We start from the raw sequence: 72089 nt of genomic DNA on the forward strand, positions 1-72089 counted from the left end.
CATGTTAGACTTATGATGATCCAATTGGACTTTTCCAAGTTAATTTGAATTGGATTTGAAGTTTGACCTTTATTTGTTCATTTTATTTCAAGTAGTATTTTAATTCCAAAAAATACCAAAAATATTTTTGTTATTTCTTGACTTCTAAGCTTCATCTCACTTCTGTTTACCATTGATTGATGTTGATTCCATTCATGTTTGATCAATGTGTGTTGGTTATGTTATTTGGATTTCAATTATGTACATTCCATTTCCATCTTCTTCTTCTTCTTTTTCTTTTTGACCAATGAGTTAATGATTGGTGGTTAGCCTTGACATATGAGAGGCTTAACCTTCTTTATTCCAAATCAAATTCATCTTGATCAAAGATCAAGTGAATTGCTTTGCATTAAAGATACGTTGCTTCTTGGTCAAGCAAAAAACCTAAATCCATACAAGGTCATTCTTCTTTTCTTTTGGCATGGCAAGTTGTAGGAGCTTGGCTTACTAGTCATGATCTCTAACTTGTGTTTATTTGCCTATAGTTTTATTGACCGGCCTCAGATATGTGTGACTACTACATTAGTCCACTTACAATTGCTTAACATAGCACTAAATTGCCTTATGGCACACTAACACTAACTACTAATCACTAACTTTTGATTCAAGCATTTAATTCTTGCAATTTACTTTAATGCAATTTAATTTCTTGCTCATTAATTCATTTTTTTTGCCCTTTGCTCACTTGAGCTCATGTTTATGTTTATGCCATTTGCCTTTTGCTCACTTGAGCACATTATTGTGTATATACTATTTCCTTGTGCTTGCTTTGTTTTGTTTGTGTGAACCCAATGCAAATGGAGAAAGGAATTAGATTTAGGACCTTACCTATGCTAAATGGAGTTTCAAGAGCAACTATGCGTTGAAGAGCAACTAGGCCTCATGCCTTTAGAATGCTTAATCGTGAAGATAAATTGAAAGGACTCTAATTCTAAACCCACTCTTGTTCATTCTTTTTATTGCATTGTGGAACTTTTTGATTTGTGTGTTCTTGTGTGATAGGGATCCTAAAATTGAGCCAATTAGAAGGACAATTGTCATGAGAATTCATGATAAGAGAGACAAAAGCCAATTGGAAGATTCCTAGGAGCTTGATTGCTTGAGTTAATTACTTATTGCTTGCTAAATCCAAAGGAAAGGAGCAACTTGGATCATCTTTATGATCTCAAGAATGAAACTCCAAGTGGTTTTATTTCTCTTGCCCCATCTTTGCATGTTTAGGACCTAGCCCTTCTTTTCTTCTCTCTACTCTAACCCAAGCCAAACTCTTTGTGAAAACATTAACATTGCTTTTCAAAAATTAGAAACCTAGGCACTATGCCTTTGATTTTTCAAACTCTTTTCATAACACTTATTTTGAATTGAATCTTAAGTCAACTTTGACCTTATTTTGTGAATACTTTTCATTTGTAAATCCACCTGTTAGGGACCAATTAGCACTACTTTTCATATATTTTATTGGTTCCTTTTACCATTTTCTTATTGAATTACACACTTTTATCCTCACAATTTTGTAAAAATTCAATTAAGTTTAATTGATTATGTTTTGAGTAGATATTTCACGTATTTGTTAATTTTGTAGAGTTTTTGGACAAGAGAATATTGGAGTGCATAAGCATAATTTGGAAGAAGTTTGAATGGCATTTTGGAAGCATTTGAAGAAAAAAACTTGGGAGAAATGTTTAAATGAAGCTTCCAAGGCAAAGAAGCTGAAATTACTTCAGTTCGTGTCGCGACCAGGGTTGGCGCCGCGAACCTTGCGAAAACAACAAGCATTTGGTTTGGGCCAATTGTTCTGTTTTCAACCCAACTTTAGTGTACCAGTTTTGTATCATTTTTAGAGTGCTTTTCAGTTTTAGACCAAAATGAACATTTAAGGAAAGGATGAACTCTTTAAAAAACAGAATGGAAAAAAAGGAAGATTCATTCACAAGTTGTAGAAGAAAAACAGAGTTTACTTTGGTATTTCATTTTGCTGTAAAAAATGATGATGAGGAGCTAAACCCCAGGTTGTCAAGATTGGAGGTAGTAGCTATTCCTTATTGTTTATGTATTCCATTTGACTCTTGTATGTGATAAAAAGTTATTGATGTAATGAATGATATTTTTGCCCTATTTTGAATATTCAGATTTGAGATGTTGTTGAGAAAGATTATTCAAGTCTTGACTTAAAATATGCTTTCAAGTAGTGAATGAGTTGTAGAAATAGATTTATACACCAGTCTTCTTTTGTATCAAACATTAAAGATTGGTATATTGATAGTTAGGTAGAGAAATCATTTAACCATTAGTATAGTGATTATCACAATATCATTTAGAAATAAATGATATTGAGAGGATACTTGAATATTATTAATAATTTTAAGTCCATATAGTTACCATTAAGGAAACATAAGAAATTTGGATAGTGAACTCCAATCTTGCCAAGCCTTTTATATTTGATTAAAACTATTTTTATTGTCTTAATGTCATTATACTCAAAAGATAACTATTCAAACAAAATAACTTGGTTACATTTTAAACTTATAACAATTTGAATTATAGAACGGCGGTAATAACAACCAACCTCTGTGGATACGATATAAAAATATTTGCCGGAAATATACTTTTCAACAAATTGGCGCCGTTGCCGGGGATTGTTGTTCGATATTACAAGCATTGCAATAATTCATTGTTCTAAGTTTTTTTTTACTATCACTCTTGTGTTTCACTTGGTTGTTAGTTTTGTAGATTCTAGTGCATGCGAGGAAAGGCTACCGAGGAGCAATTTCAATTCGATCCCGAAATTGAAAGAACACTTCGAAAGGTCAATAGCAAAACACGAAGAAGAAGGAAACTAGCCGAAGAGAGGAACCGGAGAGAAGAAGTATCTACTTCTTCACTTGTTCAAATCGAAGAAGTGGGTGTAGAAACTTGTGAAGAAAACATGACGGATGAAACTCCTACCGAAACGTCCGCAAATAGTCCAAGGAGGAATGCCCAATTTGCTCGTGGTGGAAGGAATACGGAGATGAAGACCGGAATCCTCCAACTCCTTTATGCAAATCCATTCATCGGAATGGACCATGAAGATCCGTATACCCATCTCATCAAATTCTATGAGATTGCGGGTTCTACGGGAATAGAGGAAGCGGGTGAAGAAACATTATTCAAGAGAATGTTCCCACATTCCTTAGTGGGGAAAGCAAAAGAGTGGTATCTTGATCAAGCACCAAGAGTGATGACGGATTGAAATTTGTTAGAAGAAAAGTTTCTAGAAAGATATTTTCCTCAATCCCGATTCATGGAAGCCAAAATAGTTATTGCGGTATTCACTTAAGGGAGCAACGACTCTGTAAATGAGGCTTAGGAAAGATTCAAGTCAATGTTGAGAAAATGTAAAGGCCATGATTTTGATGAACTCACTCAAATCCATATTTTCTAAATGGGCTCCAATCAACTCACAAGACACTTTTGGATGCTACCGCGGGTGGCTCTCTTATGTCAAAGAATGCGGAAGAGGCGAAAGTCATTATTAATCGGATGGCACTCAATGATCGTCAAAGTCAACATGACCGTAGTCCTTCACAAAAGAAACCGGGAGTTCTTGAATTAAATACCAATGATGTTATTCTTGCCCAAAACAAGCTACTTTCTCAACAAGTGGAGTTGCTCACTCAACAAATGTCAAAACTTCCACAACAAATGAAGGAAATTCAAGGATCTCAAGCTAGACATCAAGTAGCATGTTGTGAACTATGTCAAGGAGATCATCCAACCGGTTATTGTCCTCCATTGGAAGAAGTGAGTTATGTGAATAACCAAAATCAAGGTTATCAAAGGCAACCTCCACTCCACAACAACTCATATCAAAGGAACAATCAAGGCTATCAACCATCAAGGTTCAACAACCAAAATTTTCAGCAACAAAGTCCTTATCAACATCAAAATTCTCAAGGACAACAATCGCAAGGCAGAAGTTCAAAGCTAGAAGACACTCTAACACAATTCATGCAAGCCTCCATGGCAAACCAAAAGAGAAATGAGGCAGCTATCAAAAATTTGGAGAATCAAGTAGGCCAACTTGCGAAGCAATTGTCGGAACAACACGCTGGCTCTTCCTTCTCCGCTAACAGTCAAACTAATCCAAAGGAGCATTGTAAAGCAATTGTTACTAGAAGCGGTATAGAGTTGACAAGTGGAAAAAGTGAGGAGATTACAGTAGAGAATGATATGGATGTTGTACCTTAAAATGAGGATGTGGAGTGTGAAAAGGAGAAAGAGGCAGAAACTGTTCAGTTCGCGCCGCGATCACCTTTCGCGCTGCGAAAAGAGCAGAAACAAAAGGGATCAGCAGAACAGCAGGGTGAAGTGGATGAGAAGAAAGAAGCAGAGCTGAGAAAAAAGAAGAAAGGAGACAAAGGAGTGAGTGCCATTCCAGCTCAACATCTACCCTATCCGCACGCACCATCAAAGAAGGATAATGCTAGACACTATGCAAGGTTTATGGATATATTTAAGCAACTTCAAATAAATATTCCATTTGCCGACGCATTAGAGCAAATGCCAAGATATGCAAAGTTCATGAAGGATATTCTCACAAAGAAAAGATATGTGGAAGACGAGATAATCTTGCTTGATGCACGTTGTAGCGCCATAATCCAAAAAACTCTCCCAAGGAAGGAATTCGATTCGGGCCGAGTTGTTTTACCGGTAACCATTGGAGGCACTTACATTGGCAATGATTTGATCGACTTGGGATCTAGCATCAATTTAATCCCCTTATCCATTTTTAAAAGATTGGGGAATGTTGAGATTAAATCTACAAGGATGACTTTACAACTAGCCGATAAGTCTACCACTTCACCATATGGAGTTGCTCAAGATATGCTAGTGAAGGTGGACAAATTCTTGTTTCCGGTAGATTTTGTGATAGTGGACATGGATGAGGATCGTGATGTTCCTCTCATTCTTGGAAGACCATTCATGAAAACAGCCCGAATGATGATTTACATTGATGATGGACTCATGAAAGTAAGAGTGCAAGATGAAGAGGTAACTTTCAATCTTTTTGAGTCCATGAAGCATCCAAATGACAAGCATGATTCTTTCTGAATCGATGCCACCGAGGAGGAAATAGTAGAGGTTGCAAACCAAGTTCAATTTTCTAATCCGTTAGAGAGATCTCTTATCGGAGCTTACAATGTTTTGACCGAAATAAAGAAAAAGAGATTGAAGCAATTTTGCATGAATTGGAGTCTTGTGGAGAGATTGCTTATCGTGAGTGTAGCGGGGTATTCGTTACCATTAGAGATATTGACTAAATCCAAGGTAAATCATACAAGTCGAGTCGCCACTGCACTTCTATTTATCCAAAGGAATGGTTAGAAAGCGAACAAAAACCTAAAAGTTTTATCGAATCAAAAACTAGTAAAAAAGTCAGAGATCTGGGTAAGGGGGTTGGTTATGCAATGGGAAGGTTTTAAGCACCCAAAACATCCTAGGTACTCCTAGGGAGCCCTTTTCATATTTGTTGTAAGGTTGGTATTTTTGTGAAAATTTTATTTGTGCAAACATGATTGAAGAGATGAGAAGAGAATATACAAGTTCATTTACATTTTTGTGTTTGAATGGATAAACCCATTGCCTACGTACCATCTTAAAAAAGATTAGGATCAAAACCTCGTAGTTCGGGGTAAAATCTCAAAAATGAATTGGTGAATGATTGGTCCAAAAGCCTTAAGGTCTTTTGTTATCCAAGGGAGAAAACTCAACCTAAAACCACAAATCCACCATGTGAGGATAGCTTCAACATGCTAGTGAGGGGTTAACCCTATAATAAGCATGGAAGACTCATTGTCCATCACTAAGGATATAGGTGAGTATTACATCTACCTCAAGGATAACTCAAACATAATAACTAAAGGTTATGAAAAGTTTTGATAAGAAAGTGGCCATTGAAACCACAAAAAGAGCATTTGAATGAGTTATATTTACCAATGAAAGGTATGTACAAAATATGGTCAAAGTTGACTTAAAAGTTCAATTCAAAGTAAGTGTTATAAAAATAAGGTTTGGAAATCAAAAGCATAAGGCTTAGGTTTCTAATGTTGAAAAGAAGTGTTAAATGCTTGCACAAAAGTTTTGGCTTGGGTTAGAGTGGAGAGAAGAAGAAGAATGGCTAATGTCCTAAACATACAAGAGATAAGGAATAAGAAGCAAAACCACACATGGAGTTCCTCTCTTGAGATCATATTGATGATCCAAGTAGCTCCCATCCTTTGGAATAAGCAATCACATAAGCATAAACTCAAACAATCAACAATCAAAAGAACTCTTGGAAAGCTCCTTAATGTATCTTGGATCTCTCTCTCTCTTAGAAGCTCATGGCAATGGTTCCTCAATTTGGATCAAGTTGGAATCCCTAGCACAAGAACACACATTAAAAGATTCTAGCAAAACAAACAAGGAATGGACAAGAGGAGTTTAGAAGTTGGCCCTTTCAAGACCATCTTTCAATATTAAGAATTCTAAAGGCCCAGTGCCTAGTTGCTCTTTGACTTTTATAGCACTCTAAAGGCCAAATGCCTAGTTGCTCTTTGACTCCAAATTTGCATAGGGAAAGTCTTAAAGTCTAAGTCTATTTGTCCATTTCTTTGCATTGTGGTCAACAACAATCAAACAAAACACAAGCACAAAAGTATATACACAATTAAGTGCTCAAGTGAGAAAAAGGCAAATTGCATTAACATAAACATGTGCTCAAATGAGCAAAGGGAAAAGCAAATGAATAATATGTGCAGGAATAGTAAATTGCATAAAAGTAAAGAGAAAAAAGTAAATGTTAATGGTTAATAGTTAATGTTAGTAGTTAGTGTGCCATAAGGCAAATTTAGCGCTATGTTAATCAATCGTAATTGGACTTATGTAGAAGTCACAACTATCTGAGGCCGGTCAATAATAATGTAGGCAACAACACAAGTTAGAAGTCTTGATTAGTGAACCAAGTTCAATCACTTGCCATGCCAAAAGAAAAAGAGAATTGATCTTGTATTGGTTTAAGTCATTTGCATGATTTAGGAAGCAACCTATCCTTAATGCAAAGCCATTCATTTGATCAATTGATCAAGATGAATTAGATTTGAATCAAGGAAGATTAAGCCTCCCTGATCAATGCTAACTTATCAACCTTTAACTCATTGATCAAAAAAGAAAAGAAGAAGAAGAAGAAGAAGAAGATGGATAATGAAAAGAAATAAGTGCATTAAATGAAATGGAATGTACCAATCAACAAGTGTTGATCAATGACATTGAGGATCATGGTCAAACAATTAAAAACAGAAGTGAGATGAAGATTGGAAATCAAGAAATGAATAAAAATGTTTTTAGCATTTTTAATATTCAAAATAAACTTGAATTAATCTCAAATCAATTAAAAAATTGATGAGAATATTTTTCATAGAACCATCATCATTCAAATAGGTTGGGAAAATATTTTTGTATTTTTTGAATATCAAAAACTATTTAAAATGAATTAAAAAAGACCAGAAAATAGAAAATTCACAAAAAATATCAAATGATAAAATAAAAAATATTAAAAATCATTTTTAGAAACTAGAATTAAAAAGAGAAATAATGCAATTGGTCCCATATTTTTTGGAATTAAAATGAAAGAGTTATGATTTTTTAAAGTTGAATGGAATAAAAGAAATAAAATGGAAATTAAAAAAATCAGAAAAAAGGAGAGGCGTCTGATCAAGCCTCATTAATTGCCGTGGCTGATCAGACGCTCCACATGCGCACGCTCATGGTAGGCCTTAGACATGTGGAATTAAAAAAAGTCATAAGATCCAAGAGCCATGATTCAATCTGGAAATCATCATCAACGGCTGGGATTCAAACTGGCAAACGAACGGTGGTGTACACCACCGTCTTCTCCGGCGAGCATGGAGATTCCGGCCAGAGTTGTAGGTTTTTAAAACTTGATGAAAATGAGCGATCCTCATATCATTGGAAAGCTGGGGTGATGTACATCACCCCTGTACCATCCATTTTCATTCTAGATCTCCATGGTAAGAGAAATCAGAAGTTGAAAAATGTGGTGTTCAATTGAAACTTCATGGATTTGTAAAATTAAAAGCATCAACTAGTTGCCTCCATTGAGAGGACTTCAGCCAAGCAAAATGACACAAGAAACAAGCTATAAATGAAGAGTTTCGAAGCAAATAAGTTTGAACATCAACCTTCTAAATACAGATCTGTGGAGCACGATCTTTCAACACACTTGCTTGCAGTTTGTTCTGGAGATGGAAATGAGGCAAGGCTAAGGAATTAGATTCCAATAATCAACCAAGGAAGTTGAGAATTGGATCTGAAAATTTCAAGTGAAAAAGTAAAATTCCTTTAGAGTATGGTTTGGAATGATTTCTGCAGCATTTCAGATTGATTCAGGGATGAAAAATGAATGAAGCATGGCACGTATTTATATCACAAGGTGATGCAAGGAGGTGGAAAACTCGTGTGTGTATGAGCTTGGGTCCTCCATGCATGGGCCTGTACAGGCGCATGTGAGGCCCAAGATCAAGTGCAAATGCAAGCTGAGCTCATTCTGAATTGAAATATACGTGCATTCTGAATGGTATTTGCTTGTGCATGAAGCTTCATCATGAATTCCATAATTGTGCCTAAAACTTCATCTCTTCGAAAATGCCAATTAGGAAATCCAAACATAAGCATGTGGGTAATGGTTGGAAAGGTCTTTACATATGGAATAAATGTTATGTTGGACAAAACTCATTTGAAGTGTGGAAGTTTATGAAAACAGGCCATGAAGTTCATAGTGCAAAACATGCCTTTGAGAATTTTGCCAAATTGAACCAACTTCAAGCCCTTCTATTTTGTTGTTGCAAGATTCAAATGAAACAACCTCCAACATCAAAGTTGTATATCTTTTCAAGAAAATCAAGATGGACTTAAATTTTACATCATTTGGATTTTTGATGCAGAAGTTATGGGCACTTGAAGTTGGACTTTTTTGCCTTTCAATGCATTTGGTCAAAAGTGACCTATAATGTTTTGCATTATCACATGTATTTATTTTGAGATTTTGAAATTTTGTTCAACATAACATTTGAAGTAGACACAATAATATTTCCAATGCATTTTATCACACCTCAAAGTCATAAAAAATGAATGAGTTATGTTCTTGGGAAGTTGGCCCAAAATTAGGGTTTCAGTCAAAATGACCTATAATGTCTTGGAATGGGAGATGACCTTCCAAGATTCAAATCAATTTTTGATGAACATTAACGTTGTTCATATTGTCCTTAAAAACATTTTTTCTTTTGGGATCATCTCCATTTGACCAGCATATAAAAAGTTAGGTCTCAATGCATTTCAAAATAGTCAGATGAATTGACTGATCAACTTTTCAAGTCCACAACTCATATCTTGATGAATTGATGATTGAGGACACTAAAATAAGCTCAAATATACATGAAATGATGAATTAGAAAGCTTCCCTTGATTGTATTTGATCATGGGCTGAGGTTGCTTCATTAGCAAGGCATTATGAGTGATCAGATGAATTAGGGTTTCCTTGAGGAACAAACCCCAAACCCTTTGACTTACTTTGATCAAAATGATGAATTGAGATGATAGGGAGGCATATTTGATAGATGATAGCTTTGGGAACCATTTCCATGCTTGCCTTCATCTTCTCTTGGCCATATCTTTGCACCAATGATCTCCTAGGGGATTTTAGACCTTGTTATTGCTCAAGCTACAAACAAAAGATGTTAGTGACATATTTTTGTGCTTTTGGTTAGTAAACAAAAATGAGAAAAGCAATGATATACAATTCAAGCATGCTTGGTGATCTCAAACCACTCACAAGATGCTTATGATCCTTGAGGCTTTGCAAATGCAATGTTATGATGCCATGAGGGATCTTAGGTTCAAAATTGGGGTCTTACAGACGCCCCTATTTAAGGTCATTCTAGCCAGAGAAATGAAGGTTAAAATCTTCGTCTCGACGAGGTAGAATGGGCTTAAATAATAACAAAGAGACGAATTTTGGTCCCTAAGAGACCTCATGATGCAGATGTATGTATGCAAACGGTAACACTCTGTGGGGATATGTGTCCACAAAGAAGAAAAGAAATCTGGAGAAACCGACAATCCATATGAGTAATTCACTCCATGGGACAGAGACTCTGGGACTCTTATGGGGATAGAAAAGGAGATAGATTGCGCGAGCAGGTCACGACTTAGAACTTGCTAAGGCACAGGCAGAATTCCAAAAGAATAAATTAATGGAAGGACTCAAGCTGACTCAAAGGTGCATGTATTGGGGAATATGTCAATACAGCAGAATTATCCATAAAGGATACTTCGGATAAAAATTCGGACTCAGGTGGGGATGTCCACTAAGGGACCTCGCTAGGGAACATCCAAATAGGACTCCTCTAGGGAAACACCAGGATGAGGTATTACTGGTTACTGGGTAATAAGCTCAAAGGGACATGTGATCCGAACACCGGTATAAGGGTGAGAGAACGACATGTCCAGGGAGAATGAATATCTAAGACCGGTATAAGGGTGAGAGATATCAAACATCCGAAATCATCTGAGGAAAACCTAAAAAGGTATATTTCAACTCAGGAAAATCTGACTCCACAGGGGGACAAAAAGTCATAATAAGGAGCAGGGAGGAAGGAACACCAGGGATACCGGTTACTGGGCATATAATAGGCGACCGGCCAAAGCGTGAATTGGGGAATATTCCCAAGACACTCATCATCCAAAAGAGGACTTAAAAGCAAACTCGATTATAGGATGGACATTCGATTCCAATAAGAGGGATACGAATCTTACTCGACTGGGGAAGAGCAAAGGACTTCGACCAGAGAGTGCATGAGATATATTATCCATTACCGTCAGGACATAGATAATATACTCGCATGGAAGATTATCCACAACCGGTTACTGGGTTAATAAAGGATAAATCAACCAAAGAGAGAGGACATTGAGATACCGAATACTAGGTACAAAATGATGACCATTCAAGGGGAGAGACGATCATTACCGACAAACGGTACATGAAAGATGACTTGCTGGGAATAAATTGCTTTATTAGAGCAATTATCCAAGATATATATCACCTGGGGTGAAGGACTTATCAATACCGAATATTGGTTAATGATAACCGTGAAGGAGGGGATTACATCTACCGGATACTGGGTAGAAAACCACGGAAAAGTAACCGTCATCGATTAGGATGAACAAAAGGTTAACTAGGGGATGAAATAGGGTTTACAACTGCCGGTATAAAGGTAGAAAACCACAGATTCCGCCGGGGTAAATATGGATAGTTACTGGTTACTAAGCAACTATTCATTTATACCACAGGGAAATGCAGGAAACAGTCATAAGAGGCCAGTCTAGGATCAAACTAGATAGGCACTATGAAGCAAAGCTTGTCCCTATGAGGATATAACTCAATGGGGAACTCCATCCCAGTATATGTGTTGGGAGGCAACAAAAACAACCATTATACACGAGGATATAACTCGGTGGGGAATATGGAAAGAAAGATAAACACTTTCTGCTTAAGAGGATGACTCTATATGGGGAGATCAAGCACGGACATCTGCTTGTGGAAATGCATTCCCAACTAGCAGGGGATAGCGAACAAAGATATGTGGCAAAGAATGCGACATGAATATCTGAATGCTTTAGAACCATATGCACACATGCGTGGTTTATGTATGATGAATGCTGACAAACAGATATTTCTAACACAAACAGGTCCAAAGAATAAGTACACAAACATCCGGTACTACATCTCGAGAGAGAAAGCCAGGACCACAGAGATTTCTGCAAGGGAATGAGCATCCGTCATTCTAACTGGGGGAAACTCGTTGCATAGATGAACTCCGATGTATAAGCAACTCTATCGGGAAGGTTATCAAAAGGAGGATGGATCTCTGAAAGGGAACAGCCATAAACCAAAAGCTTCTGAAGATCGCCAGATACTGTCCTACCAATGAGATCATATCTGCTGAGGAGAGATGAATAATCTTACCCAACACTCTGCTTGAGAGAAAGAACCACAAGAGGCTCCGGAGGAAGAGGATATGAGCATGCTAGGAATATGAACAAACGCCTTACCCTGTCGAGAATCTTACCATCCTTGGGAGAGCACTGCAGGCATTCTCAATATCCCTATGTCATTGTGAATGTTCACTTTGTTTAAAAACAAATTATGAAAAATTTGATTATTTAAAACAATGATATTTTTTCAATTAAAACATGCAAAACATTTGTTGAATAGAAACCAATAAGAGTGCAAATAATCGGATAAAGGCTCAAATTTATTTGATGGAATGGTAGTCTGCAAATGGCAAGACCCCATAGATCTTTATAAATTTGAAATTGGTGATATATATTGGAAAAGGGATACATTGAACATAATGACCATTTCTCTACTAATTCTGAATCCGATGTATTTGAAGCTTTGGTTGACAATGAATGAGCGAGAATATCTGACGGATGGCAGTTGTAGAACAAAGTCTTGTCAGGATGCAGTTACTTTCCAAATCCCTATTTTTTTGCCTAGATTGCCCCAGGGTGAGGTACTCAATCTAGCGGGATATATATATTCATTTTTTCATGTCTCTAACTTTTTCCTGGATTGCCCTTTCGGGTATTCAATCCACCGAGACGCTCATTTTTTCCTAAGTCTCCCTTTCGGGTTTTCAACTTAGCGAGCTATTCTGTTTTTATTTTAAGCGAAGTATTTCTTGACTACATCTGAATTCACAGGACGAGTGAAATCCTCCCCATCCATAGTTGTAAGTATCAACGCACCGCCTGAAAAGGCTCTCTTGACAACGTATGGACCTTCATAGTTTGGAGTTCACTTGCCCCTGGAATCGGGCGCAAAAGACAAGACTTTCTTGAGCACAAGGTCACCTTCTCAGAACACACGAGGCTTGACCTTCTTATCAAAGGTTTTCTTCATCCTTTGCTGATATAACTGACCATGGCACATGGAAGTCAATCTCTTTTCTTCTATCAAATTCAACTGGTCATAACGACTTTGAACCCATTCAGCATCAGTCAACTTGGCTTCCATCAAGACTCTCATCGATGGGATCTCCACCTCTACTGGGAGCACATCCTCCATGCCATAAACGAGAGAGAAAGGGGTTGCCCCTGTTGAAGTGCGGACAGATGTACGATATCCATTGGACGCTTTCGGTTCTATCATGCCAATCATGTCGATTCCCCACATGGAAAAGGGCCATGGTGACGAAATCACATTCATAAGTGTCGGGGGAATATGAATCTTATCCGCATAAATCTGACACTTGTCGCATTTCTTCACATATTTGCAGCAATCAGACTCCATTGTCAGCCAATAGTAGCCTGCTCTCAACATCTTTCTAGCCATGGCATGTCCACTGGAATGAGTACCAAATGAACCCTCATGGACCTCAGTTATTAACAAGTCTGCTTCATGTCTATCCACGCATCTGAGCAGCACCATGTCAAAATTTCTCTTATAAAGTACATCACCATTGAGGTAGAAACTCCTGATAATCTCCTCAGAGTCTTCCTATCTTTCGCAGATGCCCCAGGTGGGTAAATCTGGTTCTGAAGGAAACACTTGATGTCATAATACCATGGCTTATCATCGTTCACTTCCTCTACTGCAAATACACGAGTTGGTTTGTCCAAGCGCATCACAGTGATATTGGGAACTTCATTCCAAAGTCTTACCATAATCAGTGAAGCAAGTGTAGCAAGAGCATCTGCCATCCGATTCTCATCTCGAGGAATATGATGGAAGTTAACCTTAGTAAAGAATGTTGAAATCCTCCTCGCATAATCCTTATATGGAATGAGGCCAGACTGTTTCATTTCCCATTCACCCTTAATCTGATTAACAACGAGGGTCGAATCACCATAAACATCAAGATGCTTGATCCTTAGATCAATGCACTCCTCCAATCCCATAATACAGGCTTCATACTCAGCCATATTATTCGTGCATTTGAAAGTTAGCCTTGCTGTAAAAGGAAAATGTGTGCCCAGAGGAGTAATAATCACTGCCCCAATACCATTTCCATATTGATTTACAGCGCCATCAAACACCATACTCCATCTCGAACCAGGCTCTGGCCCTTCATCGAGCGTAGGCTCATCACAATCTTTCATTTTCAAATACAGAATCTTCTCATCTGGGAAGTCATGCTGAACTGACTGATAATCCTCAATCGGCTAATGTGCCAAGTGGTCAGCCAAGATACTACCTTTAATAGCCTTCTGAGCTCAATACTTAATATCATACTCGGATAACAACATCTGCCAACGGGAAATTCTCCCAATTAAAGCAGGCTTCTCGAAGATATACTTGATTAGATCCATTTTGGAGATCAACCAAGTCGTACGATTCAACATATACTGGCGTAAGCGCTTAGCAGCCCAAGCCAAAGCACAACATGTTTTCTCAAGCATTGAGTATCGAGACTCACAATCAGTAAACTTCTTACTCAAATAGTAAATGGCATACTCTTTCTTTCCCAATTCGTCCTGCTGACCAAGGACACAACCCATTGAGTCTTCAAGAACTGTCAGATACATAATCAATGGTCTTCCTTCTATAGGCGGCGACAGGATCGGAGGCTCAGACAAATACTCTTTAATTCTGTCAAAAGCTTTTTTGCAATCCTCGGTCCAATCATGGGACTGATATTTCCGGAGGAGTTTGAATATCGGCGCACATGTGGCAGTCATGTGGGATATGAATCTGGAAATTTAATTCAAACGGCCAAGAAAACCTCGGACTTGCTTCTCAGTTTTGGGCGCAAGCATCTCTTGTATTGCGTTGACCTTTGTGGGATCAACCTCAATACCTCTTTCACTAACGACAAAGCCCAATAGCTTGCCGGAACGGACTCCAAATGCACACTTGTTGGGATTCAGACGAAGCTTATACTTCCTCAAACGTTGAAAAAGCTTCAACAAGTGCTCTACATGTTCAACTTCCGTTCTTGACTTAGCGATCATATCATCAACATATACCTCGATCACCTTATGCATCATATCATGAAACAAGGTAGTCATAGCTCGTTAATACGTGGCTCCGGCGTTCTTCAAACCGAAGGGCATCACTCGATAACAGAATGTTCCCAAAGGTGTGATGAATGTTGTCTTCTCCATATCCTCGGGTGCAATTTTAATCTGATTATATCCGGAAAATTCGTCCATAAATGAAAAGACATTGAATTTAGCTGTATTATCTACCAACATATCAATATGTGGTAGAGGGAAATCATCTTTCGGACTAGCTTTATTCAAGTCTCCATAGTCCACACACATTCGGACTTTTCCATCTTTTTTAGGCATGGGCACAATATTGGCCACCCATTGAGGATATGTAGAAGTCACTAGAAACCCTGCATCAATTTTCTTCTGAACTTCCTCCTTGATTTTCACTGCCATATCGGGATGAGTTCTTTTGAGTTTTTGCTTCACAGGCACACACTCAGGCTTCAAAGGTAGGAAATGTTGCACGATATCAGTATCTAGACCAGGCATGTCTTCATATGACCAAGCAAAGACGTCGACATATTCTCGTAGCAGCTCAATCAACCCCTTCTTAACAGATTCTTCCAGGAGTGCCCCAATCTTTACTTCTCGCACACAATCTTCAGACCCCAAGTTGACTGTTTCCAGATTCTCAAGATGCGGCTGAATGATCTTCTCTTCATGCTCAAGTAGATGGGTAATCTCGTCAGGAATCTCTTCAACATCATCTTCTTCCGCCTTAAATACAGGAAATTCAAAGTTGGGAGATGGTGTTGGATCATTATGTTCAATGGGTTTGATCAACCTGCATAATGATTTTGGATATAAAGAGCTTTTAGAATTCAAACAAGGCAAATCATTATGCAGATGAAAAGATTGATTTTATTCTTCTTTTTAGGGTTTTATGTGATCACCAGTTTCATGCAAAAGCGAAAAGGGAAAATAATTGGAAAAACAAACATTTAACATGAATTTATTGTATGAAAATATCATTGTATTTATGCGCCAACAATGTCATCACTTCTCCCTTTGGCATGGGTGTAAGACCCCAATTTTGTCCCTAAGATCCCTCATGGCATCATATCATAGCATTGCATAGCCTCAAGGATCATTGGACACCTTGCTTCCTTCCCTGGGGTTGGAATCTTTTTTGAGAGTGGTTCTTGATCACCAAGCATTGCTTGCATGTGTATATCATGGCTTTTATTTTAATCACTAACCAAAATGTACAAAAATATGTCATTAACCTTTGTTACTTGCAGCTTAAGCAATCAACAGGTCAAAGCAATTCAAGTGAATCCTTTGTGCAAGAGATGAGGTTTTCCTTGAGATATGGATCATGTGATCATTATATTGAGCTTATATGAGCTAGAGGTTCATTTTGGAGTAAATTCCCCAAGTGGTTGAAGCGTTCATCAGAATATTTTCAGGTCATCTGTGACCAATGCAGTTAACTGAAAAGTCAACTGTGGGTTTTGAACTGGGAAATTGAGTTTCTTCATCCCATTCATGTTCCAACAATGCTTATTCATAATGTCAAACATTTCTATTGAAGAATTTGAAGTCAAATCAAAAGTTTCCCAAAATGGAAAGTGACCTATAATTTCAAGTTTCCAAAAATGGCAAGTTTTTGGTCCAACTTCAACTCAACTTTCCAACATCAAAGATGCCTCAAATGAAATTTTGTCCAACAAGAAAGTTGAAGATCTCTCTCTCCCATTTCCAAAAAGTCCAAGATCATGAGCATCTGATGAATGGTTCAGAAGATATGATCAAATCATTGCCAAGTGTGCATGGAACTTCAAAAGGCCATAACTTTTGATCCAAAGCTCCAATTTGAGTGCCTCTTTTTGCATTTTGCTACTCATGACATATATTTTCCAAATCATTCATTACATTGCATGGAATTTCATCACATAATCATTTGCTTATTCATGAACATTTTGGAGGGAAATTTGCAAATTTGAATTTGGTGCATCATATGAACAAAATACCATTGCCAACATGTGCATGAGATGATTTTAAGTGAATTTGAGCTTCCATATGCTACTGTTCACGTGTACATTTGCATGGCACCTCCATTTTTCAAATTTTGGTCACACACCTTATTTTGCTTAATCTCAATTAACCATTGCTAATTACATTTTTCAGCATGATTAGGACAGAGTATATAAACCAAATCATAACAGAATTTCAGGCTTCTTCATCAATTCTAGATCTAGATTCAAGTTCCCTCCAAATTTTTCTCTCCATTGAAATTTGAAATTCTTCCACATAACACTTGAATTTTCTTGCATATTTGTGTTCTCTAATCATCATTGAGTGCAGATCAAGGTGTGGATCGAAGGTTTTGGTGAAGAATTAAGCACATGAAGCTCAAGAACATGAAGATGGAAACTGACTTTTGACCTAGATCTAAGCATCTCCAAGCCTCAATTCACGCGCAAAGCTTCATAACATCAATATAGGAGTGATTTTGGAGCTTGCCAGGCCTTTAATCCACAGATTTCAGTGACTGCTCTTCAAGAGGTAGGTTTTTCGAAGCTCTTAATTCTCCATTCTTTTTCCATGTTAGTGTAGATCTTTGAATGCTGAGTCTGCTGATGCTTTTAGAATTAAAAACGGTTGAGTATTGGCTGAGATATGGTGAATTGAAAGTTTGAGTGCAAATATGTTTTTGCTCGATTCTCTTGATTTAGGAAGAATTACACATAATTGATGCTTGATTTGTGCTCTACGTGTGATAACGGTTCCATTGATGTATAATTTTCGTGTTTCTGGAAAAAATTTGTGAGCATGTTACTGTTCAGCCATCGTCTTCACGAATATGACGGTGGAAACCGCCGCGTGAGCCGCCGTCTGCAACATGCAGAGTTGGCGCTAGGGTTTGTCCCAGTCGTATGCCATGCAAGCGCCTGTTGGCCATTCTATTGGCCTATGTGCTTTGACTCATCCACGCGTTCCTTTGACTCGGTGACCAAGCTTGTCATGTCATTAATGAAACTACAGCGTTTTGGCCTTACCACGCTTCGATTCCCAGCGATGTAACTTTGGATTTTATTTTGTTCAACGCTTCATTTTTCTACCTACCTAGTTCGATCCTCTGCTCCAGCATGTTTTCAAATTACTCACCATTTTTCCATTTCCCTCCAATTTCCTCATGTGTTTTCTTCATTATTTCAAATATTTTCTTCCAACTTCAAAAAATCATAACAAATTGAAAAATGATCCATTTAATTCCCAATTTTTTCCTACATGATCATGTGAATGTCTATTATTTCGTGATGCTAATTTCATGATTTTACCACTCCTGGAATTTTAAATGTGTTTGATTCTTTGGATATGTATGCAAGTGTGACATGCTTCATTCATTCTATTGTGAAATCCTCAATATTTGTCCAATTGCCATGAAATTTTATGTGCTGATTCTCAACATGTTGCATGACTTGTGAGATTTTATTTGGCATTTTTGGCATTTTCCTTCATTGTTTGGGACACATGATTGTTTGGTGTGACAATGTATGTCACACAATTTGATGCTGATCTTATTCATTTTCATATCCATGTCAATTGAGCTTTTCTGTTTACAATTTTTTGCATGATGTTGTGGTTTGACATGTGGTATGCTCATAAAGTTTTTCATAATTGTTTGAGTCATTTCTGTTTTAATATGGAATTTTGATTCTTGATGTTCAATTGTATGTTTTGAAATTGCCTTTGCCATAGCTTGCTCATGAGTTGACTTTGCTTGATGCTTTTGACTTGGTCCTTTTTAGGACATCTTCTTGCTTGTTTAAAGATGCTTCATGTGGAGTTTTAGTTGCTGTTTTGACTTTTTTCTTCATCTTTGACCCTAGGCTTTGCCCTAGTGGTTTGGACTCACATTTTAAGTTATGCATTTCAGGTGCAAGCAATAAGTTCTAATGAATGATGTGATCTCCTTGCTTGAGATGCAATTCACTTTGTTTAACTAATGTTGATTGTGTTGTAGGTCTTTGGTGGTGAACTCAATTGAGTTTATGGCCTACATGTTGTACATATTGGGATTATCTGATTGTTGTTATCTGTTGGTTGCTTGTCTGAACATAATACTGATTGTTTAGCTTTTCATACAGGTACCTTAGCCGCTTTAAGTTCATTTGAACTTTGCTTTGCTTGTGGTTAGCATACCACTTAGGTAACCTCTTATTCTCTATGTAGTCTGGAAGCCCTGCCGTTTCTGTTTGGCAGGCATTTGGCTGAAGTCCTCCTTAAGAGGCAATGTCTGTGTATGTTTATCTTTGTGCTAAAGACCTCCTTGTCGAGGCATACAGGTTAAGTCCTCCTAAGTGAAGAGGCAATTGGCAGATAGAAGGGATTTGCAATCAATCCCCTGCTATTCAGTTGAGTCTTTCATATTGCTTGCACTACGTGCTGATGCATTTGAATAAACACCCAAGATCATTGTATATAGAGTCAGTCATGTGGAGTAGAGTTCCTCATTCTGGACTCCCACACTTTCATTGATTCAAGCTCACCCAGGCCAGGGTTAAGGGCTATGAGGTCTAATCCTCATTTGTCATTTCATCTGCTTCACCCTAAATCTCAATGTTAGGGTTAAGAGCTCAAAACACCCCTAACAGAACCGGCTTGTTTGTCGAGGTTGATATGACCCCTTGACTAAAGCCTAACCTTGATTGAGCCTCTTGATTGTGTATAGAGTGTGCTAATTGATTAATGTGATTGCTTGTGTCTGCTTTTGCATGTTGTTGCATATTGCTTTTGCATTTGTTATTTGCTTTGTTTGAGGAGTCAGATATAAGACCATTGATTGGCTATCTGTTTCCTGTTCCCATTGGGGAGCTGGATATAAGACCATCGATTGGCACTCCATTTCCTTTCCTGTTTCTTTTGTGGAGTCAGGTGTAAGACCATTGATTGGCTATATGTTTCCTATTTCGTTTCTGTTTGTGGAGTTAGTGTAAGACCCCAATTTTGTCCCTAAGATCCCTCATGGCATCATATCATATCATATCATTGCCTCAAGGATCCCTGTGCACCTTGCCTCCTTCCCTGAGGGTGGGTTATCTTTTTTAGTGTGGTTCTTGATCACCAAGCATGTTTAGCATTTGTATATTATTGCTTTTCATTTGTTTACTAACCAAAAGTACGAAAGTATGTCATCTAACCTTGTTACTTGCAGATGAAGCAATTACAGGTCAAGGCAGTCATTGAGCTATAGATGGGGGCCATTCTGAAGAATTTGGGCACCATAATCATGCATAAGAGCTTATATGAACCATGATATCATTTTGGATCAAGATCTCAAATGGTAGAGGCTTGAATCTCATCAAGGCATTCTTCAGTCAACTGAAGCCCTAGCCAGTCAACTGCAAAGTCAACTGTGATTTTTGGAGGTGGGAAGTGATGGGAAATATTTCATTCATGTTCAAACAAGTCTCATTTGACATTTCAAACATCACCATTGAAGAAAATAAAGTCAGATCAAAATTTGCCAAAAATAGAAAGTGACCTATAATTTGAACTTTCCAAAAATGGAAAGGTTTTCTCCTCAAGATTACATGACCAAAAATGCTTCAAATGAAATTTTGTTGAACATGAAAGTTGTAGATCTTTCTCTCCCATTTCCAAAATGTCCAAGAACATGGATTTCTCATTTGTGGTTGGAGAGATATGATCAAAACTTGGCAAGGTTAACATGGAGCATCAAACATGCATAACTTCTCAACCAAATGGCCAAATGAAGTGGTTCTTTTTGCTAAATTCCACTCTTGAACTCTACTATCCAAATCTTGCATTACATTGCATCATTTCTCATTTCATGATCATTTGCAAAAAACTTGATTTTTGGAGGGAATTTTCACAATTTGAATTTGGTGCATAATTTGGATATTTTACCTTTGCCATTGATTCCAAAAATGATTTTTAAGTGAAGTTAGCAAGCATCACGTGCACTGTTCATGCACCATTTTCATGCAAAGGTGAAAATCCCAAATTTGCCAAACACCTCCAATTCCCTTAATTTTCATTACCATTGCTTAAACATGATTAGGGATTGGATTAGGAGGGAGTATATAAGCTAAAGCATAACAGAAAATCAGTAACCACAATTCATTTTTTCAGATCTTAAATTTTTGCTCTCAATTTTATTTCAAATTTTTCTCTCATTTCTTGAAAGCAATTGCACAATCCTTGCTCAGTTCATCATCTAGCATCATCACTGGATCCATATTCAAGCCAAGAATCACTCAAATTCATGCAAATTTGGAGCTGTTCGAAGTAAGAACAACAATGGTGAAATCTTGAATCTGTTGAATCGTGTCCAATTGAGCTGTGATCCTCCTTCCATTCAACTTCATAATCATTGTAGAAGAAGACTTTGAACATTGCAAGGCATAATTCCAGCTGAATCGGATTCTGTTGCTACAAGAGGTCACAAACTAATTCTCATAATCTTGATTTTCACTATGCTAATGTTATAGATCTTTGGTTGCTGAGTAGATTAAGCTTTAAATCGTGTGAATCCATGCTGTATTGAGCAAGATATGTTAGTTTGAACTTTTGATGTTGATTCTTTCTTGCTTCGATCCGTGCGCATATAATGTGTTTTTGATGGATTAATTGTTGATTCTTGATGCTTGATGTTAGATCTACATGATGCATTGCTTAATTTGTGTTTCTGGAGAGTTTGAGATTTTCTGGAAAATTGTTGATGAAGATCATGAAGATCTTCATCGTGTTCTTGAGTTGCTGGAAATTACCTGCGGATTCTTCTATAACCTTCATCGCCTTTGCTGCGAATTTTCCTACGTGTTCACGAGCTTTACCTGCGGATTACGGATTCTGCATGCGCCTAGGGTTTGGTCCAAAACGACCGTGTTTTGTAGCGCGCGCTTTTCAATTCAAATGAATTCTCGCTTCGATTCCCCGTGCCTGCATTTTCCAAATTTGCTTTGCTGAATTATTTCATTTCATCCATCCATGTTCATATGCTTCATTCATGTGATTTTTTTTTTACTCTTCACTTTAAAAAATCATAACTCCACGAATATGCATCCAATTAACATGAGATTTTTTGCACGTTGTTCCTCATGATGTGTACTTTTTTTTCGCTATTTTTCCAGAATTTGTACTCGGTTGGAATTTAAATTTGCCTAGGGTTTGTGTATGCATATGCTATCTTGTACCTTGCTTGCCATTTTCTTTGTGAAATAATGATGGTTGATCCAATGAATCTGAAAATTGACATGCTTAAACTAGACATCTTGTTTGATCTTTTAGTGTTGAGTTTGCATTTTTAGCATTTTTTGTTGTGGAGATATGATCTGTTTAATGTAGGTGTGACAATGTGTGTCACACCTTGGCTTGCTTGATTTGTTTATTTTCTTTACCATGCCAAATAAATGCCAAATAATGTGAGTTTTTGCATGATACTTCTTCTGGATGTTAGGATTGATCATGAAGTTTTGTGGAAGTTTTGGATCCATTTCAGATTTGTTTGAGATTTTCCTTGCTGGTTGGTCATGTTTGGACTTTTGATGAGTGTTGAACTTTAATGATTTGTGAAATGCTTATGCTTCATCATATGAACTTGAAATTTTGCACATGTTTTCTAGACACTTTGATTTTTGTTGTGGCTTTGGTTTGAGTCATTTATCATTTGTCATCTCTGTTTTGGGATTGCCCTAAGTTGATGTACCAATTTGTGCCTCCTTTGAGCTTGTTTGTGCTTACTTTGCCTTATGGAATTTATGTGCCATGCTTATACTTGTCCAAATGCCTTGATTTTTTGGTGTGCTGATCATATTATGAGTTATGTTTATCCATGATTTTTCTTGAGATTTATTGAACCATTTTTGAATTGATGTTCATTTGTTCATTCTATTTCTCCAATGTGATTCCAACTTGCATACCTTGACATGATTGATTTATGAAATGAATTTGGTTGATGCTATTGACATGAGACCTTTTGGAATAGTTTCTTATTTGATTGAGTTTGATTCATGTCAATTTTCATGTTCTGTTTTGGATTATTTCTCCTTCTTTGACCCTAGGCCTTGACCTAGTGGTTTGCTTCTCATGTTTGAGCTTGTTTTCAGGTTAAGAAGTACATGGCCATAAGGAGATTAATTCACATTGCTTGAGTTGGTTTATTTGATTGATATTGACTAACCTTGACTTGTTTTGTAGGATGCTTTTAGCTCATTTGAGTTGAGCTTGTGCCTTGAACATTGTAGCCTTGCTTGTTTGATTGTGTCTTGTCTGTTGACTGTTGGATTATCTGTTTGACTTTTTGAATTGTATACTGATTGAGTTGGATTGTTTTCAGGTACATTAGTTGCTTAAGTTCATTTTGAACTTGCTTTTGCTTGGTTGCTTAACCACTTAGGTATAATTTCTTTTCTTCATGTAGTCTGGAAGACTTGGCTTGTTATGTGGCCAGGCACCTGTCTGAAGTCCTCCTTAAGAGGCAATGCTTGTGATTGTTTACTCTTTGTGCCAAGCAGGAAAAGTCATCATGTGAGGCAATTGGTAGATAAAAGAGATGTGTAGTCCATCTCCTACTATTCTGTGTGTCATCCCTTTGCTCACATTACATGTTGATGCATTGTGGATCTTAACCCAAGATCTATAGAGTCATTCACTTGTGGAGAGAGTTCCAACTTTCTGAACTCCCACACATTCTATCATCTGAAGCTCTCCCTGACCAGGGATAAGAGCTATGAGGCACACCCCTCATATCCTTTTCATCTGCTTCACCTTAACTCTCAATGTTAAGGTTAAGAGCACCAATTACCCCATTCCAGTTGACTCTAAAGTCTAACCCTTGCTTGAGCCTAATTGTTTGTATATAGTGTGTGCTAACTGAATCATTGATTGCTTATTGGTTCATCTGTACATGTTTGCTTGTTTGCCTTTGTGCATTTATCATCATTAATTGTACATAATTGCATAATCATTGTTCATATATGTGTGATCATTTTATCTTGAGGAGGCAACTGTAAGTCCATTTATTGGCAAGTGTTTCCTATGACCATTGAGGAGTCAATTTTACGTCCAGTTATTGGCATTTGTTTCCTGTGATATGGTAGGAGATTGGAGTAAGTCCATATATTGGCATCTGGTATCCTTGTTTGTTTGGTTCTTTGGAGATTGGTATAAGTCCAGTTGATTGGCATCCGGTATCCGCCCTTTTGTTTTGTTTTGCTTTAGGAGGTTGGAATAAGTCCATTTATTGGCATCTGACATCCCTGTTTGTTTTAGGAGATTGGTGTAAATCCATTGATTGGTATCCGTTATCCGCCTTTGTTTGTGAGATTGGTGTAAGTCCATTGATTGGCATCCGATATCACCTTGCTTTGTTCATTTGCTTACTTACATTTGTTGCCTCATTCCAAAGGACACACTTGGATCATCTCTCATATGATCTCAAGAGGTGAACTTCTAGGAAGTTTTGCACTCCCTCACACACACCCTTTCTGTCCTAAATCCTTTTCACTTGTTGACTTTTGAAACTTGTAAATACATAGTGTGCAAACATTTTCATGTCTTTTCAAATTAGAAACCTGGACCTTAAGTCCTTGACTTTTCAAACTTCATTTTCATAACACTTCTTTCTGAATTGAATACTAATCATACTTTGACCATCCTTTTGTGAATACTCATAATCAATTAACTTCACTCATTCAATTGTTTTGTGGCTTTGTCCATTGTTGATATATTTTCATACATTAGCTATAGGTTTCAATTCTCATAGTGGTTGATGTAAATCTCACCACATCCTTAGTGAGTTGATTGTAAGTCTTCCATACTTATCATTGGGTTAACCCCTCACTAGTATGTTGAAGCTATCCTCGCATGGTGGATTGTTGGTCTTGGTTGATTTTTCTCCCGTTGATAATGAAAAGCCTTAGTGCTCTTGTTTTAAAATGAACCCACTCATATTTTGGAAATCTTTTAGCCGAACTACGGCGTTTTGATCCTTACCTTTCATGGAAGGTACGTAGGCAACGGGTTCATCCGTTCAAACACAAAAATAATAATTTGTACATTCGTTTCTCATCTTCCCAATCATGTTTGCACAATATGTCATAAACAAATAAACTTTTATACAACAAGTGTGAAAAGGGCTCCCTAGGAGTACCTAGGACGTTTTCGGTGCCTAACACCTTCCCATTGCGTAATTTACCCCTTACCCAGATTCTCTGATCTTTTCATTAGTTTTCTATATGTAAAACTTCTTAGGCTTTTGTTCGCTTTTTAGCCATTCCTTTGGATAAATAAAAGTGCGGTGGCGACTCGAATTCCTTGTATGCTTTGCTTTTGGTTTAATCAATAAATCATAAAGTGACGAATACACCGCTACAGAAAAGTGGCGACTCTGTTGGAGATATCACATTAGACCTTCCTTGGTGGTTTTGCCTACTTTTCACCCTTGTTGTATGATATTTGTTTATGTGTTATTTGACATATTTTTGTATAATTTGGGATTACTGTATTGATTGTAATGTTTGAATTGCTTGATATACAATTGGTGTTTGCTTTGGTGATCTCTGTGAGATGAGTTCTATACCCGAACTCGAGTGCACCTTAGGATAGGAGAATGGCGTAGTCTTGTCGACTTGTGTGGAGTATTTCTTAACAAGTTGACTTGCGAGTCCATTCACTTGGTGGAGGTCATGTTGGATTAATAATGTCACACAAGTTATTTGTGGTTAGGCATTATTCTTTCAATCATGTGCCTTAGAAGCCAAGGACCTTAGTTTACCAAGCCCATCTTGGCCTATTTTTTAGGACGTAGTGCGGAGGTCGTTCAGATGTCAGTTCTGATGCGATTGTTACGCGATACTACACTCATAAGAGTCTCTCTTGAGAATATTTTTGGAATACGAGTATTCGTTCCTCCGATAATATCCGAAAGATGGGACGATGATTATGGGAACCTCTGGTAGAACATGTCTGGCAGGTTTAAACCCTAGTACACTCCCTTTGGGTGGTTCTTAACCGAGACTCCATGCTCGTGACTCTCAACAAACCCGTGATTCATGGTTGAGTCGTTCAGACATCCCTAATATCATTGGAACTTGGGCGTTGATAAGGTGAAAACCATAATCCGCCAAAACGGATGATTGATATTAAGGATGATTGAGCCGGTTCATATACCGTTAATATCAATGGAACTTGGGTGTTGATAAGGTGAAAACCATAATCCACCAAAATGGATGATTGATATTAGGGATACTATGAGCTTTCCCATGACCTTTGTCTGGTGTGCCTTGCTTGATCCTTGAGTGTGATTGTTGCATTCATACATTCATGCATTCATCTGCATCCATATCATCAAAAAATGAGAAATTTTTTTCAAGGAACTTAAGGGGTTTCTTTGCAAAATTTTCAGATATGGAAAGACAAAGAATTATCCAATGAGATATTTCCATATGCAATAAGTGATTAATATTTCAAAGTTTGCAAATAAAACCCTCGAGTTCCTTTGAAATAAAAACAAAGCATATGCACAAACATTTCATGCATCATATGCATAAGCAGGTGTTGTTCTCAGTCTTTGGTCTTGTGGTCTGATCCCTGTTGCTCTTCATTTATCTTGAAGACGCACTTCACCGGTACTACACCAGAGCTATCTCCGCAAGAGTGATGGATCAACTCGAACAAGAGAACTGTGAACTCGGGGAGGAATTTGCCAGACAAAGTGCTTTTGATGGATTTATTCCTGGTTAGCCACTTGTCTTCTTTCTCGTATATTGATGCTAAGGATGAAGTTGGAACTCCGTTCCAAGCTTTATCTATTGCTGAGCCAATTGAGAAGAAGTCTCCTTCATTTTCTTCCTATCGTGATGCGAAACTGGCCATTGAATGTGGTGCAGTTGCTGGTTTAGGGAAGATGATTGAGCTTGAAGACAATAAATCCCGGGCTGGCATTGGCTACTGTTCTGGGGCATTCAACGAGCTTGGTTTATTCAAGAGTGGAGGTTTCATCCATGCTGATCAGACTGAAGAAGCTGCTGCTATCCTGGAAGAGGATCCAGAGGATTTGAGCAACTTCATCATACCTGGTGGTGTCTGCCACAATTGGGTCGCTGTAGATGTTCGTACAGTCATTCATAGATCAGAGTAATGGTTCACTTTGTTCAAAACCCTTCTCCCATGCCAAAAGGAGAAGTGATGACATTGTTGGCAGCATATATACAATGATATTTTCATTCAATTAATGCATTGTTAAACATTTGTTTTTCCATTTGTTTTCACTTTTTTCTTTTTGCATGAAATCAGTGATCACAAAAAACCATAAAAAAAAGAATAAAAGTAATCTTTTTCATCTGCATAATGATTTGCTTGTTTAAATTCAAAAGCTTTTCATTATCCAAAATCGTTATGCAGGGATTTCTAAACCCATTGAACATAATGATCCAACGCCATCTCCCAATCTTGAATTCCTTGTATTTGAGGCAGAGGAAGATGATGTTGAAGGGGATTCCTGATGAGATTACCCGTCTTCTTGAGCACAAAAAGAAGCTCATTCAGCTGTATCATGAGAATCAACAAAACAGTCAAACTGGGGCATTACAAATGTAATAAAAAAAAAGAAGAGGGTGAAAAACAAAATGAAAAAGTCAAAAATCAAAAAAAAATTTTAAGAAAAAGAAAAGAAAGTATACCCTCAAATCCCTAGTTGACAGATGCTGAATGGATTCAGAGTCGTTATGACCAGTTGAATTTGATCGAAGAGAAGCGATTAACTGCCATGTGCCATGGTCAGTTATATCAGCAGAGAATGAAGAAAGCATTCGATAAAAAGGTCAAGCCTCGTGTGTTCCGAGAAGGCGACCTCGTGCTCAAGAAAGTCTTGTCTTTCGCGCCCGATTCCAGGGGCAAGTGGACTCCAAACTACGAGGGTCCATATGTTGTTAAGAGAGCCTTTTCAGGCGGTGCTTTGATGCTTACAACAATGGATGGGGAGGATTTCACCCGTCCTGTGAATTCAGATGCAGTCAAGAAATACTTTTCCTAAAAAAAAAGTATATGCAAATGTAAAAACAGAATAGCTCGCTAAGTTGAAAACCCGAAAGGGCGGCTTAGGCAAAAAATGAGCGTCTCGGTGGAGAACCCGAAAGGGTAATCCAGGCAAAAATTAGAGACATAAAAAAGAATATTTGCATCCCGCTAGATTGAGTACCTCACCCTGGGGCAATCTAGGCAAAAATCAGGGATTTTGGCAAGTAACTGCATTCTGACAAGACTTTCTGTTCCGCAATCGTATTTTCGTCAGAGATTCTCGATTCGTCGTCGATTGAAGCTTCGAATACATCGAGATGCAAATTGGTAGAGAAAGGATCATTATGTTCAATGTAGCCCTCTTCCAATATATATCACTGATTTCAAATTTGTACAGATCTATGGAGTCTTGCCATTTGCAGGCTACCATTCCATCAAATCAATTTGAGCTTTTTATCCAATTATTTGCACTCTTATTTGTTTCAATTCAACAAATGTTTTGCATGGTTTTAATTGATAAAATGTCATTGTTTTAAACAAATAAAAAATTTCAAAATTTGTTGTTTTAAACAAAGTGAACATTCACAATGATGAAAGGATACTCAAGAATCTCTCAGTGCTCTCCCAAGGGTGGCATGATTTCCAACAGGTAAGACATTTGTTCATATTCCTGGCATTGGTTGTATCCTCTTTCTCCTGCTTTGTTGTTGTGGGTTGTTCCCCAAGCAGAGTTGTTGTTGTCGGTTGTTCCCCAAGCAGAGTGCTTGTTGAAGACTTCATTTTCTTCTCCAGCAGTAGCCTCTCTCTAGTGCAGTCGCTAGCAGAGTTGTTGTTATCTCTCCTCAGCATGGTTGCTTTCTTTTTGAAGATTCAGTGGTTGGTGGATTGATATCCCGGTACTTTACCACTTTCCTCTGCATTGTCGCCAAGGTTGTTGATATGATATACTGTATAGTTGCTATATCCCCCAATCAGAGCGTTTAGCTTTCAGCAGGGCAGTGATTATTTTCTTCCTCAGCAGTTGTGGGTGTTCTCCTCAGAAGAGTCAGCATTTAGTGGTTGATTCCCCAGCTCTCTTCCATATCCCCAGTGGATTCTTCAGTGAATTCCCCAGTGGAGCCGTCAGTAGATGTGTGGTTTGGTGGATTGTATTTATGCAAAATCCCCAAAAGAGTTGATATACCCAACAGAGTCAGGTTTGCATCAGTGATAATTCCCTCGGAGTCTCCGCCAGAGCTGGTATCCTTGACAAAGTTGCTTTCATGGTAGTTTCTGCCTGGTGAAATTTTTGTTTCCCCCAGTAGGGTCGGTTGGTGGTCTAGCATCCAGAGATTGGGTTGATTCCCTGATTGCTTTTGATCCTCAGTAGAGTGGCTTAATGCAAAACCTACTTGTGTGATCTGTTTTTCCTTCAGTGGGTGTATTCCCGATGGAATGGCTACTTGTGTTCTCCCCAAGTAGAGTTGCTTGTGCAGAAGATTCTACGTGGATGATCTGTTCTCCCTCAGAGGGTTATTCCCCAACAGAGTTGCGTGGAGTTGCTTTCATAGCAGTTCTCGCTTGTGCAATGAACTCTTGCTTCCCAGCTGATACTAAGGACCCCTGCAGATATCTCGGGATTTCTCCTTCTCCCCAACAGATTCGTCTTTGTGGCTGTTTATGCCTGTTGTGACTTTCTGTACTCTAGTTGGGTTGATTGTTGATCCATCACTCAGAGATTTGGTGATATCTTTGATCTTTTGCCTCCCCGTAGATCTTCGCTTTTAGCATGCGGATCTCCTGCAGATTGGCTTTCCAGTTGGTTTTTCCCCTGGAAATGTAGTACCGGGCGTTTGATTCCTGGGCCTGTTTGTGTTAGATATGTCTGTTTTGTCAGCATTCGTCAAACATAAATCATGCATATTCATGCATAATCATAAATATTCAGATATTCATATTGCATTTTTTGCCATATATCTTTTGTTTGTTGTCTCCTGCTTTGGATGATATAGATCTCCATAATAGATCTTCCCAAGCAGATGTCAGATGTTTAAATCTCTCCATATAGAGTCATCCCAATAAGCAGAAAGTGTCTGTCTTTCCTTCTGCAGTTCCCCACTGAGATTATCCTCGTGGATGACGGTTTCTTCTGTTTCCTCCCAACACATATATTGGGATGGATTTTCCTATTGAGTTATATCCTCATAGGATGAGTCTTGATTCAGTCTGTCTTTTCAGTTTGACCCTGGATTGGCATTTGTCAACTGTTTCTCGTGCTTCCCTGTGGAATAAATGAATGAATTGCCCCGTAACCGGCATTAATTCTTTTATCCCCAGCGGAATCTTTTTGGGCCTCTACCCTCATACCGGTAGTTGTAAGTCCTATATCCCCTCTTCTTGGTGGAATTTATGGTTATACACATTTTATTCCTCGGCAAGAGTCGATTTGGTTTTCTACCCAATATTCGGTAGTTGTAAATCCTATTCCCCTGCTCTCCAGCAATTTGTGGTTTGCTACAAACCCTATTTTTGTTTCCCGTGTGGTTTTGTGATTCCTTCATTCCCCACGCGGAGTTGTTGGCTACTACCCAGTATTCGGTAGTTGTAAGTCCTATCTCTTTTCCCCTGGCAGAGGTAACCTTTGTGGTTCGTTATGGTTGATGGTGGATTTTGTGTTGTTGTGGTTTCATTCCCAACGGAGTCTGTGCTTTTTGTGGATAGTTGCCGGATGCTAGCAATCTTATCCCCAGCCAGAGTTTTGGTTTTCTACCCCGTATTCGGTAGTCGTAAACCCTAATTTCTCCCTTTTGCAGAGTTAACCTTGTTATTCATCCTAACCGATGATGGTTACTCTTTGTGGTTATCTTCATTCAATATTCGATGTTGATATTCCTCCCTTGCTTCTGGATAATTGCCTTTTGCTAGCAATTGTATCCCTAGCAAATCGTCTTCTGGATCATTGTCGTATGATTGCAATGTTATCTTCTTTGAAGTCGCCAGTAAGTGCCCGAATAATTATTGTTTATTCAATTCATCCCCGGATCATTGATTTTGTATCAATGTATCTCCAGTGAGTCTTCTTTCATTTACCCGTTTGCTTGGTAATGATTGTTGCTCCCTTTGATTGGTCATCATTATATACCTAGTTTTGGTATCCCGATGCCTTTCTTTTCGGTCGATTTATCCTTTATTAACCCAGTAACCGGTTGTGGATAATCTTCCATGCGAGTATGTTATCCATGTTCTGACGGTAATGGATAATATATCTCATGCACTCTTCAGTCGAAGCCTGTTGTGTTTCCCTAGTCGAGTAAGATTCGTTATTCCTTTGTGGAATCGAATATTCTTTGTTCTTGGATAAATGCCGGATGCTTGCAATTTATCCCCTGTGAGTTGTCTTTCGTTTACCCTGTTGCTTGGTAACGATTGTCTCTCTTTTCGGTTAGTCACCTATTATATACCCAGTAACCAGTATCTCTGGTGTCTCTTCCTTTCGAGTATATTATTCACGTTCTGACGGTAATGAATAATATATCTCTTTCGCTCTTTGGTCGGAATCCTTTGTTGATCTTCCCCAGTAGAGTAAGATTCGTATTCTTTGTAGAATCGAATATCCATCCTTTAACCAGTTTGTGTTTTGGATGATGAGTGTCTTGGCATATATACCAATTCACGTTTTCGGTAGGTCACCTATTATATACCCTGGTATCCCTGGTGTTTCCTTCCATGCGAGTGTATTATCTACGTTCTGACGGTAATAGATAATATATCTCATGCGAGTATACTATCCACGTTTTGACGGTAATGGATATTATATCTCATGCGCTCTTTGGGTTTGTGTCCCCAGTTGAGTAAGACTCGTCTTCCCTTTGTAGATTCGAATGTCCATCCTGTAAGTCGATTTGCTTTTTCAAGCCCTCCTTTCAGATGATGAGTGTTTTGGCATATATACCAATTCACACCTTTGGTCGGTCACCTATTATATACCCAGTAACCGGTATCCCTGGTGTTCCTTCCTTTCTGCTCCCTATTATGACCTTGGTCCCCTGTGGAGTCAGATTTTCCCGAGTCGATGTACCTTTTTCAGGTCTTTCTCAGATGTTGGTTGATTGATATCTCTCACCCTTATACCGGTCTTAGATATTCATTCTTCCTGATTTTGTTACCCTTATACCGGTAACACCTCATTTCTTTGTTGCTTCTCCAGGAGAGTCTCTTCGTTAGACCTGCTCCAGTGGAGTTTCTGTTGTGATTTTACCCCTTTTTGCTGTATTTGCGTTTTCCCCAATATATGCAAAAAAGTTTCCCCGGCAGGGAGGTTCTTTGTGAATCTTTCCTGGTCCGAGTCCGAATTTTCATCCGAAGTATCCTTTGTGGATAGTTTGAGTCAGCTTGAGTCTTTCCAATGGATGTATCTTCCTTTGGAAATCTTCTTTTCCCAGTGTGAGCCCTTCACTCCCCAGTGAGGTCTCTAGTCCATTCGTGTCTCATTCACGCTGTGTCAGTTTTGTTTTTCCCAAATTCAGAGTCGTGTCCTGCTCACGCATTCTTTTTCTTTCTATCCCCAATAAGAGTCCCCGTGAGAGTCTTGTTTGAGTCTCTGTTCCTCGTGAGTGTATTACTCCGATGGATTGTCTTTTCCTCTGTGTGAACCATATCCCCACAGAGTTTGTGTCTTTTACATGCATACATTTGCATCATGAGGTCTCTTAGGGACCAAAATTTGTCTCATTACTGTTATTTAAGCCCATTCTACCGCGTCGAGATGAAGATTTCTAAACTTCACTTCTCCGGCTAGAATGACATTAAATAGGGGCATCTGTAAGACCCCAATTTTGTCCCTAAGATCCCTCATAGCATCATATCATATCATATCATTGCCTCAAGGATCCCTGTGCACCTTGCCTCCTTCCCTGAGGGTGGGTTATCTTTTTGAGTGTGGTTCTTGATCACCAAGCATGTTTAGCATTTGTATATTATTGCTTTTCATTTGTTTACTAACCAAAAGTACGAAAATATGTCATCTAACCTTGTTACTTGCAGATGAAGCAATTACAGGTCAAGGCAGTCATTGAGCTATAGATGGTGGCCATTCTGAAGAATTTGGGCACCATGATCATGCATAAGAGCTTATATGAACCATGACATCATTTTGGATCAAGATCTCAAATGGTAGAGGCTTGAATCTCATCAAGGCATTCTTCAGTCAACTGAAGCCCTAGCCAGTCAACTGCAAAGTCAACTGTGATTTTTGGAGGTGGGAAGTGATGGGAAATACTTCATTCATGTTCAAACAAGTCTCATTTGACATTTCAAACATCACCATTGAAAAAAATAAAGTCAGATCAAAATTTGCCAAAAATAGAAAGTGACCTATAATTTGAACTTTCCAAACATGGAAAGGTTTTCTCCTCAAGATTACATGACCAAAAATGCTTCAAATGAAATTTTGTTGAACATGAAAGTTGTATATCTTTCTCTCCCATTTCCAAAATGTCCAAGAACATGGATTTCTCATTTGTGGTTGGAGAGATATGATCAAAACTTGGCAAGGTGTACATGGAGCTTCAAACATGCATAACTTCTCAACCAAATGGCCAAATGAAGTGGTTCTTTTTGCTAAATTCCTCTCTTGAACTCTACTATCCAAATCTTGCATTACATTGCATCATTTCTCATTTCATGATCATTTGCAAAAAACTTGATTTTTGGAGGGAATTTTCACAATTTGAATTTGGTGCATAATTTGGATATTTTACCTTTGCCATCGATTCCAAAAATGATTTTTAAGTGAAGTTAGCAAGCATCACGTGCACTGTTCATGCACCATTTTCATGCAAAGGTGAAAATCCCAAATTTGCCAAACACCTCCAATTCCCTTAATTTTCATTACCATTGCTTAAACATGATTAGGGATTGGATTAGGAGGGAGTATATAAGCTAAAGCATAACAGAAAATCAGTAACCACAATTCATTTTTTCAGATCTCAAATTTTTGCTCTCAATTTTCTTTCAAATTTTTCTCTCATTTCTTGAAAACAATTGCACAATCCTTGCTCAGTTCATCATCTAGCATCATCACTGGATCCATATTCAAGCCAAGAATCACTTCAATTCGTGCAAATTTGGAGCTGCTCGAAGTAAGAACAACAATGGTGAAATCTTGAATCTGTTGAATCGTGTCCAATTGAGTTGTGATCCTCCTTCCATTCAACTTCATAATCATTGTAGAAGAAGACTTTGAACATTGCAAGGCATAATTCTAGCTGAATCCGATTCTGTTGCTACAAGAGGTCACAAACTAATTCTCATAATCTTGATTTTCACTATGCTAATGTTATAGATCTTTGGTTGCTGAGTAGATTAAGCTTTAAATCGTGTGAATCCATGCTGTATTGAGCAAGATATGTTAGTTTGAACTTTTGATGTTGATTCTTTCTTGCTTCGATCCGTGCGCATATAATGTGTTTTTGATGGATTAATTGTTGATTCTTGATGCTTGATGTTAGATCTACATGATGCATTGCTTAATTTGTGTTTCTGGAGAGTTTGAGATTTTCTGGAAAATTGTTGATGAAGATCATGAAGATCTTCATCGTGTTCTTGAGTTGCTGGAAATTACCTGCGGATTCTTCTATAACCTTCATCGCCTTTGCTGCGAATTTTCCTACGTGTTCACGAGCTTTACCTGCGGATTATGGATTCTGCATGCGCCTAGGGTTTGGTCCAAAACGACCGTGTTTTGTAGAGCGCGCTTTTCAATTCAAATGAATTCTCCCTTCGATTCCCCGTGTCTGCATTTTCCAAATTTGCTTTGCTGAATTATTTCATTTCATCCATCCATGTTCATATGCTTCATTCATGTGATTTTTATTTTACTCTTCACTTTAATAAATCATAACTCCACGAATATGCATCCAATTAACATGAGATTTTTTGCACTTTGTTCCTCATGATGTCTACTTTTTTGTGGCTAGTTTTCCAGAATTTGTACTCGGTTGGAATTTAAATTTTCCTAGGGTTTGTGTATGCATATGCTATCTTGTACCTTGCTTGCCATTTTCTTTGTGAAATAATGATGGTTGATCCAATGAATCTGAAAATTGACAAGCTTAAACTAGACATCTTGCTTGATCTTTTGGTGTTGAGTTTGCATTTTTAGCATTTTTATTTGTAGACATATGATCTGTTTAATGTAGGTGTGACAATGTGTGTCACACCTTGGCTTGCTTGATTTGTTGATTTTCTTTACCATGCCAAATAAATGCCAAATAATGTGATTTTTTGCATGATACTTCTTCATGTATGTTGGATCCATTTCTGATTTGTTTGAGATTTTCCTTGCTGGTTGGTCATGTTTGGACTTTTGATGAGTGTTGAACTTTAATGATTTGTGAAATGCTTATGCTTCATCATATGAACTTGAAATTTTGCACATGTTTTCTAAACACTTTGAAGTTTATTGTGGCTTTGGTTTGAGTCATTTATCATCTGTCATCTCTGTTTTGGGATTGCCCTAAGTTGATGTACCAATTTGTGCCTCCTTTGAGCTTGTTTGTGCTTACTTTGCCTTATGGAATTTATGTGCCATGCTTATACTTGTCCAAATGCCTTGATTTTTTGGTGTGTTGATCATATTATGAGTTCTGTTTATCCATGATTTTTCTTGAGATTTATTGAACCATTTTTGAATTGATGTGCATTTGTTCATTCTGTTGCTCCAATGTGATTCCAACTTGCATACCTTGACATGATTGATTTATGAAATGAATTTGGTTGATGCTATTGACATGAGACCTTTTGTAATAGTTTCTTATTTGATTGAGTTTGATTCATGTCAATTTTCATGTTCTGTTTTGGATTATTTCTCCTTCTTTGACCCTAGGCCTTGACCTAGTGGTTTGCTTCTCATGTTTGAGCTTGTTTTCAGGTTAAGAAGTACATGGCCATAAGGAGATTAATTCACATTGCTTGAGTTGGTTTATTTGATTGATATTGACTAACCTTGACTTGTTTTGTAGGATGCTTTTAGCTCATTTGAGTTGAGCTTGTGCCTTGAACATTGTAGCCTTGCTTGTTTGATTGTGTCTTGTCTGTTGACTGTTGGATTATCTGTTTGACTTTTTGAATTGTATACTGATTGAGTTGGATTGTTTTCAGGTACATTAGTTGCTTAAGTTCATTTTGAACTTGCTTTTGCTTGGTTGCTTAACCACTTAGGTATAATTTCTTTTCGTCATGTAGTCTGGAAGACCTGGCTTGTTATGTGGCCAGGCACCTGTCTGAAGTCCTCCTTAAGAGGCAATGCTTGTGATTGTTTACTCTTTGTGCCAAGCAGGAAAAGTCCTCATGTGAGGCAATTGGTAGATAAAAGATATGTGTAGTCCATCTCCTACTATTCTGTGTGTCATCCCTTTGCTCACATTACATGTGGATGCATTGTGGATCTTAACCCAAGATCTATAAAGTCATTCACTTGTGGAGAGAGTTCCAACTTTCTGAACTCCCACATATTCTATCATCTGAAGCTCTCCCTGACCAGTGATAAGAGCTATGAGGCACACCCATCATATCCTTTTCATCTGCTTCATCTTAACTCTCAATGTTAAGGTTAAGAGAACCAATTACCCCATTCCAGTTGACTCTAAAGTCTAACCCTTGCTTGAGCCTAATTGTTTGTATATAGTGTGTGCTAACTGAATCATTGATTGCTTATTGGTTCATCTGTACATGTTTGCTTGTTTGCCTTTGTGCATTTATCATCATTAATTGTACATAATTGCATAATCATTGTTCATATATGTGTGATCATTTTATCTTGAGGAGGCAACTGTAAGTCCATTTATTGGCAAGTGTTTCCTATGACAATTGAGGAGTCAATTATAAGTCCAGTTATTGGCATTTGTTTCCTGTGATATGGTAGGAGATTTGAGTAAGTCCATATATTGGCATCTGGTATCCTTGTTTGTTTGGTTCTTTGGAGATTGGTATAAGTCCAGTTGATTGGCATCCGGTATCCGCCCTTTTGTTTTGTTTTGCTTTAGGAGGTTGGAATAAGTCCATTTATTGGCATCTGACATCCCTGTTTGTTTTAGGAGATTGGTGTAAATCCATTGATTGGTATCCGGTATCCGCCTTTGTTTGTGAGATTGGTGTAAGTCCATTGATTGGCATCCGGTATCACCTTGCTTTGTTCATTTGCTTACTTGCATTTGTTGCCTCATTCCAAAGGACACACTTGGATCATCTCTCATATGATCTCAAGAGGTGAACTTCTAGGAAGTTTTACACTCCCTCACACACACCCTTTCTGTCCTAAATCCTTTTCACTTGTTGACTTTTGAAACTTGTAAATACATAGTGTGCAAACATTTTCATGTCTTTTCAAATTAGAAACCTGGACCTTAAGTCCTTGACTTTTCAAACTTCATTTTCATAACACTTCTTTCTGAATTGAATACTAATCATACTTTGACCATCCTTTTGTGAATACTCATAATCAATTAACTTCACTCATTCAATTGTTTTGTGGCTTTGTCCATTGTTGATATGTTTTCATACATTAGCCATAGGTTTCAATTCTCATAGTGGTTGATGTAAATCTCACCACATCCTTAGTGAGTTGATTGTAAGTCTTCCATACTTATTATAGGGTTAACCCCTCACTAGTATGTTGAAGCTATCCTCGCATGGTGGATTGTTGGTCTTGGTTGATTTTTCTCCCGTTGATAATGAAAAGCCTTAGTGCTCTTGTTTTAAAATGAACCCACTCATATTTTGGAAATCTTTTAGCCGAACTACGGCGTTTTGATCCTTACCTTTCATGGAAGGTACGTAGGCAACGGGTTCATCCGTTCAAACACAAAAATAATAATTTGTACATTCTTTTCTCATCTTCCCAATCATGTTTGCACAATATGTCATAAACAAATAAACTTTGATACAACAAGTGTGAAAAGGGCTCCCTAGGAGTACCTAGGACGTTTTGGGTGCCTAACACCTTCCCATTGTGTAATTTACCCCTTACCCAGATTCTATGATCTTTTCATTAGTTTTCTATGTGTAAAACTTCTTAGGCTTTTGTTCGCTTTTTAGCCATTCCTTTGGATAAATAAAAGTGTGGTGGCGACTCGAATTCCTTGTATGCTTTACTTTTGGTTTAATCAATAAATCATAAAGTGACGAATACACCGCTACAGTTAGATGTAAGACCATTGATTGGCTATCTGTTTCCTCTGTTGCTTTGTGGAGTTGGACGTAAGACCATTGATTGGCACTCCGTTTCCCGTTCCATTTTCGGAGTTGGATGTAAGACCATTGATTGGCAATCCATTTCCATCTTTTATTCTTTTTGAACTTTGCTTGTTTGCTTATTGCTTGTTGCCTATTCCAAAGGAACCACTTGGATCATCTACATATGATCTCAAGAGAGGAACTCCTAAGAAGTTTTGCTTCCTCATTCTCCCACCTTTTTGTTTTTTAAACCTCCACTTGCATGATAACCCAAAACCAGAAAACTATTGTGCAAACATTTTCACTTGTTTTCAAAACTAGAAACCTAGGCATTAGGCCTTTGATTTTCAAACTTCATTTTCACAATACTTCTTTCGAATTGAATTCTAATCATACTTTGACTTCATTTTGTGAATAATTCTAATTGATTAATTCCACTCACTCAATTGCTTTTGTGGCTTTGTCCATTTCTTAATCAAGTTTTCATACATTAGCCATAGATCTCAATTATCTTAGTGGTTGATGTGAATCTCACCTTTTGTCCTTAGTGATTGAATTGTAAGACTTCCTTGCTTATTATAGGGCATAATCCCTCACTAGCAAGTTGAAGCTGTTCTCACATGGTGGACTTGTGGTTGTATAGGTTGAGTTTTCTCCCGTGGATAACGAAAGACCTTAAGGCTTTTGTTTAAAATCAATTCACCCATGTTTTGGAAATCTTTTAGCCGAACTACAAGGTTTTGATCCTGTAAAGGTACGTAGGCAATGGTTATCCATCCAAACACAAAAATAATTAACTTGTACATTCTTCTCTCATTCCTTCCCTCATGTTTGCACAATAAATATTTCATAAACAATAACTTTTTGCAACAATTTATGAAAAGGGTTCCCTAGGAGTACCTAGGATGTTGTGGGTGCCTAACACCTTCCCATAGCATAATTACCCCCTTACCCGGATCTCTGTACCCCTTTTATTAGTTTTCTTCGCAAAACTTCTTAGGCTTTTGTTCGCTTTTTAGCCATTCCTTTGGATAAATAAAAGTGCGGTGGCGACTCTACCTTGTATGATTTACCACGGATCTAATCAATATTTCCGATGGTGACGAATACACCGCTACAGAAAAGTGGCGACTCTGCTGGGGACGAACTTCCTAGTGGGTTTGCCAACTTTTCACACTCTGTTGTATTATATTGTCTATTGTTTATGACATATTTTTGGTGCAATTTGGGATTACTGTATTGTTTGTAATGATTGATTTGCTTGATATATCAATTGCTTGCTTTGCTTTGGTGATCTGTGAGATGAGTTCTATACCCGAACTCGAGTGCACCTTAGGATAGGAGAATGGCATAGTCTCTTCGACTTGTGTGGAGTTATTCCTTAGCAAGTTGACTTGCGAGCCTATTCACTTGGTGGAGGTCATGTTGGATTAATAATGTCACACGAGTTATTTGTGGTTAGACATTATTCTTTCAATATGTGCCTTAGAAGCCAAGGACCTTAGTTTACTAAACCCATCTTGGCCTATTTTTAGGACGTAGTGCGGAGGTCGTCCAGATGTAAGATCTGATGCGATTGTTACGCGATACTACACTCATAAGAGACTCTCTTGAGAATATTTTTGGAATACGAGTATTCGTTCCTCCGATAATATTCGAAAGATGGGATGATGACTATGGGAACCTCTGGTAGAACATGCTTGGCAGGTTTAAACCCTAGTACACTCCCTTTGGGTGGTTCTCAACCGAGACTCCATGCTCGTGACTCACAACAAACCCGTGATTCATGGTTGATCCGTTCGGACATCCTTAATATCAGTGGAACCTGGGATTTGATAAGGTGTAAACCATAATCCACCAAAATGGATGATTGATATTAAGGAGGTTTGAACCGTTCATATATCGTTAATATCAATGGAACTTGGGTGTCGATAAGGTGTAAACCATAATCCACCAAAACGGATGATTGATATTAAGGATAATATGAGCTATCCCATGACCTTTGTCTGGTGTGCTTTGCTTGATCCTTGAGTGTGATTGTTGCATTCATTCATTCATGCATTCATCTGCATCCATATCATCAGAAAAAGAAAATTTTCAAGGAACTTAAGGGGTTTATTTGCAGAATTTTCAGATATGGAAAGACTAAAAAGGCATACAAAGAAGTACAGCTTCAGACAGCCCGATCTGAAAGAGTTAAGGAATCTGACATCTTATGTATTAGATCTATTGGGTTTCAAAGCTCGTTTCGGGAAGCTCCTGCCTCTGCTGACTACTCAGGTTGACGAAGGGTTGATGGGTACTTTGGTTCAGTTCTATGATCCTCTGTATCACTGCTTCACTTTTCCAGACTTTCAGCTGTTGCCTACTGTCGCATTACGCGAAAAACCGGCGGGAAAAAGAAACAAAGCCGCCACCGTGCGTTATTTATCCCAAAGGAGGGAAAGGAAACGCTCGAAGTAAACCTGGAAAGCACATGGTCTTACGACCAGAGATCGATAGGATCGGGAGTCGGTTATGTGAAGGGAAGGTATTAGCACCCCTACGCATCCGTCGTACTCGACGGGATCCACGCTCAGAAAGAATAGAAGAAAGGTTGCTAAAGACTGCTCAAAAACTGCACAAGACTAGGATAAAACACATATGAAAGACGGAAGAAAAGGACTCGGCAAGATATCGCATCCTGGGCCTACGTAGTTTGTCAGACACAAACATCAGAGTCGACGTAGTTCGGGGATAGGGGAAACGTGCTCGCTAGGATGTCGCATCCTATGCATACGTATCTTCTCTAACCAGAGAAGAATCAGAGCACTCGTAGCTCGGCTAACACACGCCAAACAAAACACAAACAGGAAACCGACTGCCAATCGCTGGACTTACGTCAGACTCCAACGGACAAACAACACGGGAAACCGACTGCCAATCGGTGGACTTACGTCAGACTCCAACCAAACAAACACACACAGGAAACCAACTGCCAATCGTTGGACTTACGTCAGACTCCAACCAAACAAACACACACAGGAAACCAACTGCCAATCGCTGGACTTATGTCAGACTCCAAACACACAGAAGGGTTGGAAAAGAAAAAGGGCGCCCGGAGAGATCAGCTCATCTCCTGCCTACGTACCTCATCTGGTATGAGGATCAGGGCGACATAGTTCCCCTTAACAGGGAAAGAACTTCTATCCTAACCAGAGACTAGGGAGATAACAAGCTACTAGGGAGACTACGACTCGAGCCTAGAAGTTGTCATGCATACGATACCTATGTTGAGGTCTCTAATCCTAACCTAACTTGCACAGGGAGCAAGCTAGCCTAAATAGCACATCAGCAAACACAAGCACAAGAGAGCAAGCACACACACTATATGCAAACAAGTGGCTCATACAAGGCTAGGCTTTAGTCAAGGGGTCAAATCAACCTCGACAAACAAGCCAATTGGAAAGGGGTGTTTTGAGCTCTTAACCCTAACATTGAGAGTTAGGGTGAAGCAGATGAAATGGGAAGTGAGGGTAAGACCTCACAGCTCTTATCCCTGGCCTGGGAGAGCTTCAAACAATGAAAGTGTGGGAGTCCAGAATATGGGACTCTACTCCACATGACTAACACAACAAGATTTTGGGTTTTTATTCAAAGTGCATCAACACATGGTGTGAGCATGATGAATGACACAACTGAATAGCAGGGGATGGATTGCACATCCCTTTTATCTACCAATGCCTCTTCACTTAGGAGGTCTTTGACTGTACAAGGCACAAAGATAAACAAACACAAACCTTGCCTCTTAAGGAGGGCTTCAGACAGGTGCCTGCCAAAGTAACATGACAGGTCTTCCAGACTACATGAAGTTAGAGGTCATTACCTAGGTGGTATTCCAACCACAAGCAAAGCAAAGCAACTCAAATGATGAGTTAAAGCAACTTAGGTACCTGTGTAAACAACCAAATAATCAGTACAGTGCTCAGACAAATAGACAATGGTTAATAGATCTCAACAGACAGACAATCCAATATGCACTATGAGTAAGCCATAAGGCAAACACTCAAGTGAACTATCATCAAAGCCTACAAAGCAAACAAGTGTTAGCCAACAATAACAAATGACCAAGCTCAAATGAAGAAGCAACATCAATCATGGAGATGCATACTTGAACCTGAAATTCACAACTCAAAATGTAAGTCCAAACCACTAGGTCAAAGCCTAGGGTCAAAAGTGGATCAAAAAGCCAAAACAGAACTTGATATTCAACACAAAGCATGTTTATTCAATCAAGAACAAGTCCTAAAAAGGACCAAACCAAAATCATCAAGCAAAGTCATATGGGGAACAAAATATGGCAAAGACACACAACATGATCATCAATTTGGCATTCAAGTGTGAAAATGCACATTAAATCAGAAATGCAACAAACAATTATGGAAAAGTCATGAGCATACAACATGTCCAATAGAATCAACATACCAAAAATTGTAAACAGAAGAGATCAAGTGGTCTATCAATGAAAATGATCAAATAGGACATCCAATTGTGTGACATGCATTGCCACACCATATTAACATGTACCAAAAACAGGATGGAACATGAGAAAAATGTCAAACCAAGCCTAAAATGTCAATCAGTGTGTTAAGAACTTACACACAAAATTTCATGGCCATTGGATTATTTTTGAGCATTTCACAATGGAAAGAGCAAGGCAATGTCACAAATGTACACATGTTCAATCATTCTAACACAATCCAAATTCCATCCATGGTAAAAATCAGGAGATCACACCAAAGAAAACTAGACATCACAAGGATCATTTGGCAAAAAATTGGGGATCATTTGGATTAATATTCAATGAGATATTATTTTTTAAAGTTGGCTAAAAAAAATGAATTAAAAATGATCATGGCATGAAATAATTTTTTAAAGTTGGCTAAAAAAAATGAATTAAAAATGATCATGGAGGGAAATGGTTAAAATGCTGAAACATTTGAAAAACTGGCGCAGGTAAGAATCGAACCGAGTTGCCATTCAAATGAAGCGCGCTAGGCAAAATGAAACGCAGTCGTTTCATTTATGCGCTGGTTTGGCATGTGGCAGTCAACAACTTATGTGGCGCAGTCAAACGGATGCTGGCGAATCAAATTGCCAACAGGACGCATACATCAGCAAGGAACATGACAAACCCTAGCGCCAACTGTGCAATAACCAGGAGGACACAAAACCGTCGCTATGTGGACGCTGCATCGTCTTCCTCGTGAAGACGATGATGAATAGGAACAATGCTCAAGAATATTTTTCCAGAATTTCAAAATCTTTACATCATTTGAATCCTCACGCAATGTACATCATAGATCGACCAATATTTCACACTAATTCAACATAACAAGTTCAAATCGAGCAGAAATATTAATGAATGCAAAACGTCACTCGCACGTATCTCATGTTATAGTGCACCATTTCATGTGAAATTCATACCAGAATTCTCAGGGTTAAAAGATCTACACAAATATGACAATGAAATCAAGAATCATGAGGTTCGATTTCTAACCTCTTGAAGAACAGAAGGTTGAAAACCGTGTGTCCAAGGCTCAGCAATGTCAAGTTCCCCTTCCCTTGAGATCCAATGAGGTTTGCTACAAGAAATGGCTCGTGAAAAGTCTTGAAACAAGCTCAATTTGAAATTTCTATTAGCACCTTCAAGCTTGTGGTATGCATGAATCTGAGGCAAAATCCACCAAACGCACGTTGAATCTTGCTCAACACCACTCCATGTTCATGATTATGCAAGAAAATGAGGGTTTATGTGTGGAATTTTTGAAAATCAATGAAGAGAAAATTGAGAGTGAAAAATGGATTTCTAGAATCTGAAATTGTGTGTTATGACCAATGCAGTTACAATTAGGCTTTTATATGCCCTCCTAATCAATCTGAAATTATCATTAAGCCAAGGTTAATGGAGATTAGAAGGATATAAGGTGTATGCACCAATTAACATTTTCACTTCATGCATGAGAAACCCACGTGAACAGTGCACCAAGAGGGCCCAAATCCACTCAAAATCAGCCCATGCACACATTGGAATTGGAAATATATTCATGTGATCAACCAATCTTGATTTTGGCAAATTCCCTTCAAAAACTTCATGCATGAGAAAATGGTTGTATGAGTGAATTTCATGCCAAGTAATGAGTGATTTGAAAAATTCATGTCATGAGGAGAATTATGCAAGAAGAGCCACTCAATTTGGAGTTTTGGTTCAAAAGATATGGCCATTTGAATTTTCAAGCACACTTTGCAAAGACTTGATCATAACTCCTTAACCATTCATCATAAATTCATGATCTTGGACTTTTTGGAAATGGGAGAGAAATATCTTCAACTTTCATGTTGGACAAAAATTCATTTGAAGCATCTTTGATGTTGGAAATTTGAGTTGAAGTTGGTCCTTCATCTCATGGAAATGCTTGGTCTCTTGCACAGATGAATTCTCCTGATGCCAATCTTGACTGATAAGATGCAACATGATATGCAATGACAAGGTAATGTTAATGTGATGTTAGTGTAATGTCAATGACCTAAAAATGAAATGAATTTACAAATGGGGGGTGCAAATTTGATGTGCTACACCTACCCTGGAAGAGTATGCGCATCTTGTGGGAATTCCGATTCTGGATCAGGTGCCGTTCAATGGCTTGGAGAGTATTCCTACTTCTCGAGAGATCGCAAACCTGTTGCACATAGATGAATCCTTGGTTAAAGCTCATATGACGACCAAAGGTGGAATTCAAGGTCTCCCGTCTAAGTTCCTCATTGCTCAAGCTACCGTTTATGGGAAGGCCATGAGTGAGGATGCCTTTGAAGCCATATTTGTGCCTCTCATCTATGGTTTGGTATTGTTCCCCAGCATAGAAAAATTTGTGGATGTGAACGTTATTAGGATCTTCTCTGTTCTTAATCCCGTTCGGACTCTGTTGGGTGATACCTATGTCTCTTTGCATCTGAGGAATGCAAAGGGTGGTGGCGCTATTGTGTGCTGTTTGCCTCTGTTGTATAAGTGGTTTATTTCTCACTTACCTCAGACGCTCGCCTTCAAGGAGAACAAGGGATGTCTAAGGTGGTCCACGAGACTTATGTCTCTCACTAATAATGATATCTCTTGGTATGATCGAGTATATGACACTGTGCAGATCATTGACTCTTGTGGTGAATTCTCCAATGTGCCTCTTCTCGGTACATGTGGTGGGATTAGCTACAACCCTATATTAGCACGTCGTCAGCTTGGGTTCCCCCTAAAGGATAAACCTAATAACATTCTGTTAGAAGGTATGTTCTTTCAGGAGGGTAAAGATCCCCAAGGCTTGAAAGCCAGGATGGTCCACGCGTGGCGCAAGATTCACAAGAAGGGTAGAAGTGAGTTGGGTCCGAAGAACTGCATTGCTTTGGAGCCATACACTACTTGGGTAAGGAAGAGAGCATCTGACTATCTCATGCCTTATGATTATCCGAAACCTACACCTTTGATTGTGGCTAGGCCTTCAACCCTCCCTAATCAAGGCGTAGAGGAGTTGAGAGACAAAGACCTTTCACGTGCCTGGATCCGTGAGAGAGAAGAGTTTATTTTCCTTTTCTCTTGTAATATGCTTGACAATGCTGTACTTCTTTCTCAAATATATTTGATGAGATATTTTCCATATGCGATAAAATGCTTAATACTCAAAATTTGCAAATAATACCCTAAAGTTCCTTCGAAATAAAAACAAATCATATGCACGAACATTGCATGCATCATTTGCATAAGCAGGTTTTGTTCTCAGCCTCTGATCTTGTGGTCTAACTCTGTGCTCTTCATTTATTTTGAAGACAAGCTGACTCATCGGTACTACACTAGAGCCAATTCTTCCAGATTGATGGATCATCTTGAGCAAGAGAACCGTGAGCTCAAAGAGGAAGTCGCCAGACTGAGTGCTTTGATGGAATCTTTCCTAGCAGCTCAGAACCAACCGTCTCCAACACCTGCAACTCCTCCCCAAAGGACTGTTATCTCCGAGGTTGTTTCTTCGACAGTGCCAGCTGCCAGTGCCCACTTCGTGCCAACAACCATGCCGCCCGGGTTTCCGTGGGGGATGCCTCCCAGCTTTATGCCCGATATTCCTGCGCCAACTTTTGCTTCAATGCCGACATCTAGCCCGGTCCTTGCTATGCCTCCTTCTGTCGTGCATACCGCTCCTAGGGTAGACGACACCATCTATCATTCTGAGTCGTCTGAGGGCCCAGATGTTCATGAGAAGATGGACGCGATGAATGATCAATTTCTTGAACTCCGCAAGGAATTGAAGACCATTCGAGGAAAGGATTTTCTCGGAAAATCTGCTGCTGAACTTTGTTTAGTTCCCGGTGTGAAAATACCTGTCAAATTCAAGGTCCCAGACTTTGAGAAGTACAAGGGGAATACCTGCCCGCTCAGCCACCTGGTCATGTATGCCAGGAAAATGTCTACTCAAATGGATAATGATCAGCTTCTTATTCATTATTTCCAGGACAGTCTGTCCGGTGCTGCACTGCGATGGTATATGAGTTTGAACAGTGCAAACATCCGTTCCTTCAATGATCTTGGCGAAGCCTTCGTCAAGCAGTATAAATACAACGTGGATATGGATCCCGATCGGGATCAGCTTAGAGCCATGTCCTAGAAGGACAAAGAGACATTCAAAGAGTACGCCCAGAGGTGGCGAGAGCTGGCAACTCAGATTGTGCCTCCGCTGGAAGAGAAGGAAATGACCAAGATCTTTCTGAAGACCTTGAGTTCATTTTACTATGAGCGGATGATTGCTAGCGCTCCTTCTGACTTCACCGAGATGGTGAACATGGGGATGCGTCTAGAGGAGGGAGTCCGTGAAGGATGGCTGACCAAAGATGAAGGCTCTTCTAGCAAGCGATATGGGGCATTTGCAAAGAAGAAAGATGGGGAGGCACATGCTGTGCAATCCCATGTCAAATCCCGAAGACCCTCTGCCAGGAGGAAGCTTGTGCGCTCGGCCAGCAACCAGCACCAGGTGGCTCACATAGCACCTGTCTTCAGAGATAACCAGCAATATCATCATCAGCACAACAATAATCAACAACTACATCAACAGTATCAACAACAGCATCGTCCTCAACAGCACGCTTACCAGCCTCGAAACAGTAATCCAGCTAGTAAGAGTTATGAAAGGAAGAAGATCACCTTTGATCCGATTCCTGTGTCATATGCAGAGTTGTATCCCTCTTTGATAGAGCGGAAATTGATTACTCCAAGAGACCCGCCAGCTATACCGGTCAACCCTTAGTGGTGGTATAAGCCTGATCAACATTGTATCTATCATTCGGGTGCTCCGGGCCACGATGTAGAGAACTGCTTTCAGTTGAAGACTAAGGTTCAAGACCTTATGAGATGCGGTATTCTGAGCTTTGAGGACGCAGGTCCTAATGTTATGAAGAATCCTCTGCCCGAGCATGGGAAGTCCGTTAACATGGTCCAGGGTTGCCCTGGCAAATACAAGGTCAAATATGTTAGCCATATTCGACAGTCACTTGTTGAGTTGCACCGTCTGTTGTGTCAGTACAGTCATTTGGAGCATGATCATGATAAGTGCCGAATTTGTTCTGTTAACAGATTGGGTTGTCGCCAAGTGCGGAAAGATTTTCAGGAATTGCTGGATGATGGAACAATTGAGATCCTTCAAAACAGGAATGTTGATGAAGATGAACCTGAGGTTAATGTGATTTCTCCGGTGTTCAGGATCCCTGAGCCTGTTGCCATTCGGTATGATGGTAGCAAGCAGAAGGCTTCTCCTTCCCTGATTATCAAGCCTGCAGGTCCTGTGCCGTATTCTTCTGATAAAGCAATCCCATTCCGATACAACGCTGTCGCCGTCGAAGATGGGAAAGAAGTGCCTTTGCCTTCATCCTCTGTTGTGAATATTGCTGATGTTAGTGGGTTGAACCGGAGCGGTCGTGTGTTTTGTGCACCCCCAAAGCCTCTGGCTGTTGCTGACTCTGTCGAGCGTCCGGTTGGGAATGCTGTGAATCCTCCGAACCCGGCACTTGCTGTTATACCCTCCTCCGTACAAAAGACTCTTACTTCTGTTGGCCCTAGTGGCAATTAGAAAGAAGACTGTGATGAGATGCTAAGGCTCATCAAGAAGAGTGAGTACAGTGTTGTAGACCAGCTTCTACAAACGCCGTCCAAGATCTCCGTGTTATCATTGCTTCTGAATTCAGAACCCCATAGAGAGGCTCTGCAGAAAGTCTTGGATGTGGCTTATGTTGATCACGATGTCACAATCGAGCAGTTTGACAGTATAGTTGCAAACATCATTGCTTGCAACACTTTGAGTTTCTGTGACTCTGATCTCCTTGAGGAGGGAAGAGACCACAACCTGGCATTACAAATTTCTATGAATTGTAAAGACGACGCCATGTCCAACGTGCTGATGGATACTGGGTCATCCTTAAATGTATTGCCGAAATCCACTCTCTCGAGATTGTCATATCAAGGGCCTCCCATGGGGCAGAGTGGAGTTATCGTGAAAGCTTTTGATGGGTCGTGTAAGGCTGTGATTGGGGAAGTTGATCTCCCAATCAAGATTGGACCAAGTGATTTCCAGATCACCTTTCAGGTTATGGACATTCACCCGTCATATAGCTGTCTCCTTGGTAGACCATGGATTCACGAGGCTGGCGCCGTGACATCCACCCTACACCAGAAGCTGGAATTTGTTAAGAACAAGAAACTGGTTATGGTAGGGGGAGAAAAGGCTCTCCTGGTTAGCCACCTGTCTTCTTTCTCATACATATATGCTGAGGATGAAGTTGGAACTCCTTTCCAAGCTTTATCTATAGCGGAGCTTGTTGAGAAGAGAACTCCTTCATTTCCTTCCTATCGAGATGCGAAACTGGCCATTGAATGTGGTGCAGTTGCTGGTTTAGGAAAAATGATTGAGCTTGAAGATAACAAGTCTCGGGGTGGCATTGGCTATTCTTCTGGGGTCTTCAATGACAAAGGATTGTTCAAGAGTAGAGGTTTCATCCACGCCAATCAGAGTGAGGAAGCTGCTGCTGTCTTGGAAGAGGATGCAGAGGATTCTGGCAATTTTGTCATCCTTGGCGGGATCTACCATAATTTGGTCACTGTAGATGTTCCTACAGTCATTCATAGATCAGAGTAATGATTCACTTTGTTTAAAAACCCTTCTCCCATGCCGAAAGGAGAAGTGATGACATTGTTGGCAGCATTTATACAATGATATTTCATTCAATAAATTCATGTTAAATGTTTGTTTTTCCATTTGTTTTCCCTTTTTGCTTTTTGCATGAAATTGGTGATCACAAAAAACCCTAAAAACAAGAATAAAAGCAATCTTTTCATCTGCATAATGATTGCCTTGTTTGTTTTCTAAAAAGCTTTTATATCCAAATCATTATGCAGGTTGATTCTAAAACCCATTGAACATAATGATCCAACGCCATCTCCCAATTTTGAATTCCCTGTATTCGAAGTAGAGGAAGATGATGTTGAAGAGATTCCTGACGAGATTACCCGTCTTCTTGAGCACGAAGAGAAGATCATTCAGCCGCATCTTGAGAATCTGGAAATAGTCAACTTGGGGTCTGAAGATTGTGTTCGATTGGTGAAGATTGGGGCACTCCTTGAAGAGTTTGTCAAGAAGGGGTTGATCAGTTTGTTACGAGAATATGTCGACATCTTTGCTTGGTCGTATGAAGATATGCCAGGTCTAGATACATATATTGTGCAACATTTCCTGCCTTTGAAGCTTGAGTGTGTGCCCGTGAAGCAGAAGCTCAGAAGAACTCATCCAGATATGGCAGTGAAGATCAAAGAAGAAGTTCAGAAGCAAATTGATGCGGGGTTTCTGGTGACTTCTACATATCCTCTATGGAAGGCCAATATTGTGCCTGTGCCTAAAAAAGACGGAAAAGTCTGAATGTGTGTGGATTACCGTGATTTGAATAAAGCTAGTCTGAAAGATGATTTTCCTCTACCACACATTGATATGTTGGTAGACAATTCAACTAAATTCAAAGTCTTCTCGTTTATGGACGGATTTTCCGGATATAACCAGATCAAGATGGCACCCGAGGATATGGAGAAGACAACATTCATCACACCTTGGGGAACATTCTGTTATCGAGTGATGCCCTTCGGTTTGAAGAACGCCGGATCCACGTATCAACGAGCTATGACTACCTTGTTTCATGATATGATGCACAAGAAGATCGAGGTCTATGTTGACGATATGATTGCTAAGTCCAAAACGGAAGTTGAACATGTAGAACACTTGGTGAAGCTTTTTCAGCGTCTGAGGAAGTTCAGACTTCGTCTGAATCCGAACAAGTGTACATTTGGAGTCCGTTCCGGCAAGTTGTTGGGTTTTGTTGTCAGCGAAAGAGGTATTGAGGTTGATCCTGCAAAGGTCAAAGCAATACAAGAGATGCCTGTGCCCAAAACTGAAAAGCAAGTCCGAGGTTTTCTTGGCCGCTTGAACTACATTTCCAGATTTATATCCCACATGACTGCCACATGTGCGCCGATATTCAAGCTCCTCCGGAAAGATCAGTCTCATGATTGGACCGAGGATTGCCAGAAAGCTTTCGACAGTATCAAAAAGTATCTGTCTGAACCGCCGATCTTGTCTCCGCCTATAGAAGGAAGACCTTTGATCATGTATCTGACTGTTCTTGAAGACTCCATGGGTTGTGTCCTGGGTCAGCAAGACGAGTTGGGAAAGAAAGAATCTGCTATCTACTACCTGAGTAAGAAGTTCACCGATTGTGAGTCTCGATACTCAATGCTTGAGAAGACGTGCTGTGCTTTAGCTTGGGCTGCTAAGCGTCTACACCAGTACATGATAAATCATACAACTTGGTTGATATCCAGAATGGATCCAATCAAGTATATCTTCGAGAAGCCTGCTTTAACCAGGAGGATTGCCCGTTGGCAGATGTTGTTATCTGAGTATGATATTGAGTATCGAGCTCAGAAAGCTATCAAAGGTAGTATCTTGGCTGACCATTTGGCATACCAGCCGATTGAAGATCATCAGTCTGTTCAGTACGACTTCCCAGACGAGGAGATTCTGTATTTGAAAATGAAAGATTATGATGAGCCTACACTCGATGAAGGGTCAGAGCCTGGTTCCAGATGGAGTATGGTATTCTATGGCGCTGTAAATCAGTACGGAAATGGAATTGGGCCGTAATCATTACTCCTCAGGGCACACATATTCCTTTTACAGCAAGGCTAACTTTCAAATGCACGAATAACATGGCTGAGTACGAAGCCTGTATCATGGGTTTGGAAGAATGCATTGATCTAAGGATCAAGCATCTGGATGTTTATCGTGATTCGGCCCTCATTGTCAATCAGATCAAGGGTGAGTGGGAAACGAATCAGCCTGGTCTTATTCCATACAGAGATTATGCGAGGAGGATTTCAACGTTCTTTACAGAAGTTGAATTTCATCATATTCCTCGAGAAGATAATTGAATGGCAGATGCTCTTGCTACGCTTGCTTCAATGATTGTGGTGAAATATTGGAATGAAGTTCCCAATATCACTGTGATGCGCTTGGATAGACCAACTCACGTGTTTGCAGTTGAAGAAGTACAAGATGACAAGCCTTGGTATTATGACATCAAGTGTTTCCTCCAGAACCAGGTCTACCCGCCTGGGGCATCTGTGAAAGATAGGAAAACTCTGAGAAGGTTATCAGGCAGTTTCTACCTCAGTGGTGAAGTGCTGTACAAGAGGAATTTTGACATGGTGCTGCTCAGATGCGTGGATAGACACGAAGCAGACCTGTTGATGACTGAGGTCCATGAGGGTTCATTTGGTACTCATTCCAATGGACATGCCATGGCTAGGAAGATGTTGAGAGCAGGCTACTATTGGCTGACAATGGAGTCTGACTGCTGCAAGTATGTGAAGAAATGCCACAAGTGTCAGATTTATGCGGACAGGAGTCATATTCCTCCAACACTTCTGAATATGATTTCATCACCATGGCCTTTCTCCATGTGGGGAATTGACATGATTGGCATGATCGAACCGAAAGCGTCCAACGGACACAGGTTTATTCTCGTAGCAATTGATTACTTCACCAAATGGGTTAAAGCCGCATCGTATGCGAATGTGACCAGGCAGGTGGTCGTGAAGTTTGTCAAGAACCAGCTGATATGCCGTTATGGTGTGCCTGATAAGATCATTACTGATAATGGATCTAACTTGAACAACAAAATGATGGAAGAGTTGTGCGTTGAGTTCAAGATTGCACACCATAATTCCTCTCCCTACAGACCCAAGATGAATGGGGCTGTTGAAGCTGCTAATAAGAATATCAAGAAGATTATCCAGAAGATGGTTGTCACGTACAACGATTCGCACGAGATGCTGCCATTTGCTTTGCATGGATATCGTACATCTGTCCGCACTTCAACAGGGGAAACCCCTTTCTCTCTTGTTTACGGCATGGAGGCTGTACTCCCAGTAGAGGTGGAGATCCCATCAATGCGAGTCTTGATGGAAGCCAAGTTGATTGATGCTGAATGGATTCAGAGTCGTTATGACTAGTTGAATCTGATTGAAGAGAAGAGATTGACTGCCATGTGCCATGGTCAGTTATATCAGTAGAGAATGAAGAAAGCATTCGGTAAGAAGGTCAAGCCTCGCGTGTTCCGAGAAGGTGACCTTGTGCTCAAGAAAGTCTTGTCTTTCGCGCCCGATTCCAGGGGCAAGTGGACTCCAAACTATGAGGGTCCATATGTTGTCAAAAGAGCCTTTTCAGGTGGTGCTTTGATGCTCACAACAATGGATGGGGAGGATTTCACTCGTCCTGTGAATTCAGATGCAGTCAAGAAATACTTCGTCTAAAAAGAAAAACAGAATAGCTCGCTAAGTTGAAAACCCGAAAGGGCGACTTAGGCAAAAATGAGCGTCTCGGTGGAAAACCCGAAAGGGCGATCCAAGCAAAAGTTAGAGACATAAAGAAAAAAGTATATTTGCATCCCGCTAGATTGAGTACCTCACCCTGGGGAAATCTAGGCAAAAATTAGGGATTTGGCAAGTAACTGCATCTTGACAAGACTGTATTCTTACATCTGTCATCCGCTAGAGATTCTCGATTCGTCGTCAACTGAAGCGTCGAATACATCGAATTCGAAATTGGTGGAGAAATGTTCATTATGTTCAATGTAGCCCTTTCCAATATATATCACCAGTTTCAAACTTGTACAGATCTATGAAGTCTTGCCATTTGCAGACTACCATTCCATCAAATAAATTTGAGCTTTTAGCCAATTATTTGCACTCTTATTTGTTTCTACTCAACAAATGTTTTGCATGTTTTAATTGATAAAATATCATTGTTTTCAAAATAAACAAATCTTTCACAAATTGTTCTTAAACAAAGTGAACATTCACGATGATCAAAGATACTTAGGAGATCTGCAGTGCTCTCCCAGGGGTGGTATGATTTCCAATAGGTGTTGGTTGAAGTTGTTCAGCTTCATTTCCCCGACAATACAACATCCTTCCTCCCAGCCTCTACTAGCCCTATTGTGGTTTTCATCCCCAGTAGAGTGCTGTTTGAACACTTTTGTGGGTCAGTCCCAAGCAGAGTGTTTGTTGAAGGCTTCAACTTTCCTCTCCAGCATTATTCTCCCCAGCATGGGTTGCTTTTCTTTAGAAGATTCGGTATTTAGTGGGTTGACATCCCAGTACTTCGTCATTTCCTCGGATGGATCCCTAGTGGAGTTGTTGCCATGATAAACTTCATCTATGCTATCTATCCCCATCAAAGATCTGGTTGCTTCCTGGCATCTCTGTTCCCTAGCAAGAGTTGATGTTGTGGCGTTGCTGCCTGTGCATTGAACTCTTTTCTCTGGTTGTGACTGGCGATTCTTCCGGAAACCTCTTGAGGCCTTTCTCCCCTACAGAGATTTGGTGTTTTCCTGATACTTCTGATCCCCAGTAGAGTGGCTTGTGTGGCAGGATCTACTTGTGTGATCTTTTCTCCCTCAGATGGGTCTTCCCCAATGAAGTTGCTTGGAGTTGCTTTCATGGCAGTTCTTGCCTGTGCAGCGAGCTCTCTTTCCCAGTTGAGACTGATGATCCGTCCTTGCAGATGATTTTGTTGTCTTTGATCCCGGTAGATTGGATGTTCTCCGGCGATCCTGGCTTTCTCTTTTGAGAAGTAGTACCTGTAACACCCCGATTAAAATAAGATAATTATTTAATTTGAGTTAATATTATTTTATTAATTTAATTAAATAATTTAGAATATTATGGATTATTATTATTATTGGAATAATAATTATTGGAAAATATATATATAAGTTGGAAATAAGGAAAAAGGGTTTCATTTGGGAAAGAAAGTTTTCACGTGAAACAGAGAAGCGATTGAGAAAGTGGAGAAAGAGCAAGAGGGCAAGGTTGAAGAACGGAAAAGCTTGAAGCTTAAAGATTCGCCGGATTAACTCAGGTAAGGGGGGTTTATCGTCGTTTAATGGGTATTATGGGTTAGCATGTAATGGGTAGTGATAAACCGTTGAATTGACCCTAATTGGGATTTGGAATGCTGAAAATTGTGATGAATAAGTTGTGTTAAATCTGAAATTTAATCGGAAATTGGATGGGTAGTGTTTCCCCGAACGTATAGCTTTTTACGGAATCGGAATCGGAGGTCCGGAAGTCCTCCAACGGCGGAAAATGCGGAGAATTCTGCATTCTGCTTGTGTTAGCGCATGAACAGCTTTCTGTCTTGCGTTAACCGGTTAACCCAGGGCGTTAACCGGTTAACACTGTTATGTATTTTGAATAATTGCTGTTTTGTCTGCGTTAACCGGTTAACCCAGGGTGTTAACCGGTTAACACTGTTGTGTTTGCTGAGATATTGCTGTTCTGTCTGCGTTAACCGGTTAACCCAGGGCGTTAACCGGTTAACACTGTTGCGCTTTGCCAGAAAGTGTGTTTGTGCTGCGTTAACCGGTTAACCCAGGGCGTTAACCGGTTAACACTGTTAAAAAGTGGAAAAAATGGATATTTTAAATGTTATGTGTATATGTGATGGTTGGCCTATATCGGTGAGTGATATAGTAGGGATTATTCCCGCTGTTTTGAGCAGTATAGGTATTAGTAGAGTGTGCTAATACTATGTTCAATTATTTGAGATGATATGATGTTTTGACAAATGTGTTGATGATGTATGATGATATGCAAAATGTTGTGAATGTATATATTATGCATGTATTTGTGAATGGACTGTTGTATGGCTTAGAGTGTGAGCATATGTCCATTGTGGATTGTCGTTGATGTTGCATTGCTAGATGATTAGCGTGCATAGCATAGCCCTTGGGGTTGTAGCTAATTCCCATAGTGAGGAATTGGTGAGTGAATCATTGTGGATTTGTTGTTGATGTTTGCATGCTAGGTGATTAGTGTGCATAGCATAGCCTTTGGGGCTGTAGCTAATTCCCATAGTGAGGAATTAGTGAGTGAGTCACTAGGTCTCAAATGAGTGGGACTAGTGAGCTTAGTAGCCGTATCTGGATTGATCGGTGAGCTTGAACTATATGTTCAAGAATAGTCAGTACCGCATGTGTGGAGTCTCATTGCATAATGTATGTATGGCGTATAATATGAATGGATGTATTCCAATATTATACGTGTGTTTGTGTTGGCATTGAGTATGATTGAGTTGATATTGCCGTTGCTGAATGTGTAATCTGATTTGGGTGATGAAATGTGTTAAATTACTTAACATGACATGACATTTTATAATGCTTATTATATCGATTGAGGAACTCACCCTTACAACTATTTTTCAGGTAACGAGCAATGAGTTGAGTAGAAGCTAATGCTTGGAGTCTAGTGTAGTCTCCTTAGTGGGTCATGCTCTGATAGATGTAACATCGGGAGGGAACATTTTATTTGTGTTGTTGATGATTGTTGAACCAGTTTACATGTAGTATGTTGCATGTTTTGAATGATCGATTTGATCTCTATCCGCTGCGTATTATGCAACTGTTTTATTTGATAAATAAATGAGCATGACAAGCTACTTTGATGAATAGTGTGAAATATTGTGTGACACCCTTAATTGCATATTTAATCTGATAGATTTATATATGTTGTTTTAATTAAATATTTGGGGTATTTTAGAAGGGTGTTACATTAGTGGTATCAGAGCATAGTCGGTCGAGTCGAGTCGTAATTATTCTGTTTCCCCTGTACGGGATAGGTGTTGTGTAACCCTATCAGTACTTATTGTTTTAGCTTGTTGGGCTTTCAGAATAGAGATGGCTGGAAGAGGTAGAGACGATGCTGCGATTGCTGAGGCTCTCGGTACGCATATGCTGTCAGAGGAAGCTGATGATTGGTGGGTTGCTACCCGCACTGAGTTGGAATCTGCTGGAAATGCTGAGATCACTTGGGCTGTGTTCAGAGAGAGATTCCTGAGGAAGTACTTTCCAGAGGATGTCAGAGGAAAGAAAGAGATAGAGTTCTTAGAATTGAAGCAGGGTAACAGGTCTGTTACTGAGTATGCTGCTAAGTTCACAGAGCTGTCAAAGTATTATACTCCCTACAATGAGGCTGCTGGAGAATTTTCGAAATGTGTGAAGTTTGAGAACGGATTACGTCCCGAGATCAAGCAGGCTATTGGATACCAACGGATCAGAGTGTTTTCTGACTTGGTTGACTGTTGCAGGATTTTTGAACAGGATTCCAAAGCCAGAGCAGAGAGCTATCAGCAAAGGGTTGATAGGAAAGGCAAGAATCAGAATGATCGTGGAAAACCGTATGCAGCTGGCAAAGGTTTTCAGAAGCAGAGTGGGATGAAGAGGCCTAGTGGGGGAGACTCTAGCGCCCCTGCTAAGTGTTATAGATGTGGTCGGGCTGGACATCGTGTCCATGAGTGTACCAGTGCTGAGATGAAGTGTTTCAAGTGTGGCAAAGGTGGTCATTTGGCGGCAGAGTGCCGGTTGAAGACCGTAACTTGTTTCAACTGTGGAGAGGTGGGTCATATCAGTCCGCAGTGTCCTAAGCCGAAGAAAGAGAATCAGTCAGGAGGCAAGGTCTTTGCGTTATCGGGTTCTGAGACTTTTGCAGATGATCGTTTGATCCGAGGTATGTGTTATATTAATGGCTTTCCTCTTGTAGCTATTATCGACACAGGTGCGACTCATTCCTTTATATCTTTGGATAAGGCTGTGATCTTTCCTGAGATTGAGGAAGGAAAGAGTTTGTTTCTATCAGCGAGGCAGGTGAATGAGGCAGTAGTAGATGGGGCAGAGTTGTTTATGCTGTTAGCGACTTTGGAGGCTAAAGATAAACTGGTAAATTGCGATCTAGCTGTGGTGTGTGATTTTCCTGATGTGTTCCCTGAAGAAGTGAATGAATTACCGCCAGAGCGTGAAGTTGAGTTCTCGATTGATTTGATACCTGGTACTAGGCCGATATCGATGGCTCCGTACCGTATGTCTGCTGTTGAGTTAACTGAATTGAAGAGTCAGTTGGAAGATCTGTTGGATAAGAAATTTATTCGTCCGAGTGTGTCACCGTGGGGTGCACCAGTGTTATTGGTTAAGAAGAAAGAAGGTACTATGAGGTTGTGTGTGGACTACAGGCAACTGAATAAAGTGACGATCAAGAATCGGTATCCTTTGCCGAGGATTGATGATTTGATGGACCAGTTGGTTGGTGCGAGTGTGTTCAGCAAAATAGATTTGAGATCTGGGTATCATCAGATACGTGTGAAAACTGAGGATATTCAGAAGACTGCTTTCAGAACAAGGTATGGACATTATGAGTATTCTGTAATGCCTTTTGGTGTGACTAATGCGCCTGGAGTATTCATGGAGTATATGAATAGGATTTTCCATCCGTACCTAGATCAGTTTGTTGTGGTGTTATTGATGACATTTTGGTGTATTCGAAATCTGAAGAAGAGCATGCTGAGCACTTGAGAGTGGTTTTAGGAGTTCTACGAGAAAAGAAGTTATTTGCTAAACTATCCAAGTGTGAATTTTGGTTAGAAGAGGTTAGTTTTCTTGGTCATGTGATTTCAAGAGGTGGTGTTGCTGTTGATCCTTCTAAGATAGAAGCGGTGTCTAAGTGGGAAGCTCCGAAGTCTGTTGCTGAGATTCGAAGTTTCCTTGGATTGGCTGGTTATTATAGGAAGTTCATTGAGGGATTTTCTAAGTTGGCGTTACCGTTGACGATGTTGACCAGAAAGGGGCAAGCGTTTGTTTGGGACTCAAAATGTGAAGAAGGTTTCCAAGAGTTAAAGAGAAGGTTAACTATTGCTCCTATTCTGATATTACCGAGTCCGTCGGAACCATTTGAGGTTTACTGTGATGCTTCATTGTTGGGTTTGGGTGGTGTGTTGATGCAGAATAAGCAGGTTATAGCTTATGCTTCGAGACAACTGAGGGTTCATGAGAGGAACTATCCGACGCACGATTTAGAGTTGGCAGCTGTGGTATTTGTTCTGAAGTTATGGAGACATTATTTGTACGGGTCAAGATTTGAGGTTTTCAGTGACCATAAAAGTTTAAAGTATTTGTTTGATCAGAAAGAGCTGAATATGCGACAGAGGAGATGGTTAGAATTTCTGAAGGATTATGACTTTGGTTTGAATTACCATCCGGGTAAAGCAAACGTAGTGGCTGATGCATTGAGTCGGAAATCATTGCATATGTCTATGTTAATGGTTAAGGAATTGGATTTAATTGAGCAGTTTAGAGACTTGAGTTTGGTGTGTGAGAGTACTCACAATAGTGTTAAATTGGGAATGTTGAAGTTAACAAGTGGTATTCTGGATGAGATCAGAGAGGGTCAGAAATCCGATGTGCTTTTGGTTGACAAGTTGACTCTAGTGAATCAAGGTCAAGGTGGTGAATTCAGAGTGGATGAGAATGGTGTTTTGAAATTTGGTAATCGGGTGTGTATTCCGGATGTTACCGAACTTAAGAAGAGTATTCTTGAGGAAGGACATCGTAGTGGCCTGAGTATTCATCCTGGAGCTACGAAGATGTATCATGATTTGAAAAAGTTATTTTGGTGGCCGGGAATGAAAAGAGCAATTGCGAGTTTTGTTTATTCTTGTTTGACTTGTCAGAAGTCAAAGATTGAGCATCAGAAGCCGTCTGGGCTAATGCAACCGTTGGCTATTCCAGAGTGGAAGTGGGATAGTATCAGTATGGATTTTGTTTCTGGTTTACCGAGGACAAGTAAGAATTTTGAAGCTATTTGGGTGATTGTGGATAGATTGACAAAGTAGGCTCATTTCATTCCGATCAGAATGGATTATCCGTTAGAGAGATTAGCCGAGTTGTATATTGAGAAGATTGTAAGTTTGCATGGTATTCCGTCTAGTATTGTTTCGGACAGAGATCCTAGATTTACATCGAAGTTCTGGGAAGGTTTGCAGAGGGCTTTGGGAACTAAGCTGAGATTGAGTTCTGCATATCATCCGCAGACTGATGGTCAGACTGAGAGGACGATTCAGTCACTAGAGGATCTTTTGAGGGCTTGTGTTTTTGGAAAAGGGAGGCGCTTGGGATTGTTATTTACCTTTGATTGAGTTTACCTACAACAATAGTTTTCATTCGAGCATTGGTATGGCACCGTTTGAAGCTTTGTATGGTAGGATATGTCGGACACCTTTATGTTGGTATGAGTCCGGTGAGAGTGCTGTGGTTGGACCGGAGATTGTTCAACAAACTACGGAAAAGATTAAGATGATTCATGAGAAGATGAGAATTGCTCAGAGTCGTCAGAAGAGTTATCATGACAAGAGGAGGAAATCACTTGAGTTTCAAGAGGGAGATCATGTGTTTCTTCGTGTTACTCCGATCACTGGTGTTGGTCGAGCTTTGAAGTCGAAGAAGTTGACACCTCGATTTATTGGTCCTTATCAGATTTTGGAGAGGATAAGGGAAGTAGCCTATCGTATCGCTTTACCGCCGTCGCTTGCGAATTTGCATGAGGTTTTTCATGTGTCTCAGTTGAGGAGGTACATTCATGATCCGTCGCATGTAGTCCAAGTAGATGATGTACAGGTGAGAGATAACCTGACTGTTGAAACATCACCTATGAGGATCGAGGATCGAGAGTTGAAGCAGTTGCGGGGTAAAGAGATTGCCTTGGTGAAGGTAGCTTGGGGAGGACCAGCAGGTGGCAATGTGACTTGGGAACTTGAGAGTCAGATGGAAGAGTCTTATCCGGAGTTATTCGCTTGAGGTATGTTTTCAAGGACGAAAACTCTTTTAGTGGGGGAGAGTTGTAACACCCCGATTAAAATAAGATAATTATTTAATTTGAGTTAATATTATTTTATTAATTTAATTAAATAATTTAGAATATTATGGATTATTATTATTATTGGAATAATAATTATTGGAAAATATATATATAAGTTGGAAATAAGGAAAAAGGGTTTCATTTGGGAAAGAAAGTTTTCACGTGAAACAGAGAAGCGATTGAGAAAGTGGAGAAAGAGCAAGAGGGCAAGGTTGAAGAATGGAAAAGCTTGAAGCTTAAAGATTCGCCGGATTAACTCAGGTAAGGGGGGTTTATCGTCGTTTAATGGGTATTATGGGTTAGCATGTAATGGGTAGTGATAAACCGTTGAATTGACCCTAATTGGGATTTGGAATGCTGAAAATTGTGATGAATAAGTTGTGTTAAATCTGAAATTTAATCGGAAATTGGATGGGTAGTGTTTCCCCGAACGTATAGCTTTTTACGGAATCGGAATCGGAGGTCCGGAAGTCCTCCAACGGCGGAAAATGCGGAGAATTCTGCATTCTGCTTGTGTTAGCGTAGGAACAGCTTTCTGTCTTGCGTTAACCGGTTAACCCAGGGCGTTAACCGGTTAACACTGTTATGTATTTTGAATAATTGCTGTTTTGTCTGTGTTAACCGGTTAACCCAGGGTGTTAACCGGTTAACACTGTTGTGTTTGCTGAGATATTGTTGTTTTGTCTGCGTTAACCGGTTAACCCAGGGCGTTAATCGGTTAACACTGTTGCGCTTTGCCAGAAAGTGTGTTTGTGCTGCGTTAACCGGTTAACCCAGGGCGTTAACCGGTTAACACTGTTAAAAAATGGAAAAAATGGATATTTTAAATGTTATATGTATATGTGATGGTTGGCCTATATCGGTGAGTGATATAGTAGGGATTATTCCCGCTGTTTTGAGCAGTATAGGTATTAGTAGAGTGTGCTAATACTGTGTTCAATTATTTGAGATGATATGATGTTTTGACAAATGTGTTGATGATGTATGATGATATGCAAAATGTTGTGAATGTATATATTATGCATGTATTTGTGAATGGACTGTTGTATGGCTTAGAGTGTGAGCATATGTCCATTGTGGATTGTTGTTGATGTTGCATTGCTAGATGATTAGCGTGCATAGCATAGCCCTTGGGGTTGTAGCTAATTCCCATAGTGAGGAATTGGTGAGTGAATCATTGTGGATTTGTTGTTGATGTTTGCATGCTAGGTGATTAGTGTGCATAGCATAGCCTTTGGGGTTGTAGCTAATTCCCATAGTGAGGAATTAGTGAGTGAGTCACTAGGTCTCAAATGAGTGGGACTAGTGAGCTTAGTAGCCGTATCTGGATTGATCGGTGAGCTTGAACTATATGTTCAAGAATAGTTGGTACCGCATGTGTGGAGTCTCATTGCATAATGTATGTATGGCGTATAATATGAATGGATGTATTCCAATATTATACGTGTGTTTATGTTGGCATTGAGTATGATTGAGTTGATATTGCCGTTGCTGAATGTGTAATCTGATTTGGGTGATGAAATGTGTTAAATTACTTAACATGACATGACATTTTATAATGCTTATTATATCGATTGAGGAACTCACCCTTACAACTATTTTTCAGGTAACGAGCAATGAGTTGAGTAGAAGCTAATGCTTGGAGTCTAGTGTAGTCTCCTTAGTGGGTCATGCTCTGATAGATGTAACATCGGGAGGGAACATTTTATTTGTGTTGTTGATGATTGTTGAACCAGTTTACATGTAGTATGTTGCATGTTTTGAATGATCGATTTGATCTCTATCCGCTGCGTATTATGCAACTGTTTTATTTGATAAATAAATGAGCATGACAAGCTACTTTGATGAATAGTGTGAAATATTGTGTGACACCCTTAATTGCATATTTACTCTGATAGATTTATATATGTTGTTTTAATTAAATATTTGGGGTATTTTAGAAGGGTGTTACAGTACCGGGAGTTTGATTCTTGGACCTGTTTGTGTTAGATATGTCTGTTTTGTCAGCATTCATCAAACATAAATCAAGCATATTCATGCATGCTTTCAACATTCAGATATTCATGTTGCATCTTTTGCCATATATCTTTTGATTGTTGTCTCCTACTAAGAAGTGATATAGATCTCTCCAGTAGATCTCCCCAAGCAGATGTCGGGTGTTTAATCTCTCAATATAGAGTTAGCCCCTTAAGCAGAAAGTGTCTGTCCTTTCCTTTTGCAGTTCCCCACTGAGTTATATCCTCGTGGACGACGGTTATTTCCGTCCCCTCCCAACACATAGTGGGATGGGTTTTCCCTCTTGAGTTATATTCTCATTAGGACGAGTCTTGATTCAGTTTGCCTTTTAGTTTGATCCTAAATGGTCCTTTTGTGACTGTCTCTTGTGCTTCCCTGTGGTATAAATGAATAGTTGCTTACTAACCGGCACTCATTCATCCTATCCTCAGTGGAACTTGTGGCTCTCTGCCTACAAACCGGTAGTCGTAAGTCCTATCTGTGTGGTTTACTACCTACTAACCGGTGGTTGTAAATCCTATTTTGTTCCTCAGCGGAATCTTTGGTTTTCTACCCATCATCTCGGTAGTTGTAAACCCTATTTTCTCTCTCCTTGCAGAGTTAACTTTGTTGTTCATCCCAACCGATGACAGTTACTCTTCCGTGGTTTTCTGCCTACTAACCGGTAGATGTAATCCCCTCTTGGTGGTTATTATTACCCAGTTTTTGGTATTGATATTCCTTCCCCTTTTGGATATTTGCTTTGTTTAAGAAATTTTATCCCCGGCGGGTCTTCCCCTTCCTTGTGGATAATTGCTCCAAGTAAGCAATTTTATCCTCAGCGGGTCCTCTTTCATTCACCGTTTGCCGGTAATGTTTGTTGTCCCTTTTGATTGGTCATCATTATATACCTAGTTTGGTATCCCGATGCCTTTCTTTTCGGTTGATTTATCCTTTAACAACCTACAACCCAGTTATGGATAATCTTCCATGCGAGTATATTATCTACGTTTTGGCGGCAATAGATAATGTATATCATGCACTCTTCGGTCGAAGCCTTTCGTGTTTCCCCAGTCGAGTCAGATTCGTTGTCCCTTTGCGGAATCGAATATTCTTCCCCATTTGTTTGGATGATTGCCTTACTTGCAATTTATCCCCAGTGAGTCATTTCTCGTCTACCCTTTTGTTGTTGGTAACGATTGTATCTCTTTTAGGTCGATTTATCCTTTAACAACCTACAACCCGGTTATGGATAATCTTCCATGCGAGTATATTATCTACGTTTTGACGGCAATAGATAATATTTCTAATGCGCTCTTCAGTCGAAGTCTTGTCCTTCCAGTTGAGTAAGATTCGTATTCCTTGTGGAATCGAATGTTCGTCCTATAAACAAGTCTGCTTTTCTAGCTTTCTTCAGGATGATGAGTGTTTTGGAACACAAACCAACTCACGATTTCGGTCGATTTATCCTTTTAACAACCTACAACCCGGTTATGGATAATCTTCCTTGCGAGTATATTATCTACGTTTTGACGGCTATAGATAATATATCTCATGCACTCTTTGGTTGAATCCTTTGTTTGTTTCCCCAACTGAGTAAGATTCACATTCTTTACAGAATCGAATGTCCATCCTATAAACATGTCTGCTTTTCTAGCTTTCTTCAGGATGATGAGTGTTTTGGAACACACACCAATTCACGCCTTGGTCAGTCACCTGTTATATGCCTACAAACCAGTATCCTTGGTGTTCCTTCCTGTCTGCTCCCTATATCGACTTCGGTCCCCTGCGGAGTCAGATTTTCTTGAGTTGAAATACACCTTTTTCAGGTTTTCCTCACATGATTTGGTCGATTGATATCTCTCTCCCGTACACAGGTCTTAGATATTCATTCTTCCCGAGCTTGTTACTCACTAACCGGTAACATCTCATCCTTTTGCTTCCCCTGGAGAGTCTTTGTTAGATTTCCCCAGCGGAGTTGTTGTTGTGATTCATTTTTTTTGCTGTATTGGCATAACTCCCCAATACATGCATTTGCCCGGCAGAGTTGTCTTGTCAGCTCTTTCCCCAGTCTGAGTCCGGATTCTCATCCAAAGTATCCTTTGTGGATAGTCTTGCTGTGTTGGCATATTTCCCAGCACACGCATCTTTGAGTCAGCTTGAGTCTTTCCATTGGATGTGTTTCCCTTTGGAACTCTTTTCCCCATTGTCAGTCCTTTACTCTCCAGTAAAGTCTCCAGTCCCAAGTCGTGTCCTGCTCACGCATTCTTTTATTTTTCTCATCCCCATAAGAGTCCCGTCAGAGTATCTGTTCCATTAGGAAGTGCATCATTCCTGTGGGTTTGTCTTTTCTCCTGATTTTCTTCTTTGTGGACTCATATTCCCCACAGAGTTTGTTTGATTTACATTCATACATTCGCATCATGAGGTCTCTTAAGGACCAAAATTCGTCTCATTGTTGTTATTTAAGCCCATTCTACTGCATTGAGACGAAGATTTTAATCTTCACTTCTCCGGCTAGAATGACCTTAAATAGGGGCATCTGTAAGACCCCAATTTTGTCCCTAAGATCCCTCATGGCATCATATCATAGCATTGCATAGCCTCAAGGATCATTAGACACCTTGCTTCCTTCCCTGGGGTTGGGATCATTTTTTAGAGTGGTTCTTGATCACCAAGCATTGCTTGAATGTGTATATCATGGCTTTTCTTTTAATCACTAACCAAAATGTACAAAAATATGTCATTAACCTTTGTTACTTGCAGCTTAAGCAATCAACAGGTCAAAGCAATTCAAGTGAATCCTTTGTGCAAGAGATGAGGTTTTCCTTGAGATATGGATCATGTGATCATTATTTTGAGCTTATATGAGTTAGAGGTTCATTTTGGAGCAAATTCCCCAAGTGGTTGAAGCTCAAGTTCATCAGAATATTTTCAGGTCATCTGTGACCAATGCAGTCAACTGAAAAGTCAATTGTGGGTTTTGAACTGGGAAATTGAGTTTCTTCATCCCATTCATGTTCCAACAATGCTTATTCATCATGTCAAACATTTCTATTGAAGAATTTGAAGTCAAATCAAAAGTTTCCCAAAATGGAAAGTGACCTATAATTTCAAGTTTCCAAAAATGGCAAGTTTTTGGTCCAACTTCAACTCAACTTTCCAACATCAAAGAAGCTTCAAATGAAATTTTTCCAACATGAAAGTTGAATATCTCTCTCTCCCATTTCCAAAAAGTCCAAGATCATGAGCATCTGATGAATGGTTAAGAAGATATGATCAAATCATTGCCAAGTGTGCATGGAACCACAAAAGGCCATAACTTTTGATCCAAAGCTCCAATTTGAGTGCCTCTTTTTGCATTTTGCTCCTCATGACATATATTTTCCAAATCATTCATTACATTGCATGGAATTTCATCACATAATCATTTGCTTATTCATGAACATTTTGGAGGGAAATTTGCAAATTTGAATTTGGTGCATCATATGAACAAAGTACCATTGCCAACATGTGCATGAGATGATTTTAAGTGAATTTGAGCTTCCATATGCTACTGTTCACGTGTACATTTGCATGGCACCTCCATTTTTCAAATTTTGGTCACACACCTTATTTTGCTTAATCTCAATTAACCATTGCTAATTACATTTTTCAGCATGATTAGGACAGAGTATATAAACCAAATCATAACAGAATTTCAGGCTTCTTCATCAATTCTAGATCTAGATTCAAGTCCCTCCAAATTTTTCTCTCCATTGAAATTTGAAATTCTTCCACATAACACTTGAATTTTCTTGCATATTTGTGTTCTCTGATCATCATTGAGTGCAGATCAAGGTGTGGGTCGAAGGTTTTGGTGAAGAATTAAGCACATGAAACTCAAGAACATGAAGATGGAAACTGACTTTTGAGCTAGATCTAAGCATCTCCAAGCCTCAATTCACGCACAAAGCTTCATAACATCAATATAGGAGTGACTTTGGAGCTTTCCAGGCCTTGAATCCACAGATTTCAGTGACTGCTCTTCAAGAGGTAGGTTTTTTGAAGCTCTTAATTCTCCATTCTTTTGCCATGTTAGTGTAGATCTTTGAATGCTGAGTCTGCTGATGCTTTTAGAATTAAAAACGGTTGAGTATTGGCTGAGATATGGTGAATTGAAAGTTTGAGTGCAAATATGTTTTTGCTCGATTCTCTTGATTTAGGAAGAATTAGACATAATTGATGCTTGATCTGTGCTCTACGTGTGATAACGGTTCTATTGATGTATAATTTTCGTGTTTCTGGAAAAAATTTGTGAGCATGTTACTGTTCAGCCACCGTCTTCACGAAGAAGACGGTGGAAACCGCCGCGTGAGCCGCCGTCTGCAACATGCAGAGTTGGCGCTAGGGTTTGTCCCAGTCGTATGCCACGCAAGCGCCTGTTGGCCATTCTATTGGCCTATGTGCTTTGACTCATCCACGCGTTCCTTTGACTCGGTGACCAGGCTTGCCATGTCATTAATGAAACTATAGCGTTTTGGCCTTACCACGCTTCGATTCCCAGCGATGTAACTTTGGATTTTATTTTGTTCAACGCTTCATTTTTCTACCTACCTAGTTCGATCCTCTGCTCCAGCATGTTTTCAAATTACTCACCATTTTTCCATTTCCCTCCAATTTCCTCATGTGTTTTCTTCATTATTTCAAATATTTTCTTCCAACTACAAAAAATTATAACAAATTGAAAAATGATCCATTTGATTCCCAATTTTTTTCTACATGATCATGTGAATGTCTACTATTTTGTGATGTTGATTTAATGATTTTACCATTCCTGGAATTTTAAATGTGTTTGATTCTTTGGATATGTATGCAAGTGTGACATGTTTCATTCATTCTATTGTGAAATGCTCAATATTTGTCCAATTGCCATGAAAATTTATGTGCTGATTCTCAACATGTTGCATGATTTGTGAGATTTTATTTGGAATTTTTGGCATTTCCCTTCACTGTTTGGGACACATGATTGTTTGGTGTGACAATGTATGTCACACAATTTGATGTTGATCTTATTCATTTTCATATCCATGTCAATTGAGCTTTTCTGTTTACAATTTTTTGCATGATGATGTGGTTTGACATGTGGTATGCTCATAAATTGTTTCATAATTGTTTGAGTCATTTCTGTTTTAATATGGAATTTTGATTCTTGATGTTCAATTGTATGTTTTGAAATTGCCTTTGCCATAGCTTGCTCATGAGTTGACTTTGCTTGATGCTTTTGACTTGGTCCTTTTTAGGACATCTTCTTGCTTGTTTAAAGATGCTTCATGTGGAGTTTTAGTTGCTGTTTTGACTTTTTTCTTCATCTTTGACCCTAGGCTTTGCCCTAGTGGTTTGGACTCACATTTTAAGTTGTGCATTTCAGGTGCAAGCAATAAGTTCTAATGAATGATGTGATCTCCTTGCTTGAGATGCAATTCACTTTGTTTAACTAATGTTGATTGTGTTGTAGGTATTTGGTGGTGAACTCAATTGAGTTTATGGCCTACATGTTGTACATATTGGGATTGTCTGGTTGTTGTTATCTGTTGGTTGCTTGTCTGAACATAATACTGATTATTTAGCTTTCCATACAGGTACCTTAGCCGCTTTAAGTTCATTTGAACTTTGCTTTGCTTGTGGTTGGCATACCACTTAGGTAACCTCTTATTCTCCATGTAGTCTGGAAGCCCTGCCGTTTCTGTTTGGCAGGCATTTGGCTGAAGTCCTCCTTAAGAGGCAATGTCTGTGTATGTTTATCTTTGTGCTAAAGACCTCCTTGCCGAGGCATACAGGTTCAGTCCTCCTAAGTGAAGAGGCAATTGGCAGATAGAAGGGATTTGCAATCAATCTCCTGCTATTCAGTTGAGTTTTTCATATTGCTCGCACTACGTGCTGATGCATTTGAATAAACACCCAAGATCATTGTATATAGAGTCAGTCATGTGGAGTAGAGTTCCTCATTTTGGACTCCCACACTTTCATTGATTCAAGCTCACCCAGGCTAGGGTTTAGAGCTATGAGGTCTAATCCTCATTTCCCATTTCATCTGCTTCACCCTAACTCTCAATGTTAGGGTTAAGAGCTCAAAACACCCCTAACAGAACCGGCTTGTTTGTCGAGGTTGATATGACCCCTTGACTAAAGCCTAACCTTGATTGAGCCTCTTGATTGTGTATAGAGTGTGCTAATTAATTGATGTGATTGCTTGTGTCTGCTTTTGCATGTTGTTGCATATTGCTTTTGCATTTGTTATTTGCTTTGTTTGAGGAGTCAGATATAAGACCATTGTTTGGATATCTGTTTCCTGTTCCCATTGGGGAGCTGGATATAAGACCATTGATTGGCACTCCATTTCCTTTCCTGTTTCTTTTGTGGAGTCAAGTGTAAGACCATTGATTGGCTATATGTTTCCTATTTCGTTTCTGTTTGTGGAGTTAGATGTAAGACCATTGATTGGCTATCTGTTTCCTCTGTTGCTTTGTGGAGTTGGACGTAAGACCATTGATTGGCACTCTATTTCCCGTTCCATTTTTGGAGTTGGATGTAAGACCATTGATTGGAAATCCATTTCCATCTTTTATTCTTTTTGAACTTTGCTTGTTTGCTTATTGCTTGTTGCCTATTCCAAAGGAACCACTTGGATCATCTACATATGATCTCAAGAGAGGAACTCCTAAGAAGTTTTGCTTCCTCATTCTCCCACCTTTTTGTTCTTTAAACCTCCACTTGCATGTTAACCCAAAACCAGAAAACTATTGTGCAAACATTTTCACTTATTTTCAAAACTAGAAACCTAGGCATTAGGCCTTTGATTTTCAAACTTCATTTTCACAATACTTCTTTCGAATTGAATTCTAATCATACTTTGACTTCATTTTGTGAATAATTCTTATTGATTAATTCCACTCACTCAATTGCTTTTGTGGCTTTGTCCATTTCTTAATCAAGTTTTCATACATTAGCCATAGATCTCAGTTATCTTAGTGGTTGATGTGAATCTTACCTTTTGTCCTTAGTGATTGAATTGTAAGACTTCCTTGCTTATTATAGGGCATAATCCCTCACTAGCAAGTTGAAGTTGTTCTCACATGGTGGACTTGTGGTTATATAGGTTGAGTTTTCTCCCGTGGATAACGAAAGACCTTAAGGCTTTTGTTTAAAATCAATTCACCCATGTTTTGGAAATCTTTTAGCCGAACTACGAGGTTTTGATCCTGTAAAGGTACGTAGGCAATGGTTATCCATCCAAACACAAAAATAATTAACTTGTACATTCTTCTCTCATTCCTTCCCTCATGTTTGCACAATAAATATTTCATAAACAATAACTTTTTGCAATAATTTGTGAAAAGGGTTCCCTAGGAGTACCTAGGATGTTGTAGGGGCCTAACACCTTCCCATAGCATAATTACCCCCTTACCCGGATCTCTGTACCCCTTTTATTAGTTTTCTTTGCAAAACTTCTTAGGCTTTTGTTCGCTTTTTAGGCATTCCTTTGGATAAATAAAAGTGTGGTGGCGACTCTACCTTGTATGATTTACCTCGGATCTAATCAATATTTCCGATGGTGACGAATACACCGCTACAATGGGAGCAGGGTTTTCAAACACAATGAACATTACTTTGACTTATGGATAACTGTTGGAATATCTACAGCGACTCAATTATTGCAGATCCCTCCAGGGATAATGAAATTGCCAGAATCCTCTTCGTCCTCTTCCAAAATGGCATCAGCCTCTTCGTCTTGACCGGTGTGGATGGATCCTCCGCTATTGAACAAACCTTGTGGGTTGAAGATCCCAGAAGAATAGCCTATGCAAGCCCGGGACTTGTTGTCTTCTAGCTTGATCATTTTCCCCAATCCAGCAGTTGCACCATGCTCAATGGCCAACTTTGCATCTTTGTAGGAAGCAAATGAAGGAGTTCGCTTCTCAACAGGCTCAGCAATGGATAAAGCTTGGAAGGGAGTTCCAACTTCATCCTCAGCATCTATATAAGAGAAGGAAGACAAATGGCTAACCAGGAGAGCCTTTTCTCCCCCTACTACCACCAGCTTCTTATTCTTTACAAATTTCAGTTTCTGGTGTAGGGAGGATGTCACGGCACCTGCCTCGTGAATCCATGGTCTGCATAAGAGACAACTATACGATGGGTGAATGTCCATAACCTGGAAGGTAATCTGGAAATCACTCGGTCTGATTTTGACTGGGAGATCAACTTCACCAATCACAGTTTTGTGAGACCCATCGAAAGCTTTCACAACTACCCCACTCTGCCTCATGGGAGGCCCCTGATATGACAACTTCGCGAGAGTGGTCTTTGGCAATACATTTAATGATGACCCGATGTCCACCAACACATTGGACATGGCGTCATCCTTGCAGCTCATAGATATATGTAATGCCAAGTTGTGGTCTCTTCCCTCCTCGGGGAGATCAGCGTCACAAAAACTCAGGTTGTTGCAAGCGGTGATGTTTGCAACAATGCTATCAAATTGTTCTAGCGTGACGTCATGATCTATGTACGCCACATCCAGCACCTTTTGCAGAGCCTCTCGGTGTGGTTCTGAATTCAATAGTAATGATAACACAGATATTTTGGATGGAGTTTGTAGAAGCTGGTCTACAACGTTATACTCGCTCCTTTTGATGAGCCTCAACATCTCATCACAATCTTCTTTCGTATTGCCACTCGGGCCAACAGATGCAGGAATTTTCAACATAGAGGAGGGCTTAGCAACAAGTGCCAGATTCGGGGTGCTCACAGCATTCCCCATCGGGCGTTCAACAAAATCAGCATCAACACTTCCTCGAGCATCAACTTGAGGCTCCAACGGAGCTGAAAATACACGACCGCTGCGAGTCAAACCGCTAACGTCAGCAATGTTTACGACAAATGAAGAGGGTAGGGACACCTCTTTCCCATTTTCCACTGCTACAACATTGTAGCGATAAGGAACCGCCTTCTCGGAGGAGTACGGTACAGGTCCGACCGACTTGATAATCAGAGCTGGAGAAACCTTCTGCTTGCTACCATCATACTTGATGACAACAGGCTCAGGTATCCGGAATACTGGAGAAATTACGTTGACTTCGAGAGCATCTTCGTCAACATTTCTGTTTTGAAGGATCTCAATGACTCCTTTGTCCAACATCTCTTGAACATCTCTACGCACCTGGCGACATCCTCTCTGATTTACAGAACAGACTCTGCATCTATCATGGTCATGCTCATAATGGCTATAGTCACACAGCAAGCGATGCATATCAACCAGCGATTGTCGGATATGACTGACGTATTTCACTTTGTACTTGCCAGGACAGCCCTGGACCATATTAACAGACTTCCCATGCTTGGGCAATGGGTTCTTCTTCACGTT

Source organism: Lathyrus oleraceus, chromosome 1, assembly GCF_024323335.1.
Source record: "Lathyrus oleraceus cultivar Zhongwan6 chromosome 1, CAAS_Psat_ZW6_1.0, whole genome shotgun sequence".
Classification (NCBI taxonomy): domain Eukaryota; kingdom Viridiplantae; phylum Streptophyta; class Magnoliopsida; order Fabales; family Fabaceae; genus Lathyrus; species Lathyrus oleraceus.